At 33.8% G+C, this 72,089-nt stretch overlaps 1 protein-coding gene across 1 annotated transcript; it reads right to left on the reverse strand.

Moving 5' to 3' along the window:
* Positions 1-23,485: 23,485 nt before the first annotated feature.
* LOC126885177 (uncharacterized) lies at positions 23,486-59,284 on the reverse strand. The gene is made up of 3 exons (XM_050651602.1): positions 59,047-59,284; positions 55,642-55,870; positions 23,486-23,862 (listed from the first exon to the last, which is right to left on the reverse strand). Exons 1-3 carry the CDS (start codon positions 59,180-59,182, stop codon positions 23,559-23,561), a joined length of 669 nt encoding a protein of 222 aa, XP_050507559.1. The 5' UTR covers positions 59,183-59,284; the 3' UTR covers positions 23,486-23,558.
* Positions 59,285-72,089: the final 12,805 nt, after the last annotated feature.

Consider the following 72,089-nt stretch of genomic DNA (forward strand, 5'->3'; position numbering starts at 1 on the left):
TTCCAATCAGACATAACCAAACAAACTTTTATAGAGAAAAATATGGATATTTTTTCAGGTTCAGGTGTTTTCCCTGGTACATGCCATATAACCACTAACAAAAATTTTGAACCGGTTAGTCATCCCCCAACTAAAATACCTTTAGCCATACGTGATGCTTTTAAAAGCGAGTTAAACAGATTAGTTAAAAGAAATGCCATAGAAAAAATTGAACAAATTGACTATAGAGCGAGTATAAATAGAATAGTCTTAGTTGAGAAATCTAATGGAAAAATTAGGTTATGTTTAGACCCATTAGACTTAAATAAAAGTATAATTAGAAAACCCCGTACAAATTTAAGTATTGAAGAAATAAGTTTAAAATTAAGTGGTAAAAGTATATTTACAGTCTTTGACTTATCGGAAGGTTATCATCATTTACAGCTTGATGAAGAATCATCCTGGAAATGTTGCTTCGCTACCCCCTTTGGAGTATATAGGTACAAGGCGTTACCTTATGGACTTTCAGACTCACAAGACTTGTTTGAAGAAGAAGTTGAAAAACATTTTGGTGATCTTGAAAATGTTACAATTTGTCATGATGATATGATCGTTTCTGTAGCCACTCAATTGGAGCATGACAAGGCAGTCAAACAAGTACTAGCGAGGGCCAGACAAGTAAACGCAAAATTTAACAAAGAGAAATTTCAATTTTGTCAATTAAAGGTTAAATTTATGGGTCAAATATTTTCAAAAAATGGTATGCAAATAAATCCAGATCGTATTGAGTCCCTAAATAAATTAGAATCGCCTAAAAATAAAACAGAACTTCAAAGAATCATTGGTTCTTTTAATTATGTGAGCCGATATGTCCCAAATATGTCTGAATACATGAGTCCTTTATGTGAATTATTAAAGTCTAATATTGAATGGCAGTGGTTGCCAAAACACCAACAAGTTTTTGAAAATTTAAAAAAAATTATTAATGAGGCACCAGCTCTAGTTTCTTTTGACGTAAATAAAAAAATTGTTATTCAGTGTGATGCCTCTAAAAATGGTTTGGGGTGTTGTATGTTTCAGGAGCACGAAAATACTCTTAAATTAGTAGCATGCGCTTCTCGTACAATGAACGACCATGAAATTAACTATAGTCAAACTGAAAAGGAGCTGCTTTCAATATATTTTAGCACACAAAAATTTCATGATTTTATTTATCGTGCAACAGTAGATATACAGACAGACCACAAGCCTATAATTTCGATAATGAAAAAACCGATTTGTAAGATAGGGTCTGTACGTTTACAACGTTTAAGATTAAAATTATTAAAGTATAATTTAAATGTATATTATGTCCCTGGGAAATATGTCCATTTTGCAGACATGTTATCCAGAGCTAGTCTTAAAGTCAAGACACTTGATCTTGAGATGTTAGAAATGGTACACACTGTATCAATACATTTGCCTATGTCTGATGAGAGAAAATTAAATTTTAGAAGGGAAACTGCCAATGATAAAATATTAAAGAAAATTTCAGATTTTTACTATAATGGTTGGCCAAGAATAAATAGTATTTCACCATTGTGCAAGCCTTACTATGTCCTGAAAAATGATTTATATGTTGAAGCAGGTCTGATTTTTATGGGTAACAAGATAGTGGTACCAAATAGTTTAAAGTCTTTTATTTTAAATTTAATACATAAAGGGCATTTAGGCATTAATAAAACTATACATAAAGCTAGGCAGTTATTTTTTTGGCCAAATATGTCATCTGACATTACATTATTTATCAAACAATGTCGAACTTGTGAAAAGTACATGCCAAGTAATCGTAGGGAACCCCTATTACCCCACTCAGTCCCAAAACTACGTTTTAATAAAATAGGAGCAGACATACTGGAATTTGGAGCAAAGGCATATCTAATCTTAATAGATCATTTCTCTCATTGGATTGAAATATGTCCTTTACAAAATAAAACTTCAGAATCTGTTATAGATGCGATGCAGAATGCGTTTACAAAATTTGGTTACCCTCAGCACTTAATCGCAGATAATTTACCCTTTGTATCATTAAAATGCAGGGAATATTACAAGAACAAGGATATCACAGTCTCTACTTGTACACCATACCATCATCAGAGCAATGGTTTGTCTGAAAAGGCTGTTAGCTTAGGAAAACAAATTTTACGGAAAAGTTTAGCAGAAAAAAGTGATTTTAGAGACTTGCTCTTGGAATATAATAATACCCCTATCATTAGTTTAAAAGCCTCCCCAGCTCAAATTTTACAAAGTAGAACACTTCGAACACAAATTCCAGTGACCCAAAATAAATTAGAACCAGAAATTCAAATGCATATTGTCAATTATCTAAATGAACAAAAACAAAAGATGAAAATACATTATGATAAAACGAGTCCTAAATCCTTAATAGAATATAAAAAGGGAGATAAAGTAGTAGTTAAAAGTAATAGAGATAAAATATGGTATAAGGCAGTTGTTCTAGAGAAAGCTCGAGAACCAAGAGCATACTGGATACGTAAGGAAAGTAATAATAAAGTTATTAGGCGCAACAGCAGTCAATTAAAACCATCTTTAACAAAATCAAATTATGATGCTATGTTGGAACCCGAATTGTTTCCCGACCAGTATATACCTGAACAAAAAACATATTTGAATAATCAGATTCCTATAAGTAATAATGATATTGTAGATGATATCAATCTATTATTTAGGACAATAGATGTTAATAAAAATGAACAAGTAATCTCTGACCCAGGTACTTCAGGTTATCAAAGATCTCGTTTTGGACGATCTATTAAACCCCCAGTGAAACTTGATCTTTAAGGGGAAGGTGTTTAGTGTATAGTGTGAACACACCTTTAGGTGTCAGGGTATTTGTCACATTGTCAACGTCAATCAGATCAGAGCACTTGTCACGGTCTAAAATAAAACATGTACAAAAGTTTGTAATCACATATGTTTAATAAATATTTACCGTAATCTGTAATCCTTTATTCGATTAGTTATCGGAATATTAAATATTAAACATAATATAAACAACTGTTCATATGTTAAATGCGCGTATTAAATTTTTAAAAATATCAGTCGTCATGATCGATGTAGATAAGAATAATCATGTCATCTAATTAAATGTTAAATTATGCGGGCGACGTAAATTAAAAGAAAGAGGGGGCGACGATGATTCATGACGTCACGTTTATATGCGATACGCAGTAGGGGTTGGGACATATTGGTGCTGGTCAAAAAAAGTTCCCAGCACCAGGTGGCCCTACCTCTATTCTACTCTACTTTACTCTTGTATGTTTGACGATGTTTTCAGTATCACTCTCCTGTCAATTCATCTCGTTGAGGACCAAATATCATTCCGAGGACTTTGCTTTCAAATACCAGCAGCTTATTTATTTCCCAGTAGCTTATTTATTTAATTTGTGACAACATAGCCGATCTTCAACAATTTGTTACTATAATCGGAGAATACCGTAAGAGAATGGGATTAGAGATTAATATCAAAAAGACCAAATTCATGATCGTCTCCAGAAATATGGATGCACTTTAAAACTCCACCATAACACTGAATACCAAGTCAATTGAAAAAGTGAGCAAATTTAAGTACCTGGGAACGTGGCTTTTTGAAGACTGGGCATCGGACAGGGAAGTAAAAGGTCGCATCAAGAAGGTACTGAACTGTTCAGAGTTCGATCTTCAACTGAGACTAAGGTTTACTAAGTGCTACGTATGGTTGGTGCTGCTATATGGCGTAGAGCGCTGGACATTCAAAACTAGGGATATAAACAGATTAGAAGCTTTCGAAATGTGGCTTTTTCGCCATATCCTAAAGATACCATGGACAGCAAAAGTCACAAATGTGGATGTCCTTAAAAGAATCAACCAAGAACGCCAACTTTTCGAAACCATCAAGAAATGGAAAACTGTGTATCAAGGTCGCACCATGCGAAATGAAAAATACCAGTTAATCCAACTTATAATCGAGGGTAAAATTTAAGGCAAGAGCGGAATGGGACGCAAGAAAAAGTCCTGGCTCCGAAACATAAGGCAATGGACAGGGATTAACGACAATCAATCTCTGATACATTTTGTAAAAAACAGAGGGTTAATGAAGAATGCGATCGCTAACATCCATTTGTTGATTTGCATCTGAAGAAGATTTATTTCCCACTGATGTAAAGTCCAAGTTTTACTTCCATATTTAACAATTGGGCGAATAATTAGCTGTATAGTCTTAATTTACATTGTTTTGTTAGCAGCTTAGATCTTAGTAATGATAGGGAGTTTAATGATCTATTCCACGCAGCTATCCTTGCTAAGACCTCTTTTTATAATGTGATTGTCATCTGTGATTACCGTTCCTAGATATTTAAACTCTTTTACTACTTCAAAGTTGTGGTAATCAATAGTTATGTTCTGCCTACCTCTTTATCTTAGATTTTTGGTTACTAGCATGTATTTCGTGTTCTCTTCATTTATTCGAAGGCCCAGACTACCTGTTTCTTCCTCGAGTTGTGAAAACACCTTTCTCACGTCTCTTGTAGAATGATCGATTGCACCTATATCATCAACAAAGGTATTCTATTAAAATTAAATTCAAATAAATATAAAGGCACTTATTAGGTATTCTAAGGCCAAACTGAATATCAACAGTGATAAGGGGTCTCCTTGGCCAACGCCTTCTGTTACGCTTAGTCTTTTATATTTGTTGCCACATTTTGAAACAAAAATTAAAAGTAATTCAGGGACATTTATTGAGAACCAAAAATAATTCTTCAAAGAGCCACATGTGGCTCGCGAGCCACCTGATATATATCGTTAACAGCACTCGAAAAGCTAGGAGGGACCACGCCCCCCCCCCCTGCCCACGGGGTATGGGCGCTCATGCCGACATTGTAAGTATCTGGTCTTACATTCAGTTACTCTCAAAACACCAAACTCTGATTTTATATATATATATATATATCATAAAGGAGTACGACCGTCAATTCCAATATAACAAAGGAGCACTCGTAAGTGTAGGGTTTTATCGGTCAAGTGGGTGAAAAAAGAGACAAAGAATTCAGCTACTTCATCTATTTATTGAAGACGTTTCGTCTACTGCTCAGTAGACATCATCAGTTCATCTACAAAAAGAGTGTTATAAGAAACAACATCCAAAAGAGAGGTAAAAAAGCACTAGCGTTACCTTAAAAAGACATGTAGCAAAAGATAAGATGTACATAGTAAAAAAAACCTTATCCATGAACCAATGTAATGTATAAGTATGTAACATTTAAGTGTATAGTTAATATTTAAAAACTTTAGTACAGCCAAAGACAAGACCATGTGGTAACAGTCACATATAAAAAACAAGTGGAAAAAAGCTGGCTTGCTTTTTTTCAAAGTCAAGAATGAACCAAGAAAAAACCAGATTCACACTTCCAAAAATTTAGTAGTGTTTAAGCATACTTCATTTTAACCTTAGGCAACATCATTAAATGAATATAGTGCTAATATGCAACTTCGAAAATTTAAAGTTGAATAGTTACCAGCAGGTCATCCTAGCCCAACGGACACACAAAAGAAAATGGAGTTTGAATTATCAGGTGTAAACTGACATCTCGCCAAGAGGCAGGCAACCTTTAAAAAATTTTATAACAAAGAGTGACTGACAACTGCAGCGCAGCGCGGTAAAATTTAAATTGATGTATTTAAAACAGTTATAAAAGTGTTTAAAAAGTGAAAGTAATATCAAGAAGTAATCAAGGGATGTACCTTATACCTCGTAGACAAGAATCACAGTTTATTTTAAACAAGTGAGGGCACTTCACACAATTATATGGAAAAGTGCCTACGTTAGTACTGGTCATCCAGTTACTAACGAATATATAAGATAGTACAATAGTATAACTCCCATATATCGCAGCTCAAAATGCAAGAAAAAATATGCAATAATTTAAGAAAATTTATAAATCAGTTTAGCAAATTGTAATTTATAATTAATATCAATAATGCAAAATTTTATCCTATGGAAAATTTTAAATTGTTCAATCTATTAAGTAACTGTTATTATCAAAAAAAAAAAAAAGTGGGAAAAGCTTGAAAAAACCACCAAAAACTTTTTTACAATAAAATAATTTAAGTGTAATAACATCTACTGATTCCGCAAGATCAATATTAAAAGAAGTGGGAAAAGCCTGAAAACCACAAAAACTTTTTTACAATATAATAATTTGAGTGTAATAATACCAACTAATTCTGCAAAATCAATGCATGGTATATTTGACTCAAGTTACTGATGTCAGTTCTCTTGTTAAGTACATTAGAGGTTTTTAATATGAAACACATCTCTAAGAACTGTCTTTTCGACAGGTTGCGTTCATTGCAAAGGATCTTGGCTTCATCAAAGTCCACCTTATGTTTTGTATCTATTGCATGTTGGGCTAAGGCACAAGTTGGTTTTTTCAAATTGATATCACTACGGTGTGAAATTAAACGTGATTTTAAAGCTCGCTTTGTCTGCCCTACATAACATGCGTCACATTCAGCACAAGGTATGTGGTAGACCACATTAACCTGTTCCAAAGGGGACAAGGGTGTTTTAGTCTTAGAGAACAAATTTCTGACTGATCTTGCGTTCTTAATTGCAATCTTAACAGGAATATTATTATTTTTATATAGTTTAATAAGTTTATCAGTAACCTGAGGAAAATAAGGAAGTGAAGAAAACTGGGAAACAGGAGTCCCAAGATTAGTAGTAGGCAGAATTGTGATGTTAACAGTATTATTCGATATTGATCTAAGTTGGTCACCATTGGGTATGTCGTTCAGAGAAGAACCGTAACTTTGGGAAAAAAGAAATTTATTGATAAGGGATGAAGGGTAGGAATTATCTACCAATATACTTCTGAGTAACAGAAGGGATTCCCTTCGATTAACCGGATGTGTCAACCTATGTAGCCTGCAGCTTAAAGCTTTAATAAGATTTATTTTATATTTAAAAGGATGACAAGAATGGTAGTTGAGAAACCTATTAGAGGCCATTGGTTTCCTATACCAGCTTGTACAGAGTGTGTTATCTCCACTTCTAGTGACACGCATGTCCAAGAAGGGGATACTCTGGTTGTTGGGGTCCTCGAGTTCACATGTGAACTGCAAGTGAGGATCAAACCCATTGAAGATGGACAAGGTGGCCTGAGTCTTGTCTGGTGGTAAGGCTAGTAATAGGTCGTCCACATAACGTTTAACAAAAGGAACTTGAAAATCTAAATAACCCAGCCGGTCAGAAACTAAATCATCCAAAACATAATTCACTAGGATGGGTGAAATCGAGGAACCCATTGGTGTCCCAAAAATTTGTAAATAAACACTAATTTTTTGATCTTCAACGACAAATTTTATTTACAAATTTTTGGGACACCAATGGGTTCCTCGATTTCACCCATCCTAGTGAATTATGTTTTGGATGATTTAGTTTCTGACCGGCTGGGTTATTTAGATTTTCAAGTTCCTTTTGTTAAACGTTATGTGGACGACCTATTACTAGCCTTACCACCAGACAAGACTCAGGCCACCTTGTCCATCTTCAATGGGTTTGATCCTCACTTGCAGTTCACATGTGAACTCGAGGACCCCAACAACCAGAGTATCCCCTTCTTGGACATGCGTGTCACTAGAAGTGGAGATAACACACTCTGTACAAGCTGGTATAGGAAACCAATGGCCTCTAATAGGTTTCTCAACTACCATTCTTGTCATCCTTTTAAATATAAAATAAATCTTATTAAAGCTTTAAGCTGCAGGCTACATAGGTTGACACATCCGGTTAATCGAAGGGAATCCCTTCTGTTACTCAGAAGTATATTGGTAGATAATTCCTACCCTTCATCCCTTATCAATAAATTTCTTTTTTCCCAAAGTTACGGTTCTTCTCTGAACGACATACCCAATGGTGACCAACTTAGATCAATATCGAATAATACTGTTAACATCACAATTCTGCCTACTACTAATCTTGGGACTCCTGTTTCCCAGTTTTCTTCACTTCCTTATTTTCCTCAGGTTACTGATAAACTTATTAAACTATATAAAAATAATAATATTCCTGTTAAGATTGCAATTAAGAACGCAAGATCAGTCAGAAATTTGTTCTCTAAGACTAAAACACCCTTGTCCCCTTTGGAACAGGTTAATGTGGTCTACCACATACCTTGTGCTGAATGTGACGCATGTTATGTAGGGCAGACAAAGCGAGCTTTAAAATCACGTTTAATTTCACACCGTAGTGATATCAATTTGAAAAAACCAACTTGTGCCTTAGCCCAACATGCAATAGATACAAAACATAAGGTGGACTTTGATGAAGCCAAGATCCTTTGCAATGAACGCAACCTGTCGAAAAGACAGTTCTTAGAGATGTGTTTCATATTAAAAACCTCTAATGTACTTAACAAGAGAACTGACATCAGTAACTTGAGTCAAATATACCATGCATTGATTTTGCAGAATTAGTTGGTATTATTACACTCAAATTATTATATTGTAAAAAAGTTTTTGTGGTTTTCAGGCTTTTCCCACTTCTTTTAATATTGATCTTGCGGAATCAGTAGATGTTATTACACTTAAATTATTTTATTGTAAAAAAGTTTTTGGTGGTTTTTTCAAGCTTTTCCCACTTTTTTTTTTTTTTGATAATAACAGTTACTTAATAGATTGAACAATTTAAAATTTTCCATAGGATAAAATTTTGCATTATTGATATTAATTATAAATTACAATTTGCTAAACTGATTTATAAATTTTCTTAAATTATTGCATATTTTTTCTTGCATTTTGAGCTGCGATATATGGGAGTTATACTATTGTACTATCTTATATATTCGTTAGTAACTGGATGACCAGTACTAACGTAGGCACTTTTCCATATAATTGTGTGAAGTGCCCTCACTTGTTTAAAATAAACTGTGATTCTTGTCTACGAGGTATAAGGTACATCCCTTGATTACTTCTTGATATTACTTTCACGTTTTAAACACTTTTATAACTGTTTTAAATACATCAATTTAAATTTTACCGCGCTGCGCTGCAGTTGTCAGTCACTCTTTGTTATAAAATTTTTTAAAGGTTGCCTGCCTCTTGGCGAGATGTCAGTTTACACCTGATAATTCAAACTCCATTTTCTTTTGTGTGTCCGTTGGGCTAGGATGACCTGCTGGTAACTATTCAACTTTAAATTTTCGAAGTTGCATATTAGCACTATATTCATTTAATGATGTTGCCTAAGGTTAAAATGAAGTATGCTTAAACACTACTAAATTTTTGGAAGTGTGAATCTGGTTTTTTCTTGGTTCATTCTTGACTTTGAAAAAAAGCAAGCCAGCTTTTTTCCACTTGTTTTTTATATGTGACTGTTACCACATGGTCTTGTCTTTGGCTGTACTAAAGTTTTTAAATATTAACTATACACTTAAATGTTACATACTTATACATTACATTGGTTCATGGATAAGGTTTTTTTTACTATGTACATCTTATCTTTTGCTACATGTCTTTTTAAGGTAACGCTAGTGCTTTTTTACCTCTCTTTTGGATGTTGTTTCTTATAACACTCTTTTTGTAGATGAACTGATGATGTCTACTGAGCAGTAGACGAAACGTCTTCAATAAATAGATGAAGTAGCTGAATTCTTTGTCTCTTTTTTCACCCACTTGACCGATAAAACCCTACACTTACGAGTGCTCCTTTGTTATATATATATATATATATATATATATATATATATATATATATATATATATATATATATATATATATATATATATATATATATATATATATATATATATATAACAAGGTTGAAATATTGGGGTAGCAGCAATCTCAAAGAAAACTCTTTATAATAGTTCCAAGCTTTCGAAAATAGTTTCCCTGATGATGAAAATAAACATTTTCGAAAGCTTGGAACTATTATAAAGAGTTTTCTTTGAGATTGCTGCTACCCCAATATTTCAACCTTGTTTCCTAACTGTTCAGCAAATATTATATACCTGTTATATATATATATATATATATATATATATATATATATATATATATATATATATATATATATATATATATAAATAAATAAGCAAAATCATTGGCTAATACTCGTAAAGTGAATGTGAATTTAGTTGGAAATATATAAAATGATGAAGGGTCATCATTCCATACATTTCTGTGCAACTATATACACCGGTGTTTCGGCCTATTTGGGCTTCGTCAGTATAGTGTAGCAAGTTAAAAAAGTTGTTTGTTAACTTGTAAAAGGATTACTCGATTTGTACTCGATTATCCAACATCATTTTATATATATATATATATATATATATATATATATATATATATGTTATTTTAAATTATAAACAATATTATTAATACATAGATATATAAATAATACTAAAATATAAATGATCTAGTAATCTACATATGTTATTGACTTACTAATCGTGGTATTTTAATGACCTAAAACGCGTGTTAGCATGTGAATGTTCTCAAGTAAATTTTTGTAGTTCTAATCGCTGGTTAAGCGCCTGTCATGTGAACGGGCTATTCGTCGTGTGCAAGTACAGTGGAACCTCGATAAGTCGGATTAATCGGGACCGCGGCCAATCCGGGTTATCGAAAATGCGGGTTAGCCGGAGAATATGGTAAACATTAAAAAAATACGGTAAACTTACAGATAAACTCGATTATGCACAGTACATCTAAATTACGTACATTCGTATACAGTATTATTTATTCCTTGGTAAAAACTCAGCCAAAGTGAAAAAATATTTGTTTTGTCTGATGAAAATCGGTCCGGGTTAGCCGGACTTCCGGGTTATCGGAGGCCGACTTATCGGGGTTCCACTGTACTTGGAGGGGATACGAGAAACGATCGTGCGAGAATAGCGTAGAAATCTTGCAAAGTTCTTAAATAATTCATTGTCAATTGAAATTGTCAAATTGACGTATATTTCATATATACTGTCAATGAAGAAGTGACAATAATTAATTTTATTTACTACATACAATTGTTTACCTTTTAATTACATAACTTTAATATTACTTTTTCTTCTTGTATTCTTTTTGGTCTATGGCCTTAACAATTGTTCAGTAACCAGGACCAATATTGGCCAATATAATTAAAAGTGCGAAAAATGTTGAAGAGCTATGAAACCAGGAGGGGGTCTAGGAAAGTTGGTCGAGAACACTTCGTCGACGGAAAATTGGTCGACAACATTTGGTCGACAAACAGTTGGTCGAATGCACAATAATTCATCGAATGGACAATTCGTCGACGAACATTTGATCGAATGGAATTTTCGTCGACAAACTGTTATTTATCTTTATGATAAAGGGATTAATGGTGACAAACGACCGACCAACGGGTTGTTGGTTTTTATTTTGTGAACTAGAATATTGTATTAGGGTGATTCCAATTCAAATCACTCAATTTTGGATAAAAAAAACTTTTGGATCTTTGTTTTTTCTGAAACTAGGTGTATAACTTCTGCGGGATTTAAAAATAAGAGATTTAAGGTCAAAAATCTTCTTCTTCTTTTTTTCTCAAAATGTTACTTTAAGCGATTTTACAGTGATTTGGTATTTCTTTAACAAATTTGCATTTTCTCTCGTAGAGTATCAATGGAAAAATTAATATTTTAATAAAAGGTACTCAAAAATGTCATTATATGACATCATAACAAGTTAATTTGACAAAACAAGCTTTTCATCAAATTTTATAGTGTAGAAAACGTTAAAATACCGCGTTTTACATTTTACTCCATTCCCAAAATACGTCATAATCGATTTGGCTGAAAATTTGCCCACAGATAGCCAAAACATAGGACATTGAGTGGTTAGAAGGATTTGAATTATATTACAATACCAAAAAAGTTACATGCAATATCATAGTCAAAAATATAGGCGTCTATTGTAAGTACGATTAACTCGGAAAATATCGACCTCACGACAAAAATTGTTAAAAAGAAAAATACGATTTATTTGGAACAATTTCAGTTCCTACCATTTTTGTCGCAAAGTTAAAAACGGTGGAGATATTGAGCAAAAACCGTTCTCCTTTTCCAAAAAAAAAATCAAGATGGCGGCTAACGTAACGGAGGAATTCATTCGCGATTTTAAATTTAGGCTACTATTGACCGCCCTAAAGATTAGAAAAATAAAATTTTGGGCAGCTCGGCATGCAAGGCCAAATGCTATCCCGACTGGTCTAATATACTTTTGAGTCTGATATTATTGCATGTAACTTTTTTAGTATTGTATTATAATTAAAATCCCTCTAACTACTTAAAGAACTATGTTTTGGTTATCTGTGGGCAAATTTTCAGCCAAATCGATTATGACGTATTTTGGGAATGGATGAAAATGTAAAAACGGTATTTTAACGTTTCCTACACTATAAAATTTGATCAAAAACTTGTTTTAAATCAAAATAACTTGTTATAATGCCATATAATGACATTTTTGAGTCCCTTCTATTAAAATACATAATATTTTTTCCATTGACATTTTACGATAGAAAATGCAAAGGATACCCCCGTTAAGATAGGCAAAATGCCCTCACTACCAGAATTCAGTTTTTTTCATTTTTTTACGTTCTATGCAATTAAAAAATGAGATAACGCATTTTTACTCCTCCCCCACAGCCAAAAACTTAGATTTTTAGATTTAATTTTTTTTAGTTGGGCTGAAATTGATTTAAAAATTTCAAAAATTCACACGTATAGCTGAGGCTTTCACAAAACATGTCCATTTTTTATGGACTCGTCGGTCGAGTGTACATAACCTCAATTTTTTTTAAATTTTTTATAACTTTTTTTTGAAGATGGCTGCAGGTCCAATTTTTTTGCATGTTGTGTATTTTATCAAAAACTATCTATCTGATTTTTTTCAGATTTTTCCGTCAACTGGGCCATCTTGAAAAATCCGGAAAACAGTTTTTTAGGGGGTTTTTGGGGACTTTCTCCATTTTATAGACTTGAAAACAGATCAGCTCAAGATTTTGTTGATAGATCATGTATAATTTGAAATGAGTGAGTATTTTATGATATTTAAAAATTGGGCGAATCACTTTTAAACCCCCAAAAACCATGTTTTTTGAAGTTTTGTAAGGGTTTTTGCAGGTCTAATCATATTTTTTGAGGTCGATACAGCCTGAATATTTTTTTTATTTTTTCAGCTTCTATGTGATTAAAAAAATTAAGACTCACCGCAATTTTAGCCCACCACCCCCTTCCCCTTTCGTCACATCCAAAAATGTTAATTTTTCGATTTTATTTTTTTTTTAAGTTGGTTCAATTAAATTATAAATTACAAAAAATCCACACGCACATCTGAGGCTTTTACAAAACATCTATTTTTATGGACCCGAAGGTGTAGTGTACATAACCTAAATTTTTTTTTTTTTTTTAGTAGGTACGTATAACTTTTTTGGCGATGGCTGCATGTCTATTTTTTTTGCGTTTTGTGAATTTTATCAAAAACTATATTTCTGACTTTTTTCAGATTTATTCGTAAGGTGCGCCATCTTAAAAAATCCGGAAAGCTGTTTTTTTTTTCGGTAGTTTTTTGGGATGTTCTCCATTTTATATACTTCAAAATAGACTAACTCAAGATTTTTTATAGGTTACGTACATATAATTTGAAATAACTGAGTTTTTAGGGATATTCAAAAATTGTATAAAACACCTCTAAACCACCCAAAAACTATGTTTTTTCAAATTCTTAAAAGTTTCTAATTCTCTCGTACCCCCATGAAGTTAAATTACAAAGCTATTAAAATATAACTAGAGGTGATTCATACCTACCATCTCAATTGAAACCATCTATAATATTGTCACCCCCAAAAATCTACCTGGGTCTAAAGGATCGTTTAAACACAGCGATAAATCAAACAACTTATCAAGGTCAATCGAGTTGTTGCAACTTATCATTGAGTGTAAACGGTGCATCGCACAACTTATCAAAGTTGGAGTTGGGTTGAAGGTGGTATCGCATTGAATCGCAGCGTCTAAACAGCGTTTCAACTTGTCATCACAACTAGTTGCTGTGACTTATCGTTGTGTTTAAACGACGCTTTAGGTAATTGTTGCGTTATAATTACCTAAAGAGTCTTATCTTTTAAAATTTTGTAGTAGAGCATTTCTATAGCTATAGTGAGTTTATTGCCCTACCTCTTTATGGGGCTTAGTGATTTGGATTGTAAACATTGATAAGAAAGGGTGTGATATACCAGAGAAATTAGCAAATAAATGGCCTCTTTCGTGACATCCGTTGATACAGGCACATGTATCTAAAAACTGCTTAGGATAAATTTGGTTACAACACTATCCAATATAAAAATTATGCAAAAGATCAAACGTACTTTTTAACTTATAAAAAATATATAAACCATTAAAGATCGCTATTTGATTTTAAATATTAAAGGTGGAGACCGGTATGCTGTATGGAAAGTTGATACAATTTTACTGAAGAAGCATAGAAAATTCTTTAAAATGAGTGTTTGAAAAGTTATTTTTGTTAATTTATTGCTTAGTTATTGGGAAAATAGCTTCAAAAGTCGATTTTTTGAAAATAATTAATAACTTTTCTAAAAATACACTAAAAACTTTATTTTCGTGTAAGTAAAGGAACAATATTAGAAGTATTCAGCCGTTAAAATTTCAAGAAGTATTACATAATAGTTATTGCAAAATTGAAATTGTTCATCACAAAAAGCTTCTATCTACAGCGTTATTAGGCATAAACTATTAGGTCAACATAAATTCTAAAGACATCAAATCAAAGAGAAAGGCTCAATTTATCAAATTAGATCAAGCCTTGATTAAAAAGTTTATAATAAATATTATAAAATAATTTTGAAAAAGTAGTGTTATTTTAAGCTTATAAACAAGTAAAATAACTCAACCGCATTAACATGTAGGAATTAACTAATTTTGATGGGAAATAAGCCACAATTTTACTAAAAAAAAAATGATTTTATTTTGACAACGACACCCGATTTGAGCGTCGAAACGTTAGTAAAATCATTTTTTTAGTAAAATTGTGGCTTATTTCCCATCAAAACTAGTTAATTGAAAAAATTCCACAAGAAAATAGCTTCAGAACAACAACATGTAGGAAGTTAATTTTTTTATTCGAAATGTTGGTATTCTTATACAAACTGAAACAAAAATTTAATGCCCTACAACCCTTAAAACCCGAGTTAGCCACTTTTTTCAAAAATTCACCGGAACTTTGTTTATAAATATTAGAAAATTTGAAAAGCAACATTTAAACGACTGAAAGAGCATGTTTATACAAGAAAAATGAAAATGATTCTTGTAAAAATGAGCCGTCCATGATGCGCCAAAAGTGAAGAGTTTAAAAGCAAAGCGATTCTTACCCTCTTGATTTTATTATCGAAAACTTAATTTACAACTACACATTTATAAAAGGCGCAATACCTCCGGTTCTTACCAATGAAAATTGATATTCTTTTTGAAGTGAATACTTCTAATCGCTTTGTATGGAAATTTGACGCCAAATACTAAATTCGTATTTGGCGTCAATCAAAAGTCGTGACGCGAGTGGTAAGCTTGCGGTATACCGTACATATATAACACTTATTTTAACTTTCATAGTAAACCTGATCCTGAATTTTCTACTGTTTGAATGGTTTCAGGGTGACTTGAACTATACATCGCGAATTTTAAATAATTAATTGGGATTAGGTCGTTTCAACTCTAGAGGGGTGATGTATTAAATTTTTCTTAAAAATAAAGTGCGACACATGCTTTTATGGTAAAACTAAATATAGATTCCAAATTTTTTATGATCGGCTGTCTTCGGGGTGGTTTCAACACTATAGGGGTGATTTGTAAAATTTTTTCAAAAATTATAGTAGATACGACACACATGTATTTATAATAAATCACCCTGAAACCAGTCAAACAGTAGAAAATTCAAGATCATACTATGAAAGTTCGAATAAGTGTATATTACAGTGTAATATAAATATGTACATTAAGGTATACCGCACGCTTACCACTCGCGTCACGATTTTTTTATAACGGCAAATATGAATTTAGTATTTGGCGACAAATTTCCATACCAAGCGATACTTCAAAAAGAACATCAATTTCCGTTGATTAGAATATAAGGCATTGCGACTTTTATAAATAATGTGCACATGTGAATTATATATATAATGTTCTTGAACTCCTAAGTGGAGCATAGAGCTTCAGTGAAAACGCGCCATCGGGTTCTATTTTGCGCTAGGGCCTTCACCTCATTCCACCACATGTGAATTAAGTTTTTGATAATAAAATCAAGATGGTAAGAATAGCTTTACTTTTAAACCCTCCACTTTTGGCGCATCATGAATGGCTCATTTTTACAAGAATCGTCTTGAATTTTTTTTGTATAAAAATTATAGTTTAGTCGTTTAAATGTTGCATTTTAAATTTGGTAATGTTCATAAAGAAAGCTTCGTTTAGAAATAAAGTTTATTGCAGTCGAAAACATTGTACGGAATTGCCTCGATTCCCTAAAAATTTATTGACCTCAGCATCTCGCATATTTCGTCTTGTCCGGAAGTGCCCCCAAATTTGACTTGTCCCGAAATGCTCCGTTTGCAAGTACTCCGACACCAAAAAGAAGAACGGTACAACATCACTAATTAAAATATCGGTTTATATTTGCTGTCTACTCTCCCACCGGAGCCAATATTTTCAATAAATTTAAAAATAATTAAGATTTAGAAAACAAATTAACAAAACCCAAAAAAATAAAATGTTTAATACAATATTCCAGTTAACAAAATAAAAACCAACAACCCGTCGGCGTCGTTTGTAAAAATAAGTAAGATTTAGAAACAAAATTAACGAAACCCCAAAGAAAATAAAATGTATCATACAATATTCCAGTTACCCGTCGTTTGTCACCACTAATCCCTTTATCCTAAAGATAAATAACAGTTTGTCGATGAAAATTCCATTCGATCAAATGTTCGTCGACGAATTGTCCATTCGATGAATTGTGCATTCGACCAACTGTTTGTCGACCAAATGTTGTCGACCAATTTTCCGTCGACGAAGTGTTCTCGACCAACTTTCCGACACCGGAAACCAGGTGTCGCTTTTCCGAACTTGCATGGTCCCAATAAGAGAGGGGACCCCTAACGCCATCTTTTCGCAAGTAGCCTAACAACAGAAATATATGCGGAATTGCAAACATGGCGGTATTGTATACACCTACCTTATTGCGCTCTTTTATTTTTAACTTCAAATATCTCGAAAACTAATGATTTTATCGCTATGAATGAAGAGTATATTATTTATAGAGAAAGTATTTGAGAATCTAAAAATCATGCTAAAATAGCAATTCCATCAGTGGCGTAGAATTTGGGAAGGGTAGACCATTCGCTTTTCCCTATACGCCTCTGGTAGAATCCAGAAACGTTTATTTAACATAAATTAGTAGTGTGTACAATACCTAAAATTTTTGCCAAGTATGATGAGGATATTTCAAATACTTTTAAAATACTGAGTAGGTACAAAAAATTTTTAAACTCACAATCAAAAAGGAAAATAATAATAAAGTCTAGGGCTAAAATTAAGTTCTAATTTCAGTATTTTATATGTGCTTGCATATTCCACAGGGTGTTCCGAACTTTAAGAAAAAATACAATATGATTGTTATACACGGTATAAAATGACATTTAGGTACCTGTCTGGCAAAATATTATTGCATGGATTTTTTTAAATAATAAGGCTATAACATACTAAAAGTTACTGACTCCTTCAACCTGTTTTCCACCGCTTTTAAACATCACTTTCGCCAACTAGTATGATTCATATTCGCTGTGTGCAAGTACTTGGAGGGGATATCAGACACGATCGTGCGCGAGTCACGGAGAAACCTTGTAACTTTGTAACGTATTTCTTAAATATGTCATATTGTCAAATTGATGTATATTTCTGTCATTGAACAAAATGGGATTTCGCAAATGCTGTGTTTTAAATTGTAAAAATTATATGTTGCTCCACAATATTGATATTAAATGCAATTATTAAAGTGAGTTTAACTAATTGTAAGGGAATTCCCTCGTGTCTTCTTCGCTTCAGCATCCATCTGGCTTACAATTTTTAGAAGCCATGGAGGTGTTACCAGCAAAATGGTCCAACAGGTTTTCAACTAAATATCTTTTAGGAATATTTTCAATATTTCTATTAGGTTGAAAACTTTAAAACTTTGACTTTCAGTTACCAGATGTCGTTAGACATCTACTCCATAAACGTCAGTTGCAATGCGGGGATAACCTCTCGGAGATTCGTCACTTAAGGGCAGAGAGCAGCAAACCTACGCCTCTATGATAATGACTCCAAATCAAGAGTCGAAAATCGTCCATTTAGAGTGCTGGTTTGCGCTCTCTGTTCTAAGTGAATAATAAGACAGTTTTGCCTTCGAATTGCATCTGAATAAAAATGGTATACATTTTTATTTAATTTTATATTAGTTTTACTCCTTTGAGTAACTAGGTTTATTTTCCGTTGGAATTTACCAGCTGAACAGACGGGGTCGTGAATTGTAAGTTTTTGATTTTCCTCTTGTCTTCATCGCTTCAACATCCATCTGTCTTGCAATTTTTAGAAGCTATGGAGGTGTTACCAGGAAAATGGCCCAATAAGTTTTCAATTAAATATCTTTTAAGAATATTTATAATATTTCTATTGGGTTGAAAACTTTGTCTTTCAGTTACCAGATGTCGTTAGACACCTACTCCATAAAAGTCAGTTGCAATGCGGGGATAAGCTATCGGAGTTTCGTCAGTTGGGGCAGAGAGCAGCAAACCTACGCCTCTATGATGATGACTCCAAATAGAGTCGAAAATCGTCCATTTAGAGTGCTGGTTTGCGCTCTCTGTTCTAAGTGAATAATAAGACAGTTTTTCCTTCGCATTGCAACTGCATAAAAATAGTATACATTTTTATTTCATTTTAATTAATTGTATTTTGCTTGTAGTACTGCATTTTAATAATTAATTTTATTTACTATATACCTACAATGTTTACGTTTTAATAACATAACCTCAATCTTACTTTTTCTTCTCATCCTTTTTTTGGACTATGGCCTTGACAATAATTATCCAGTTACCAGGACAAATATAATTGGCTAATATAATTAAAACTGTTAAAAATGTTGCTAAGCTAAGATCTTCTTTTGCTCGAGACAGGTGGTAGTCACTAGGTGCGAGATCCAGACTATAAGGCTGATGAGGAAACACCTCCCACTTAAATTAAAGAGACAAGTTCATCAGTTTCATCAGTTAGAAAGCTTTTCTTCATCGTTCGACCATTTTTAATGCACCATTAACGCACTCCACCTTCAGTGATCACATTGTGCCCATAAACATTACAAAATTAGCTGTAAATTTCAATTGGTTTGTTATTTTTGGCCAACAAGAACCGAGTTATCGCACCTCACAACTGGCGGAGTTTTCGATCGCGGCACACATTTCAAACAGCTGTTGTAAAATAACGAGAAGAGACAGTGACTTCGCGCTAGCACTGCTGGACAGCTACTGAACGGAGGAACGCCACTATGCTAAGATGGCCGCGCTAGCCCCTCCCCTAGCAGCGACAGATCAAAACGTAACGAAATTTCTGGATGGCTCTCGTATTTTTACCTTGGATATATCTAATTTGACGAAAATCTTTATTTTCTTCTTCAGTGCCTTATCCGGTCCGGATGTTGGCGATCATCAAGCCTATCATTGTTTTGTTGACTGCTCTGCGAAACAGCTCCGCGGAGGTTATCCCAAACCATTGTCGGAGGTTTTTCAACCACGAGATACGACGGCGCCGGCGCCCCGGTCCTCTCCTACCAAATACTTTGCCCTCCATGACGAGTTGAAGAACTCGATATTTTTCTTCGTTCCGCATCACGTGGCCAAGGTACTCAAGCTTACGTTGTTTTACTAAATTAAGCACTTCTTTTTCTTTTGTCATGCGCTGTAGGACCTCAATGTTGGTGACATAGTCCACATAAGATATTTTTAGTATCCTCCTGTAGATCCACATCTCGAAGGCTTCAATCCGCTTTTCAGTGGTTTGCGTCAGTGTCCAGGTTTCAACTCCATACAGTAGCACCGGAAGAACGTAGCACCTCACTATCCGCATCTTTGTTCCCAAACTGAGATCACTGCAGCATAGCAAGGATCTCAGCTTGATAAATGTAGACCGTGCCATTTCAATTCTGGATCTAATCTCTTGAGCGTGGTCCCATTGTGAGTTGAGGGTAGTTCCAAGGTAAGTGAATCTGTCGACTCTCTGGATCTCTTCGCTATCTGCCATTTGTGCCCCGGGATCTAAATTTACACGGCTGACAACCATGAATTTAGTATTCTTAATATTAAGGTTCAGTCCGTATGTTACGCTCACAGTTCTCACACGGTCTAGTAAGGCCTGTAGATAATTTAGGCTGGTTGCTAGTAATACAGTGTCATCGGCGTAGCGGATATTATTGATGTATTCACCGTTCACTCGGATTCCCATCTCTAGGTTTGTGAGGGCTTCAGTAAAAATTTCCTCAGAGTATATACTAAAAAGAGTCGGCGAGAGCACACAGCACTGCCTTACTCCTCGCATGATCTTCACTTGGTCGGTCAACTGGTCTTCGACCTTGACTTGAGCACGCTGGTTCCAGTATAAATTCATGATGATCCGAATGTCCTTTTCATCTAATCCTACTCTTTGTAGGGCGGTGACCATCTTCTGGTGCTGGCAACGGTCAAATGCCTTGGCGTAGCCAATAAAACAAGCATAGACATCACAACCAACATCGCGGCATCTCTGAAGTAGAACTTGTAAGGTGAAAAGTGCCTCACGTGTACCCATGGAATCGCGGAATCCAAATTGCATTTCACCGACATTTTCCTCGCATTTCTTGTAAATTCTGGCATGTATGATTTTAAGAAAAATCTTAAGTGCATGACTCATAAGGCTGATAGGCCGGAAATCTTCGCACGTTTTCGCAGATCGTTTTTTTGGTATTGTTACAAACATTGACAATAGCCATTCCTCTGGGATATTACCTGAATCGTATATGGCGTTGAACAGCTCAGTTAATTCCTTCGTGCTTACTTCACTCATCACCTTAATAAGTTCGACGGGTATTTCGTCCGGACCTGTGGCTTTACCATTCTTAGACTGTTTTAAAGCCACTTTCACCTCGCTTTCTAGTATTGACGACCCTGTCATGCAATTTATTTCTGGAAGGTTGCCTCAGTAGTCCCAGAAGAGTTCTTCGATGTACATTTTCCAGGTCACCAGCTTCTCCTTAACTGTCGTCGCCAGGTTCCCGTCTTTGTTTATGAGGAGGTGTGTGTTTCTCCTCTTGTATTGACCAGTCGCTTCTCGAATCTTTCGGTGAATATTTATATGATCGTGTTTCACTTGGAGCTCCTCGATTAATTTACAATTTTCTTGCATCCGTGTCTCCTTGGCTCTTCGTATTTCTTTTTTAATTGTTTGGTTGATTTCTTGGTATTTCTTCGCGTCCCTGTTCTTCATTAATCTCCTTTGATCCATCATCTGCAAAATGCTATCAGTCATCCATTCTTTATTTTTTACTCTTGTTTTCTTTCCCAGATGTTCTTTTCCCGCATTCAGCACGACGTCTTTGATATAACTCCATTTTTGTTCTACACTCTGTTCTTGTTGTTTAGCGGTTTCTAGTTTTTCTCTAATTACATCTCTTACGTTCTGACGAACTACGGGGTCTTTTAGAGTGTCATAATCCAGGTTCTGTTTAGGTTTACTTTTGATGATTTTCTTTAGTTTGAGTTTTACCTGGCCCACTAATGGGTTGTGGTCCGATGAGACGTCTGCTCCTGGGTAGGTCTTCACCGAAGTCAAGCTGTTCTTGAACCTTTTGTTAATGAGAATAAAGTCTATCTGGTTTCTGATGATATTGTTGGCTGTCTCTGCAGGTGATTTCCATGTGTAAAGTCGTCTCGGGGGAAGTCTAAACCACGTGTTAGCAATAGTAAAATCTTCTTCCCGGCAAAATTGGATAAGTCGGTCTCCCCTTTCGTTTTTCTCGCCTAAGCCGTGTTGTCCGACAATGTCTTCTATTCTGTTTTTGGCATTGAAATCACCCATGATGATGGTAAGCTCGTTCTTCTTGGTATATTTTAGTGCTTTTTGTACAAGTGCGTAGAACTCCTCGATGTCCTCCTCTGGCTTTTCTGATGTTGGAGCGTAAATTTGAATGATGTTGGTATCTTTATTTTGACGAATTATATTGTTAATTTTAAGTAAGGATACCTAAGGATAGGATACCATGAGGATAAAAATATTGAATATTAATAGGAAAAAAGTTAAATGAAAATTTCCACTATAATACCTATGCACGTTCGAACAATCTAAGCTAAAAATCTATAAAATTATAATTTCACATCATAGATAAGGCGAAAACGGCGGGTTCTTTGGAGAAAATATTCCCATGAGATATTTTTGCATAATCACATTCGTGAGTCATTCCAGAATAAGAATCAAGAAGTCGCCCACGCGAAAAGTGGTCCAAATTTTTTTTAACATTTTTTTTAATCAAATTGCAAAAATTAATATTTTCGGCCCGGACAATTTTTTTTTTGATTTTTTGGACCATTCTGGATAAAAAAGGTCTCTTATAATTCTTCTCGTTAATCGTTTTCGAGGTAAAAGCATTTTAAAATTGAAAAAAAATAACGATTTTCAAGGCTTAATAACTCGGTTAAAAGTTATTACTATGAAAGTCAGAACGTAACTGAATCAAAGTTTAAAGCCCCCCCTACAAGATCCTGAAGAAACTTTTGTCATTATTTTATTACTAAGCTCTGATTTTTAAGTAAAAATAATGAGCGCCATGCACGTATTAGGCGGCCGTCCATGATGAGTGCGAAAGAGATGTCATTCAGGCAGTCCAATGGCGAATCTCACTCGCACTCACATTTACAGCCGCGTCAATACGATCTTACCACTCATTATTAATAATTAAAAATAACGGATTAATAATAAATTAATGACACAAATTTCCTCAGGATCATGAAGAGGGGGCTTTAAATTTAATATAGTCAGTTTCTGACTTTCATAATAATCATTTTTAACCGAGTTAGTAAGACTTAAAAATGGCCATTTTCACACGATCAACTTTAGAGAAAAATTATAAGAGACCTTTTCTGTCTGGAATGGTCCGAAAAATCTAAAAAAAATTTCTCCCGGCAGAGGATATTGATTTTTGCAATTTGATTAAAAAAAGTTGTTAAAAAAATTGGACCACTTTTCGCGTGGGCGACTTCTTGAACCTTATTCTGGGGTGTCTCACGAATGTGATTATGCAAAAAAATCTCATGGGAATATTTTTTCCAACGAACCCGCCGTTTTCGCCTTGTCTATGGGAAATTTTAGTGACACAAATAAATAATAACAAAGGAAAGTTTGTACATTTTTAATGTGATTACAAATGAAAATAATAATAATTTGATCAGTGCATATTTTAATTTGAATTACCAGATGCAAGTTTTAGTTGGTTTTGGCAAATTATATTTTTTAAATTCTTGAAATAAAATTTCGAATTTGCGATTGTTCTTCAAACAATTTTTCCAATTTGTTGCAGTAAGTCTGTTGTTATCCGTAGGGTCCACAATAATACATTTATAATCACAGACCATTAGTAATTTGTAATACGGATCATAGTGGAAGATGTGGTTATTGAATGGATATCTATGGTCTCCATAATGTTCATAAACCAGCAACCCTGCATCCTTATCTGGACCAGAGGCACAGCCGGCCGCTCGATCCAGTGCAAGCCTACAAATTTTAAATTTATTTTGACATTATATACCTTTATATATTGTTGTAATTTGCTCAAATGTATGTTTATAATATTTATTTTAAACTTCTATCTTCTCGGACTTATATATTTTTTAACAAATAAATATATGATATCTCATGGCTCTTTTACTAATTAATTAATTTATTGAATCTATTTCCTTGTGGCATTTTTATAATTTACTATTTTCTATGGGAAATAAGCCACAATTTTACTAAAAAAATGAATTTATTAACGTTTCGAAGCCCAAATCGGGTTTCGTTGTCAAAATACAAAATACTACTAAAATAAACAAAAATGTTGTTGCTAAGTAAAAAAAATTCTTCTAATAATTTATTTAATCTGACTCATTTATATTGGCAATTCAGACGTATATTATACATTTTAAAGTAGAAGACTTTAAAATGATATCGCCAATGTTTATGAGTTGCTTTCCTGGGACGACTTTACTAAAAGATAGTTCATTCGATTACATGAAATCAATCCCAACTCAAGAATATCCGTCGCAAAAAAATCATAGCATGTGATCTGTCTTTAAAAAGACAACCAAATGCAACGATGATAGTAAAATTCTCGAGTTAGAGATTCCATAGTAAATCACGAGGGAAAACCAGGAAAAAACCTCGTGATACTATCCCGACATCGTAATTATTTGGTCTTACATTTAATTTACCTTCAAAAAACTAATACCAAATTCTGACTTTAATATGTTTAAATTATAAATAATATTAATAATACATAGATATACAATAAATAATACTAAAATATAAAATTTGTAGTAACTCGATATGTTATTGACTTACTAATCGTGGTATTTTCTTTCTATTGACTTCCTCTTTCAGTACGGGTAACCACATCCTACTGCATTCTACCGAGGAATTTGCGACACAATTGGTTTCATTTAGCATAATTAGAGCCGCTTCTTTGATTTTTCTCTTTTTACTATCTGATTCTTTCAGGACTATACTTGAATCTCTCCACTGAACTATATGTTCATTATCCCAAGCGTGTTGGCATATTTGAGATCTATCAAATTCTCTATTTTTACTATAAGACTGATGTTCACTTATTCTAAGGTTTAATGGTCTTGGTGTTTCACCTAAATAAAATTGTTCGCATTCACAAGGTATTTTATAAATGCAATTCTTTGTTCTTTCTTGTTGATTGTTAGGTTTAGTTTTAGATAGAATAAATCTCAATGTGTTTGGTGTTTTGAATGTTGTTAATGTTGAATTTTTATTTCCTATTGTTTTAAGTTTCTCGGATAGTCCTTTTATATACGGTATTGTTATTTTCCTCGTATTATTTCTTGTGAATGTTGTAGGATCCCGTTCTAAGTTGTTCTGTTCCATTCGATCCAATCTTGACAATTCCTTATTTACAAACGATAAAGGATAATGCTTTTTTAGTAAAACAGATGCTAACAATTGTTTTTCTTCTAAAAATGAATTTTCGTTAGAACAAGTAATTTTGGCTCTATCATATAAGGATTTAATGATTCCCATTTTAACGTTGATGTTGTGATTTGATTTGTAATTCAGATATCTGTTGGTGTATGTTGGTTTTCTATACACTTGCGTCTCATATCTAGTATCCTTCTTTGAGACTAAAACATCGAAAAACATGTTTTTGTATTCCTTTTCCATTGTAAATTTTATTGTCTCTTCTTGATCGTTTATAATATTCAGGAATGTATCCAACAATTCTGATCTGAGGCCATATTGAAAACACATCATCTACATATCTACACCATACTGTGGGTTTTAAATTTTGTTTAGAAATGATATTAGTTTCGAAATCCTCCATAAATATGTTAGCCAATAATGGAGATATAGAAAAGCCCATTGCTAGACCAAAATTTTGTTTATAGAATTCATTATTTAGTTGAAAATAGGTATTATTAGTTCATAGTGTCAATAACTCCATTATAGCTGATACATTTAGTTTTGTCCTAGTTGTCAATGTATTATCATTTTCTAATTTAGTTTTAATTATGTTAAAAGTTTTATCTAATGGCACATTTGTAAATAAACTGTTTATGTCAAAACTTACTAAAATATTATTTGGATTAAATTCAATATTTTTTAATTTGTTTAAAACATGTTGTGTATTTTTTATAAATGTGTCATTATTATTTGCAAATGGTTTTATAATATTTAATAAAAATTTTGATAGCTCACTACAAGGAGAATTGATGGTACTACAAATGGGTCTAAGTGGAATATTCGCTTTATGAATTTTCGATACTCCATAAAAATGTGGTGTCTTACTGTAATGAGGTGTCATTGATTTTCTTTGATAGTACGTTAGATCATTTTTAAATTTGAATAAAGTTCTATATATTTTGTTTTCCAGTGTCTTCGTTGGATCCTTCGTTACTTTGGTATAAGGTCCATTTGTAATTAGATCTGTAACCTTGTCCTCATATTGTATTTTATCCATTATTACAGTTGCACTTCCTTTATCTGCTGGTAGGATTGTTATGGAGTCATCATTTTTTAAAATTTTTAAACCTTCCCTTTCATAAAAATCTACTAAAATTGAACAGAACACCAGCAAAGAGGAAATGAAAGCTTTAAAAACTTAAAAAAATGATGACTCCATAACAATCCTACCAGCAGATAAAGGAAATGCAACTGTAATAATGGATAAAATACAATATGAGACAAAATTACAGATCTAATTGCAAATGGACCTTATACCAAATTAACGAAGGATCCAACGAAGATACTGGAAAACAAAATCTATAGAACTTTATTCAAATTTAAAAATGATCTTACGTAATATCAAAGAAAATTAATGACACCTCTTACAGTAAGACACCACATTTTTATGGAGTACCGAAAATTCATAAAGCGAATATTCCACTTAGACCCATTTGTAGTACCATCAATTCTCCTTGTAGTGAGCTATCAAAAATTTTTATTAAATATTATAAAACCATTTTGCAAATAATAATGACACATTTATAAAAAATACACAATATTTTTTAAAAAAATTAACAAATATTGAATTTAATCCAAATAATATTTTAGTAAGTTTTGACATAAACAGTTTATTTACAAATTTGCCATTAGATAAAACTTTAAACATAATTAAAATGAAATTAGAAAATGATAATACATTGACAACTAGGACAAAACTAAATGTATCAGCTATAATGGAGTTATTGATATTATGTACTAATAATACCTATTTTCAACTAAATAATGAATTCTATAAACAAAATTTTGGTCTAGCAATGGGCTCTTCTTTATCTCCATTATTGGCTAATATATTTATAGAGGATTTCGAAACTAATATCATTTCTAAACAAAATTTAAAACCCACAGTATGGTGGAGATATGTAAATGATGTGTTTTCAATATGGCCTCATAGATCAGAATTGTTGGATATATTCCTGAATATTATAAAAGATCAAGAAGAGACAATAAAATTTACAATGGAAAAGGAATACAATAACACTTTGCCTTTCCTCGATGTTTTAGTCTCAAAGAAGGATACTGGATATGAGACTCAAGTGTATAGAAGACCAACACACACCAACAGATATCTCAATTACAAATCAAATCACAACATCAACGTTAAAAAGGGAATCATTAAATCCTTATTAAATTATTATATGATAGAGCCAAAATTACTTGTTCCAACGAAAATTCATTTTTAGAAGAAAAACAATTGTTAACATATGTTTTATTAAAAAATGGTTTATTAAAACAGAACAACTTAGGACGGGATCCTACAACATTCACAAGAAATAATACGAGGAAAATAACAATAGCATATATAAAACGACTATCCGAGAAACAAAACAATAGGACATAAATTCAACATTTCAACAACATTCAACACAGCAAACATATTGAGATCTATTCTATCTAAAACTAAACCTAACAATGAACAAGAAAGAACAAAGAATTGCATTTATAAAATACCTTGTGAAGGCGAACAATTTTATTTAGGTGAAACATCAAGACCATTAAACGTTAGAATAAGTGAACATCAGTCTTATATTAAAAATAGAGAATTTGATAGATCTCAAATATGTCAACATGCTTGGGATAATGAACATAGAGTTCAGTGGAGAGATTCAAGTATAGTCCTAAAAGAATCAGATAGTAAAAAGAGAAAAATCAAAGAAGCGGCTCTAATTATGCTATATGAAACCAATTGTGTCGCAAATTCCTCGGTAGAATGCAGTAGGATGTGGTTACCCATACTGAAAGAGGAAGTCAATAGAAAGAAAATACCACGATTAGTAAGTCAATAACATATCGAGTTACTACAAATTTTATATTTTAGTATTACTTATTGTTTATCTATGTATTATTAATATTATTGATAATTTACACATATTAAAGTCAGAATTTGGTATTAGTTTTTTGAAGGTAAATTAAATGTAAGAACAAATACTTACGATGTCGGGATAGTATCACGAGGTTTTTTCCTGGTTTTCCCTCGTGATTTACTATGGAATCTCTAACGCGAGAATTTTACTGTCATCGTTGCATTTGGTTGTCTTTTTAAAAACAGATCACATGCTATGATTTTTTTGCGACGGATATTCTTGAGTTGGGATTGATTTCATGTAATCTAATGAACTATCTTTTAGTAAAGTCGTCTCAGGAACGCAACTGATAAATATTGGCGATATCATTTTAAAGTCTTCTACTTTAAAATGTATAATATACGTCTGAATTGCCATTATAAATGAGTCGGATTAAATAAATTATTAGCAGAATTTTTTTTACTTAGCAACAACATTTTTGTTTATTTTAATATTTTGTGTAGTATTTTGTATTTTGACAACAAAACCCGATTTGGGCTTCGAAACGTTAATAAATTCATTTTTTAGTAAAATTGTGGCTTATTTCCAATAGAAAATACTTAATTATAATTAATTTACAAAACGTGGCTTCAAAGTATTTTTTGCTAGTTACCTTTGACGAAAGGGATAGACAAATGATGAAATTACAAAGTAAATGTTATATTTTAAAATCAATCAATTTTAAAAGTAAAAAAATCAAATAAACATATACCATATACAATGATCAGAATAATAAAAAATTTCAAACATCCATCAAATCATACACCCAAAATTATCAATAAAGATTAATTAAACTTATATCCAAATCAAAGATTTCTTAATTTTATTGATTCAAGATAAATTACAATTTATTTTAATTCTCAATAAAAAAACCAACAAAACGAATAACTCTAATGTAACTAGGTGGTGGTGATTGATAGTCTCTGTTTACTAAAATGACAAAACTAACATTTTGTCCCCAAAATTTCTGACTTCACCTCACTGTCCTTTGATTGTGCCTTGTCCACCTTGCTCGTACTTTTTAGTTTCTCCAAATACTCCTGCTAACTCCTCTGGTCCCAATCTTAACTACAGGAACAAACTCCTTCTCTCCAGACACAAGGATATCTCAACTAATCGACATGGTCCAGTATAAAACTATACATCTGTTGATTACTTACAGCATGTCAGTTATTTTTTCAATTTCTTCAGTCTGCTACCATAGTTGGAAGTCTTTCCACAAACACAACTTTTCACAACATGCACTTTTTTTACAAAACTTGGGTAACACAGGCCGACATGATTTTTGGTGTTTTGAGTTTGACATTGTGTCCTTATGGTAGGGGAGCAAAGTATGCTAAATGTGCAGTCACTCGAGCGCTTTGGGGACCTATTGGGTTGTGAAGAGTAGGTCCTAAAACCAAAAAAAGTTAAGTAAAGTTTTCCATTTTAGTGGGCGCTTGCCATTTTTTAAATTAATTTTCCATTTCCAACAATCGTTTTTTCCGATTATAACGCCATCTATCCATAATTCGAAAAAATGTTTCGAATAAAAGTTACTTATTTTTACGTAAGGAATCCAAATCTGCAATAAAAAATGAGGGCTTCTATTTAATATTTTAAAGTAACCCCCCACCCCACAACCATGGGGGGTCGTGTTTAGTACCATTCGATACATTTTTCAAAAATATTGAATAAGTCTATTTTACAGTTTTTCGATCTGATGTTCATTTCGCGAAATATCGCGGGATTCGTATTTAAAATATTAAATTTAACCCCACCCCTCTCCGTGGGAAGTCGCGTTTGGTATCATTCGATAGATTTTTAAAAAATATTGGGCACATATTTTTTCATTTTTCGATCTGTTATTCATTTCACGAAATATTCGCTTTTTTCTTCTGAAACTTTGGGACTCACCCATTTCCTTAGGCCCGGCTCAAATCGTCAGATTTTTGAAATATACACTCCTTTGCATGTACTTAACTTACCTTATCTTAATCTGACAATTTCGAGTTTTTTTAAGGATAAATTTTTTTTTTCGGGCCCCCCTTAACGAACTCCCCTGTGTTAAGAGCCAATATATGGTAGAGGTACATCTGCAGGGTACCAGGTTTCTCCCATATGCTAATCTGACGCGCTCGAGTAACTGCAAAAATCCCCGCTTGGGCTCCCCTACCAACGGGTATGCTGATTCTGGATATGAATTCGGTTAAGCCCAGCACGTCAAAAATTTTTCACAAAATTAAAAAACCTTGGTAGATATTATGTACTAGCGCAAACAAGTACCTTATTGATATTTCGTAAATTGTATTAAAATTATTTCTTTAAAAGATTTGATAGATCGATAGAAAATATTTTAAATACTTTGTTTTCATTTGAATATCAACCCTGCCTATCATGTCAAAATTTTTCAGAAAATTAAAAAAACCTTATTTATGAGATATTATGCACTAAATAGCGCAAACAAGTACCTTATTGATTTTTCGTCAATATAATTCCTCATTCCCTCATTCCTCCACCTGTTATTCACACCGTCCAACAGCAATGATCAGATGAAACTTAAAACGAAAAAGAACTAAATGACTTATCGAGAGATTTGGGCCTATCAAAGGATGCTGCACAAATCTAACAATCATGAGTGAAAGATAAAAATATATTGGTTCCAGCTATTATCACATTTTCGTGGTATGGGCATCGCGAAAAGCTTGTACCGGGGCAAAAAAATGTGCAGCGTGATAATGTAGTTGACCCAAAATTATTAGTTCTTTTGCCTCCTCTTCACATAAAGTTAGAATTGATGAAGTAATTACTTACTTACTTACTTAGTCCTGAGCCTTTCTACCTTTAGGTGTAAGGCTGGTGGAGTTGAGTTTGGCATTGTAGTCTCCATGCTTTCCGATCTTGCGTTAGGTTTCTTGCACTTTCCAATGTCAATCCCTTCTTCTCGATTTCTTTCCTGATTTCATCTACCCACATAACTCTTGGTCTTCCTCTTTTGTTTTTCCCCTGCACTCTCGTTTCGAACACTCGTTTTGTAAGCCTCTCGTTCGACATTCTACACACGTGCCCGAACCATCTAAGTTGTCCCTCCACTATTTTTTTATTAATTGGTTCCAGTTTTAGGTTTTGTCTAATTGTTTCGTTTCGTATTTTGTCTGTCCTCTTTCTGTGTGCTATTTTCCTCAGGAACCTCATTTCCACAGCATTGACTCTGCATTTTTGTCTCCCCGTCAATGTCCATGTCTCGATGCTATACATGATTGTTGGTCTAACTACTGATTTAACGACTGCCGTTTTTACTTTCTCCGGTATCTCTTTTTTTCCCAAAAATGTTGTTTTCATAGCGTTAAATAAGCTTCCTGTTCGTCCCATTCTCTCGTTTATTTCCATGACTTGTTTACCATTTGCTTCGATTATTACTCCTAGGTATTTAAAATATTCCACTTGCTCCAGTTGTTTCCCGTCTAATTCTGTTGCGTGTGTCTTCCTCGTATTTGAAATTATCACTGTTTTTTTTTTCTCTGTATTAATTTTCATATTTATGTTTGATAGTTCTTTTTCTAGGATTTCAAGATTGTTCTGTAGGTCTTCTCTGTTTTCTGCTATCAATACCATGTCATCTGCGAATACTAGCTTCGATAGTTGAGTCCGTTTCGTTTGCCAGTATCCGAATGTTAGTTTTCTCATTCTTCTCTTGGCTTTCTTTATCGCTTCATCCAGTACCACTGAGAATAGCAGTGGACTCAGAACGCATCCCTGTTTGACGCCTTGACTTGTAGTAAATTCTCTGTATTTCTCTTTATTGGTTCTTATTGTATTTGCATTGTTTTTGTACATATCCTTTATTACTTCTATTATGTGTCTGTCGACTCCCCTTTCTTTTAGTGTCTTCCATACGTTCTTTCTTCGGATTCTGTCAAATGCCTTTTCCAGGTCAATGAAGCACATATGTATCTCTCTATTCTTCTTGATTACCTTCTCACTTACTTGTCTTAATGTGAATATTAGTTAAGCATGTTCTTCCTGAATCCACACTGTGTGTCTTCCATAGTTGTTTCTATTTGGGTTTTTACTCTTGTCTCTATTATTCTTGCGAATACTTTCCCAGAGATACTTAATATGGTGATACCTCGGTAATTATGACAGTTTCTCTTGTGTCCTTTTTTGTTTATTGGTAGTATAATGACTTTCTTCCAGTCCTTTGGTAATTCTGCTCTATTTATGATATCATTCATTAGTTCTTTCATGCTATCCATTCCCTCTGTCCCCATGAATTTTATCATTTCCGGGGTGATATGATCATTGCCTGGTGCTTAGCCCAATTTTACTCTTTCTATTGCTTTCTCCAATTCCTCTCTTGTTATGGATTCTACTTGTTCTTCATTCCTTTCTTGTATCTCCCCTATGTTGTCCGTGTCTGCATGAGTTAGCTCTTTGAAATGTTCTCTCCATCTTTCCATTATTTGTTTTTCTTCTGTTAGTATATTTCCATTCTTGTCTTTTATATTCGGCATCGTGTGCTCTTTCTTTTGTCTGAGTTGTTTTAAAGCGCCATTGAGGAGATTTCGGTTTTCCCTATATTTTTTTGTCATTTTTTGTCCAAATCTCTCCCATGACCTTTCCTTTCCTGCTTTAACCGCTATTTTAACCTCTTTCCTCTTTTCTTTATATGCTTTTCTTTATAATCTTCCGGGTGTTTTGTACTTAGGTATCTCTTCCATTTTTCTTTTTTGTTCTTTATTTTCTCTTGTATTTCTTCCGTCCACCATTCCGTTCTCCTCATGTTACTATTTGCCATTTTTGCTTTCCCACAAGTTTCCTCAGCTGCTTTGATTATGCTGGTTTTTAGATATTCCCATTTTTCTTCTATATTCGTATTTTTGCCCTACCTTTCAGAGTATTATCTAATTTTTCTTGGAATTTCTTCTTATATCTTTCCTCTTTTAATTTGTAACTTTTTGAAGAGAAGTATCCATTCTCAAATGTGGTCTCGAGGTAAGGAAGTACAAAACTCAAAGAGGTACCACAAAAAATTTTTTGTGGTACCTCTTTGAGTTTTGTACTTCCTTGTAACTTTTTATTTTTTTGTTTACTACCTTTCTTCTCTTTTCTTCTTTTTCTTGTGTTGTTCTAATTCTCATTATTACTAGATGGTGGTCACTGCCAATCTCTGAGCCTCTTTTCACTTTCGTATCCTGTACTCTTTTCCATTTGTTGCTGCTTACCAATGAAGTAATTAATTTGTCAAATGTTTAGATAAACAAGGTGACTGCTTTAAATACCTGAGCGACAAATTTCGTGCACTTTCTTAGGCTAAACTTAAAGAAGGCATTTTTGTAGGCTCTGAAATTCGAACCTTAAAATCGGACAGATTGTTCCAGAACACAATGACCCTGGATGAATCTGAAGCATGGAAACATGAAAGTATGTTGTTTCTTTGGAAACAACAAGTCTCCAAACTTCAAACAAATTGTAGCCAACATGGTGGAAAATGATTAAAAACTGGGATGCAATATGAGCATCAAGCTTCATTTTCTGGATTCCCACGTTGACTATTTTCCCGAAAATCTTGGAGCTGTCAGCGAGGAGCAGGTACAGATGTTTCTACAAGATACAAAAGAAATGGAGAGATATTACCAAGGAAGATGGGATATAAGAACGATGGCTGATTATTTCTGGACTTTGAAGAGTAACTCGATCACAAAAATTCATAAAAAGAAAATTACAAAACGCAGTTTTCACGAAAAAAAAAAAAGATATTATTCAAAAAATTATCTAACGTAGGTTAGACTGCATCATTTTTTTTGAACAACACAATTTTGCAGTTTAACTTTGTATTAACTAAAATTTCAAAAAATATTTTCTCAGTATTTTTTACAGTTTCTATAAGAAATTTCTGATAAACTTTTCTTGAAAACCTGACGTGCTAGAAAAAAAACTATTTACTATAGAACACCTATCAAACCTAAAACACTTTTTCATGAAAAAATAAATGTAGGCTTGTGTAATTAGCAACGCCGTCTCAGCAAAACTGTAGTGTTCTCGCCCAGTATTCAAATCACAATAATCTTTCCTCCTCTGACAAAGATAATCTTTCCTCCTCTATCCAATCCTTAAACCTCCCTCTTCTTTCTCTTACACCAGAGACCTTCTTTTTGTAAAATGAGAACGTATCTCCATTCAAACAAATTTTACTGTCTTCTCAAAAAACCCAACTTTCTACTATCCAAAATCCGTAAGTGGTTCTTAGCAAAGACAAAATTAAACATTTTCAATTTCTACGAAAAAAAAAAAAAGGATAATTACCTACCACCAATAATCATTCATTAAACTTTCGCTTTTGTATAATTCTTTTCATTTTTTCGTGGTATTCCGTACAATAGAATGTACCACGTTAAATGTTTACAAAATGTGTTCATCTAACTAACCGGTAGAAAAACCAATATATTGTTTCTTCTTGCCTGGGAATGTCTGTATCCTAATGCGATTCACTAATTCCGGAAAATACTTTCTACATCTAAGGCTTAATAGTACAATATACAGGGTATTGCGATTTCTGTTGGTCGGTGATTTGATTTTTGTCTTAATATTTTCTGTTTATTTATGAGAAATATGGAACCTTATTAATATACAGGGTATCCCGAAAAGAATGGTCATAAATTATACCACAGATTCTGTGGTCAAAAATAGGTTGATTGAACCTCACTTACCTTAGTACAAAAAATGTGTTCATAAAAAAAGTTACAGCCCTTTGAAGTTACAAAATAAAAATCGATTTTTTCCAATATATCGAAAACTATTAGAGATTTTTTATTGAAAATGGACACGTACCATTCTTATGATAGGAACATCTTAAAACAAAATTATAGTGAAATTTGTCCACCTCATAAAAATTTTATGGGGGTTTTGTTCCCTTAAACCCCCCCAAACTTTTGTGTACGTTCTAATTGAATTATTATTGTGGCACCACTAGTTAAATACACTGTTTTTAAAACTTTTTTGCTTCTTTGTACTTTTTCGATAAGCCAGTGTTTATCGAGATATTTTGAATATTTGTCGAATCCACCACATATTTGTATATGGTTAAGTACGATTATAGAGACCTGTTAATAATCTGAAAATTTATTTGTAATTTACATTTTCAGGTATATTTTAAAAAAGAAGCCACATCTCGATAAAAGGTGACTTATCAAAAAAATACTAGGAGGTAAAAAAGTTTTAAAAACACTGTGTTTAACTAATGGTACCACAATAATAGTTTAATTGGAACGTACACAAACATTTGGGGGGTTTAAAGGAACAAAACCCCCATACAATTTTTATGTAAATATATTAAAAAATTAGCCGCATCTCGATAAAAACTGGCTTATCGAAAAAATATTGAAAGGCAAAAAAGTTTTAAAAACGTTGTGTTTAACTGAAGGTACTACAATAATAAATTACTTGGAACGTACACAAAAGTTTGGGGGGTTTAAGGGAACAAAACCCCCATAAAATTGTTATGGGGTGGACAAATTTAACTATAATTTTGTTTTAAGATGCTCCTATCATAAGAATAATACGTGTCCATTTTCAATAAAAAACCTCTAATAGTTTTCGATATATTGGAAAAAATCGATTTTTATTTTGTAAGTTCAAAGGGCTGTAACTCTTTTTATGACCACATTTGTACTAAGGTAAGTTGGGTTCAATCGAACTATTTTTGACCCCAGAATGTGTGGTATAATTTATGACCAATCTTTTCGGGACACCCTGTATAATATACCCTCACCGGCACAAAATTCCGCCACCCACAATTAACTTTACTTCATCATCAATCAGTAGACCCATTTGTACTTTTCAATGTTGGGCCATTTATAATACAATTCATTAAATTACAATATTTTACAATCTTCTGAGGTATCCTAGCTCTTAACGAACTCTCTCCATTCCTTCCTATTGGATGCCATCTGTGTTGCTTCCTGACAAGTCTTACCCTTACTCTGCAGTATGTGCGAGATGTCACTGTTCCATTCTTTAATGGGTCTTCCTCTTCTGTTCTTCCCTATTGGTTTGGAGTCACACACTCTTTTTACTTGTCTATTATTGTCCATCCGGGTTAGATATCCCAACCATGCCAATTCTTTCTCCTTGATTGAGTCGAGTATCGATTTGATTTCGAGTCTTTCTCTTATTTCTTCATTTCTGATTCTATCAGTTCCTTTTACTCCGATCGTTCTTCTGAGGTATTTCATCTCTGCTGCCTGAATTCTGCTGTGTTGTCTTTTGTTTAATATCCAATTTTCTGCTCCATATGTCACCGTAGGTCTATATATTGGTCTTTGTTGATATTTATTTGTTATTAAGGAATCCTCTATTTAGTGCTTGGAATAGTTTTCCTGTGTTTTCCATTCTGTTGTTAAGATCGTCCTCGATGTATCCTTTGCTGTTGATTACTGTTCCTAAGTACTGGTATGAATTTGTCTGTATTATTTCTTGTTGGTCTATCCTTACTTCTATTTGATCTTCCTTGTTTCCTTGATATTTTCATTATCTGAGTCTTCTCTATGTTTAAGTTTAAGTTGTATTTGCTTGCTTCTAGGTTAAATTTCTCTAAGTTGTATTTCAGTTTTTCTGCCGTTTCCGCAATTAATACTATGTCGTCTGCAACTATACACATCTCAGCGTTTATCATTTGCATTCTGTTCCAACCGATGCAGTATTTTTTGAAAGTTTACTTACATTCTTTCACTATCTCATCTATTATATTTATGAATAGCACTGGGCTGAGACTTCCCCCTTGTACAACTCCTTGAGTTGTTTCATGTGGCTCTGACTGTATATTTAACATTCTTACTGTATTTGTTGTTTTCGTGTATATACTTTTTGTTGCTTCTATCAGTTCTTCACTTACTTGTTTCTTCTATAGGCTTTCACATATGTCTTTTCTTTTGACTGAGTCGAATGCTTTTTCTATGTCTGTAAAGCTCAGAAATATTTCTCTATTTTTCTTTAAGGCTTTTTCTATTACTTGTTGCATGGTGAATGTAATATGGTCTTGTGTGTTGGGTCCTTTCCTGAATCCACTGTGTATGTACGTCCTCTAATTTGTGTTATATTTCTTTTCTGATTTTCCTTTCTATTATGAAATAAAATGAATAAAAATAAATTTCGACCACGAGTCAGGATTCTGTTAACCGAGATACCATAGTACCAAGCGGCGCCGCTAGGAGGAGCACTCCAACAATGCGTCTCAGAATACTTTAACGAAACGTGGTCATTTTGTACTCTAAACCGAGTAAGGTATGAAAAAGAAAAGAAAATAATCGTTTTCGTTTTGATTCAATTCGAGTCTCTTGCCATCCTCTGACACCGTGTTGGGGTCTCTACCCCTTATCAAAGAGGCTATGCAAGTAGTAGACTAGTCTACTTGCATAGCCTCTTTGATAAGGGGTAGAGACCCCGAAACACGGTGTCAGAGGATGGCAAGTGACTCGAATTGAATCAAAACGAAAACGATTATTTTCTTCTCTTTCTATTATGGTTTCGTCTACTTTTGCTGCTACACATAGTAGTGATATACCTATATAGTTCTTCCAGTATCATGTGTTTCCTTTCTTGAATATTGGTAAAATTACTGCATTTGTCCATTATCTTGGTATTACTTTTCTCTTCCATATTAGGTTATATATTTATAACAATTTTTTCTTTTGCTTTTACTCCTATATATTTCATCATTTCTGGTGCTACTTCATCACTTCCTGATTATTTTCCTATCTTTATCTTTCTTATTGCTTCTTCCAGTTCTTATTTTTCTGTAGTTTCTGGATTTTCCGTGTTTCTCATGGATACTCTCTTGATGTGGCTTCCTTCTCCATTGTATTCGCTTGATTTCCATTCAGTATCAGCTCTAAATGTTTTCTCCATCTTTCCATTATTGTCTTATCGTGTCGATTATTATTATTTTTTCCTTGTTAATTATTTGTTTCAGTTTCGTTTCTTTGTTGCTTCTTAGGTTTTTCAGTGTTCTATAAAATAATTTTACGTTTTCTGTGCTGTTTTCTTCCAATTTTTCTCCGAATTTTTCCCAACTTTTCTTTTTCTCTTTCTTAACTATTTCTTTAACTTTTGTTCTTTGTCTCTCTTAATTTTCATATTTTTGTTGTGTTTTGTCTTGCATGTATTCTTTCCATAATTTCTTCTTTTCTTTTATTTCTCTTTTCACTTCATCGTTTCACCAACATGTTCGTTTCCCTCTGTTGTTATTTTCTGTAGTTCCACATATTGATTTAGCTGTTTTTATCATCGCATTTTTAAATTTTCCCCATTCTTCTCTTTGTCTTTACCTGTCTAGTGTCATATCTTGTTCACTTTTGATTTTCACTTCATGAGGACAAGACCTGTCTTATGAAACTGTCTAAGGATTTTAAATCGGAAGTCATCCAGAGAATTAATAAAGAAATATTCAACTTTCTGAGGTTTTATTGTATCTTGCTTGTCAAGGATTTATAATTCTCGGATATTTAGGTCTTCAAGACCTTTCTTTTTAACCACACGCTATCTTTAAGGCCAACAATTTTTCGTTCTCCCCTACTTATTGTTTATTGTGGGTTTTTTTGAGACACCTTTACTAGGGCCGACAAATACTTGGAAAACTATTAAGTGCCCGTGGAAACATAAAGTGGAAATAAAGTAAACGAGAGAGTTGTGTGTTTTTTTCCCGTACGACAAATGAATCATCGACAAAAATACAAGGTAGGATCAGACCAATTTTTATCCTAAAAGGACAGTCTAAAGCCGCCATCGCCACAAACAGTAGTCAGATAACTTATTTTTGTTTTTTTTTGTAGATAGTAACATTATATAGTTTTAAATAATTACAATATTAGTGTACGCTAAAAAGAATATTCTTCAAGGCAAGCATAAACATTATTTTTGGGCTTTTTATCTCTTTCTTTTGTTTTTATATTTTTAACTAAGATTAAATAATTATATTTATAATATATTGGTTTTAAAGTTTTATAAATAAGAATAAATAGTTTGTTTTCTCCGATTTGATTTCTTATTACTTGTTTGATTAAGTTAGGAAATAAAAAGTGTTTATTTACCTTCGCCTAAAAATAAATAAAGAATATAAAAACTATTAACATCGGCGAAGAGTAACAAATTCTGTATAGTTTTACGGAAACCTGAATAACAGACCTATTGTTTTTGTTGATAATTATTGTTTGTCGTTCTTAATCATAATCACCCGTCCAGCGCAAAAAGTTTTGCTCGTCTCAACAACTCAGAAGCATTAATTGTTATCCGTAGAGCAATTAAAACTAACTATTAATTTATTAATATAGATCAAAAACAGATAACTGATTATTTACTTACATAAAGGTCCTTTTTAATTATACTTTGCACTATTTTGTATGCAGATTACACTCGAAACCACCCAAAATTGGAATTTAATTTCGGAGCGACACTGCACACGTCCAACTAGTACGATTGCCAGAATTGGTCTCCGCCACCCAAAATTAAACGGCATTTAATCATACTTTGATTTCTACCCGCGGGGTGAATTTGAGTCACCAAACTGTACTGCACTAAGGAAGTGATAAATAGATGAACTAACTCTTTAGCATCAATGTGCAACTATGTGTGCACCTAGTAAACACATCAGTCCAAGGTTACATAGAGTGTAAAAAGTGGCGCATACAGAATTTGTATTTTATCGCTGTTTTAGTAGAAATGGTGTATTTTATACACCAGGCAGCGCAGGTAGTTAAAGGTTAAGTTTGACAATCTATAACTTTATTATTTGTATTCCGATTTTTAAGATTCTTGCATCAGTTTATAGGTACATGTATTGGGGTCGTTTTTTATTATTCCTTTAAAAAAAATTTTTGTTTAGATGGCATTATACGGGGGTGAATGAAAGCGTTATTTTTTCTCCTAAATTTAAAAAATTCTGTGGAAAAATTGGAGGGCTGACATTTTTTCATAGTCCTGACATATTATCCTGGAGGTATCACTAAGAATTTTGTTTTTGAATTATCCGAATATCTCTTTTCTTGTAAGAACTGTAAATAAAAACACTGTTTTGAAGGTTTATTAATAAATACCAAAGGCACTCAAATTAACAAAACAACAAAATTAACAAGAAAACGAAACAATTCAATAGCGGGTACGTCCACCTCTTGCAGCAACGATTGCTCGCAATCTGTTTAGCATCGAATAAAGATGTGTTATCCTTGCCTGGGGAATAGCCCGATATTCCTGTACCAAGGCCATAACGGTACCAAATTTTCTGGAGGCCTAGGATGACGGCGAATAGCTTTTTTTAATTCATCCCATAAATGCTCAATAGGATTGAGATCTGGGCTGCATGCGGGCCATTCTAATCTTATCAATCCAACCTCTATTTTATGAGTCAATAAGTGTTTTTATTTACAAAAAATGGTATAGCTCTTACAAGAAACGAGATATTCGGATAATTCAAGCAAACAAAAAATTTTAGTGATGCCTCCGGGATAATATGACAGGATTATGAAACAAAATCAGGTATTGCATTTTTCCACAGAATTTTTTAAAGTTAGGAGAAAATACAACGCTTCAAGTCAGCCCAGTATAATGCCATGCAAGCAATTTTTTTTTGTTACCGGAATAATACCAAACGATATCAATGTGCAAGAATCTTGAAAATCGGAGCACAAATAATAAAGTTATAAATTGTCAAACTTATCAAAAATTTTGAGTGGCGGAATTTTGTGCCGGTATACAGGGTGTCCAGAAACTCTACCGACAAACGAAGACAGGAGATTCCTTAGATAATTTTAAGACAATTTAATCCAATTCACCTAGTCCGAAAATGGGGAGCTAGAGCTCTTTGAAGATGGCGTCATGTAATTAGTTTCTCTTAAATACCTCCAGAAAGCTTCCATTTAGAAGAACGAAAATTGGTGTGCGTATTTACTTTCCAGAAATAAATCGATTCCATCTATTGCGAATTTCTAGTACCGGTCATAGGCGTCCTTTTTGGGTAGGGCAACGGTTATTTTATCGCCTAACTTTTTTGTCTTTAATTTTTAAGCATTTTTGACTCTAAATTATTAAATTTTTAGGTATTATAGTACTAAAAGGTGCTCTTACTTTAAGTCGATAGGATTCACCGTTTTCTAGAAAAATCGATTTGAAAATTTTTCGTTCTTTGAATGTCAAAAAAAAAAGATTAAAAAAAACTATTTAGAAAGATGAAAACTGGTACATTTATTTATTTTCCAGAGATTAACCGATTTCATTAGTGGCGAATTTCTACTACCGGTCATAGGTGTCCGTTTTGGGTAGGTCAACAGTTATTTTATAGCATAATTTTATTGTCTTTAATTTTTAAGTATTTTTGACACTAGATTATTCAATTATGAGATATTCGAGTACTAAAAGTTACTCTTGCTTTAAGTTGGTAAAATACATCGTTTTTTTTTAATTTTTTTCAATTTTTTTTCAAATTCCCAAAACTAAAAACTTTCAAATCGATTTTTCTAGAAAACGGTGTGTCCTACCGACCTAAAGTAAGAGTACCTTTTAGCACTAAAATACCTCGCAATTTAATAATCCAGTACCAAAAATGCTTAAAAGTTGAAGACAAAAAAGTTATGCAATAAAATAACCGTTGCCCTACCCAAAACGGACGCCTATGTCCGGTACTAGAAATTCGCAATGGATGGAATCAATTCATTACTGAAAAGTACATATGTATACAAATTTTTGTTTTTCTAAATACGAGCGTTCTGGAGGTATTTAAGAAAAACTAATTACATGGCGCCATCTTCAAAGAGCTCTAGCTCCCTTAGGAAGCATTTTCGGACTAGGTGAATTGGGTTAAATTGTCTTAAAATTATCTGAGGAATCTCCTGTCTTCGTTTGTCGGTAGAGTTTCTGGACACCCTCTATACAGGGTGTAACAAAAATACAGTCATAAATTTATTCACATATTCTGGGACCAAAAATAGTTCGATTGAACCTAACTTACCTTAGTATAAATGTGCACATAAAAAAAGTTACAGCCCTTTGAAGTTACAGAATGAAAATCGATTTTTCCCAATATATCGAAAACTATTAAAGGTTTTTCATTGAAAATGGACATGTGGCATTATTGTGGCAGTAGTATTTTAAGAAAAAATTATAGTGGAATTTGGAAACCCCTCACAAATGTTATGGGGGTTTTATTCCTTTAAACCCCCCCAAACTTTTGTATGCGTTCCAATTTAATTATTATTATAGTACCATTAGTTAAACATAATGTTTTAAAAACTGTTTTGCCTCTTAGTACTTTTTCGAAAAATCAGTTTTTATCGAGATATTTTGAATATTTGTCAAATCCACCACATATTTGTATATGGTTAAGCATGATTATGGACACTTGGTAATAATATGAAAATTTATTTATGATTTACATTTTTAGGTATATTTTGAACCGTATTAAAAAAGAAGCCACATCTCGATAAAAGGTGCCTTATCGAAAAAATACAAAGAGGCAAAAAAGTTTTAAAAATACTGTGTTTAACTAATGGTACCGCAGTAATAATTTAATTGGAACGTACACAAACATTTTGGGGGGTTTTAAGGCACAAAACCCCCATAAATTTTGTATGTAAACGTATTAAAAAAGAAGCCGCATCTCGATAAAAACTGCCTTATCGAAAAAATACTAAGAGGCAAAAAAGTTTTGAAAATATTGAATTTAACTAATGGTACCACAATAATAAATTAATTGGCACGTACACACAATAAGTTTGGGGGTTTAAGGGAACAAAACCCCATAAAATTTTTAGGAGGTGCACAAATTTCACTATAATTTTTCTTTACGATGATCCTGCCATAAGAATGCCACATGCCTATTTTCAATAAAAAGTCTCTAATAGTTTTCGGATATATTCGAGAAAATCGATTATCATTTTGTAACTTCAAAGGGCTGTAACTTTTTTTATGTGCATATTTGTACTAAGGTAAGTTAGGTTCATTCGAACTATTTTTGGTCCCAGAATATGTACTTTAATTTATGACCTGTATTTTTGTTACACCCTGTATATTTGGTATTTTTCTTCAGTACCGTTTTCCATGTTGTAGGAAGTCGTTGAACATCATCTCTTTGGTTTAGAATGTTGGGATTTTTTACTATTTCGATCGATTCTCTAATTTCACGTTTTCTATGTTGGCTAGCATCGCCGTCTGGTTCAGGTTTATTGTATAAATATCCTGTATATGCAAATGTTGTGCAAGGGGTGACGTGGTTTCTCCCTTTTCGGTGGCATTATGGTGTTCTTCTCGTCTTACATGGATTCTTCTGTTGGTCTGTCCAATATACGACTTTCCAAAATCCCCGCACGGAATCTCATATACGCCTTGACTTTCTAACGATATTTTGGTTTTTACTGTTGGTAAAATAGTTAAGGTCTTTCTGTTCGTGTGAAATATCGTTTCTATTTTGTGTTTTCTGAGCACTCTCCCTATTTTCTCTGTTGTACCCTTCACATATGGCACGGGAATGCTCGACAATATACATAATGGAATTACATTATGTTGTACCTTTCACATATTATAGATCGGATGAGAGCTATGTAGACTCTTAATAAAGTAGTTTCATCTACACCCCAATGAAGATGACTAAGGGTTTTTAGAACGTTCAATCTTTTAAAACAATTGGTTTTAAGTTCATAGATGTGATTTTTCCAATTTAACCTGGATTCAAATATCATACCTAGAATTTTACACTCATTAACCACTGATAGTGGGGAATCGTTGAATAAAATTTGGGGCACGGGAGTGGAGGTCCTTCTGGAAAATTTTATTAAGAGTATTTTATTAATTAGTGATAATCCTGGTTTATTAGATCTGTCTTGAAGAAGATTTACTGCAACTTGTAAAAGTTTACGTGTGATGGGAGCAGATTTAGTATATATGTAGCAATAAATAATGATAAGGTGGCAGTAAAATATAAGGTCATCAGCGTATTGAACATAGTTTATGGGAGCAGAAAATGACTTGAATAGCTCATTGATTGCAAGTAAAGTAGAACTTAACCCGGGAGCAGTCGCGCTCACTTCTGTAACATAAGTAGTTGCGCATAGAGAAAGAATCTCACAATATAGATTTAAATTCGAATTTAAAAGTTCTATTTTGTAATATTTTTATTTACTTGATATGTTAAAAACATCTATTTCCAACAATTTTAAAGCTAATTGGTTCTCACCAAAGCCATAAATTCCACAAAATAAATAAAAAAAATTTAAAAAAATTAAAAAAAAAACAAAAAAAAATCCACGCTTTACTACGATCTTCCTCGAGGCACTTACGAGTGGAAAGCAAAGTTGAAAAATTTTTCATCAAGTTATCACGAAAAACGATAAAATGTGAGATTTTTTCTCAGGGCGCGGCTGCTTCAGGGTTATTACAGATCCTTGAGGGGCACCCTAATTTTGAGGAATATACTGAGAAAGCTTATTGTTGGAAAGCTTATTGTTCCAGTTAGAAAGTTTTTTACAAATGAAAGAATGTTACCATCTAAATTATAGTTGGTCAATTATAGGGTTTGTCAATTATTGCATTTCTAGAGATTGAATCAAATGCTGCTTCAATGTCAAATATAGTTATGAGAAATAGTAATGAGAAAGTTAAATTTAATTAATATCTTTTTTAATAATTAAAATAAAATTACAGTTGAGTCCAGGGTTCTTTATCCGTGCGTCATTAATACCTAGCAAAAAAAACACTTACTTTTTATCTTGCATCACTGTCTTGCACGCATGAAACTAAAGGCAAACCAGCTACCGCCTGTTATTAAGTAAAACAAATGTTATTTTTATGAACGCTCTAGACTCAGTACATCGAAAAGGGATAGGTACAAAAAAAAACGCTTCGGGACGTTTTCAGATTTTTAGTACATTTTGTGACATTTCTTGTTTGTTTACCTATTTATCAAGGTCCGTTTGTGGATGTTTGCTGGTTTTTGTCGTGTTTTTACATTTAAAAGTTATTTACATTACACAAACAGTTGTTTTCACAACTAATTTAATATCGCAGTTTAGAATTTTATGGTAAGTGTATTTTATTTTTCCATTAATTTACATACAAAATTAATCTCGTTCACAGTTAAGGAATGGTTTCCGCAAAAGTTAAATAAATAACTCAAACAAAATATTTTATTGTCAAGTATTTATAATGTAACACCTATTTAATATAATAATAACGTCAAATTATACAGGGTGTTTCATTGGGAAATGGAAATACTTTAATGGTTAATGGAGGTCACCGAGGCGGTTCTAGATATACTACATTTTTTGCCCTACTGACTTTTATAACCGAGTTACAGGGTGTTTTATCGATTTTGCTTATTTCTTTTCTAAGCCATAACTTTAGAACCACCCTGTATATTTTTTTGACGTTTGGTACGCATATGTCTCATTCAAAACCCAACCGACTACTAATCACCGGAAAAATCCAGGTACGGATTAACAAAACATTATAAAGTAATTGTGACCTTAAAACAACACCCTGTATAAAATTTTGAAAACCTGTTTGCGTATTTGAAAAGAGCACAAAACATTAAGTATTGGTTTACTTAAATTTTTTGGCCAGACAATTGTTTGACTTTAATCTTAAAATTATATTGAATCTTTTAAGAACTCTGACATTAAAAAGCAGGTATTATTAACTTATAATTATAAGTTGGTAATGTTATTAGTTAATGAATAAATCCTCATTTTAAAAATAATCAATAATTACTTACCACATTGGTACGACCCAATTACTAATGACAAGAAAAATCCAGGTCCGGATTAACAAAAAAATATAAAGTAATTGTGGCCTTGAACCAACACCCTGTATATTGAAATTATTTAAATTTGTCTGCGCATTTTAAAAGAGCATAAAAACTGTGATTAAGGGTTCATTTTAATTTTTTGCACAGATGATTTAATTTCATCAATTTTGAAATTATATTGGAATTTTAAATAACTCTGAGATTAAAAACTAGGTACAGTCCGTCTAATATACTTACCGTTGCACGTCATTATCTTTGTTAGAGATCTAAATTGACATAGTTGCCAAAGTACAAAAAATCCTGAATCCATTTTAAATCAAATAGATCACATAATTATTGCAAACGTGGATGATACAAAAAAAAACAAATTAATATTGAATGTAAATAAATAAAACCATTAGAAATAGACAACAAGAATAATTAAGTTATAATCTAACTTTAAAGTAAATAATAAAAACAATAAATATAATAAAACAAATACTTACAGTAAAGAATAAAAACAAATCTGAAGTGTCAATACCGCAACTGTCAAATATATGTTACCAATTTATGTCAAAATGTCACCTTCGTTCGATTTTCGAAAATTTGCTTCATAAACACGCTTTATAATCCATTTATACAAATTAAATGAAACATATTATTGTGTATTTCTTTAAGTTAATATCAATAGAAATCTTCAAATATTATTTCTACGCGTAGATAATAAAATATGTCTAGTGGCTGTAATTGGAGTGTACTGGGCAAAATGATTCTAAAAAAGAGCACACCTACCGCCTAAATATTTCGTGTTGGTATCATGTGACGTCACGGGCTATGATGCGGATGACGCGCAAAGGTAAGTATATTAGACGGATTATATGTATTATTACCTTTTAATAATTTAGTGTGAATAAATCCATACTTATTTAAACAATACTTAATACTTATTTACTACGCTGACTTCATGGATTCTCTGGATTTGTAGCTGTATGCACATCATTAAAAATTAGAATTGCGAAAATTAGGGCATTTTAATGATTTAGTAAAAATAAAAAAAAACAGCTATATCTAATAAAAAAATTCGTTTAAACAATTCAACAATTTAACATAAAATAAAAATATTTGAACTTTAACAGTTGCTCAAAATGTCCGCCATTTTGTTCGATGCATTTCCTTGCTCGTTTTAAAAAATTTCGAAATGATTTTCTAATTACATTGGGATTGTTCTCTGGGAGCTTCTTGTCACCTTGACAAAATTAGTCAATATGATTTCAAAATTTCCGTAATTGAATTATCTGCCGACCAATCATGAGTTGCCGAAATACCCATAGATGCTAAGAGTTGCCGAAATGAAAATCCTAAGAACAATAGTGGGGAAAACAAGAAGAGCCAGAGTGAGAAATATAGACATTAGAGAGCAATGCAAAATTCAAGATATTGTAAAATGGGGAAGGCAGCGCAAGAGGATCTGGTACAACCATGTAAGACGAATGGATGAGAATAGACTTCCAAAAATTGCCCTAGAAAACAACCCGCCCGGTTCAAGACCCCCGGAAGACCACCTAAAAGATGAAGGGATAGTTGGCAATCTACCTCACAGAAAATTAACTAGAGGCAGCTTCAGAATTAAACAGATCGAAAGATATCCAAGAAGTTAAAGAAGAAGAACAAGAAGAAGAAATTATCTGCGGAAAAATGTGACATGCGTCTTTTAACGCAGTTTTTATGCTCCTTTAAAATACGCAAACACATTTTCAAAATTTCATACAGGGTGTTGTTTCAAGGTCACAATTACTTTATATTTTTTTTGTTAATCCTGACCTGGATTTTTCTTGTGATTAGTAATTAGGTCGTTCCAATGTGGTAAATAAGTATTGATTATTTTTAAAATGAGTATTTATTCATTAACTTTAATAATTTATAACTAAAAGTTAATAATACCTGCGTGTTAATGTCAAGAGTTCTCAAAAAATTGAATTTAATTTCAAAATTAAAGTCATAAAATTGTCTGTCAGAAAAATTAAAGCGAACCATTAAACTTAGTTTTTTGTGTTCTTTTCAAATATGCAAACATTTTTCAAAATTTGAATATTGTTGTTTTAAGGTCACAATTACTTTATAATTTGTTGTTAATCCGGCCCTGGATTTTTTTATGGTTAGTATGTCGGTCGTTTGGGTTTTGAATGAGACATATATGTTCCAAATATTAAAAAAATATACAGTGTGGTTCTAAAGTGGCTTAAAAAAGAAATGGGCAAAATCGATAAAACATCCTGTAACTCGGTTATAAAAGTCGGTAGGGCAAAAAATGTAGTATATCTAGAACCGGCTCCGCGACCTCTATTCACTATTAAAGTATTTCCGTTTCCCAGGGGATAGCACTGTTGACTGTATCATGCTCTCTCACTGACCAACTGTTTGCTGACGATTTCTGACTAGTTTGACAGTTGGTTGGAACCAGTGATGTGGGAGGGAGGGGATGTGACATAAGGTGAAGTAGATGGGATCGCTTTCACGGGCTAAATGGGGAAGGCAATATGGCGGAACAACTCTTTGGCAGTATATTCTGTTCTATATAAAGTATATAATTATAAAATTGTATTATATTATATATATATATATATATATATATATATATATATATATATATAAAAGAGACCAGAAGGGAAGTCTTTGCTGACAATGTTAGATAGTAAGGTTGTATTATTGGGGAATTCAGCAAATTTTATGGATCAAGTAAAAAGTGTTTTCTTTTCACATAAAACTTGCTGAATTCCCCAATAATACAACCTTATTATATATATATATATATATATATATATATATATATATATATATATATATATAAATATATAATAATTTTAATAATTAATTAACAACATATATATATATATATATATATATATATATATATATATATATATATATATAATAATTTTAATAATTAATTAACAACATATCGCACACCTAGATGTAAACTACTGTAACTCAAAATACCTTATTTTTCAGAAATTGACAAAAACTGATTTTAGCTAATGTAAGGCAGATATAAAAAAAAATTGACAGTATTATAAAGATAATGGTTTTTAGTCCGTACTTAAGGTACTCATTTTTTAATTAATGTGTTCAAATTTAAATAATATGGAGATTTTTAGTTACTCCAGTTTTATACTAGAAGTACGCACTATTTTTGCACAGTATCTCAAGTTAGTTTACTTTACTTGAACAAAAAAGAGTGACATTACTTTTTACTCTAACAAAATCTTCAAATTTCTTAGTATTTTGAGTATTTTGAGTTGGTCGTTCTTGTAATTATACTTACCGAATAATCTGAAGTACACTGATACTTATTTATGCCCTAGTGATGGAATGAAAACATAGGTGGTTAGTTTAAATCAAAAGTTATAATTTTGTCTTATTACAAAAGTTAACACAAATACATTAGCCTATTAATAATCTTAACTACTACATACTGTAAAATTATTTTATAGTTATTATTTATTTTACTTTTATAATGGATTTTTTTTTGTTTTACAAGATATTTTTATAATAACACTCGTAGTAAGATCTGGGTATAAGATTTTTTTCCACAAGTTCTTTGATATCCTTCTTTTTTGCATCTGACAAAGTATTTTTTACAGTATATGCCTTTATCAGTCCACTGGAAAAGTCAACATTAGTTTCCGCCATTTGTCTAGTGGATTTTTTTTGTGTACAAAACATTTTTTAAAGTTTGTTTCCGCAAATGATGTTTTATAATAGAAAGTGTTAGGACTTTCCTGTTCCATTTTAAGAACTTTAATGTCATGCCAACTAACTTGATTCTTTTCTTCATCCAAATTGAAATTATTTCCCCAACTTTCCTGCAGCGCTTTCAAATCATAAAACTGGTCATGTGTCAATTCATGCACTTTGTATGCAGGGCCAGTTTTTTTGACAGCCCTAATCAAAGTCGTATACTGCTGTGGGATGTAAATAGGACCTGACTTAAGATGCCTTTTTACTTGCTTTTCGATCACACTGTGAACGTTGTCCCCTTCATTTTGCGAATGACCCCGTATTAAAAATTTGTGCGTTATAGATTTTACTCTCATATTGGACACAGCGTAGGCATAAGCAGTCAATAAATACTTGTTCTTTTGCTGCCCACAGCAGTATCTGAGTAAAATATCAGATCTATATCTTCATCGGAATGCTGATCTAACTGTGATTGAATAAAAGCCAATACACAACTACCGATTTCAACCGCTCCACGTTTCCCTTCCGTTTCATCCCAAAAATAACAGTCCACATTCTTTGCCTGTAAATCACTTATAGTGAAATTGAAACAATTAATTCTAGACTTGTAAAAGAATAGGGATACTTGCCCTTTAGGAATTTGCATTACTGCTTGGAGATCATAAACCATCACAATAGCATCAGTCCGCTTTTTGTCATTCTCTTTTTCAATTCGAGCCAGTTCCTTTTCTGTTAAATGATTTTCATAGGCTTCCGAAATTTTGAGTTTACTTTCTTCATCTGCATTTTTGTAGTTTTCGCATAAGTCGCACAAATCTTTTTTCGGTCGATAGAAGCCAATGTTGAATTGAAAATTAAATATGCGCTGAAATGTCGAGCTTGTAGCGAATGGCATGTTACTTGCTTGGCGAAGTTCTTTATAATCGCGGTAAATATCTGATTAAGATCTGTCGCACTGAATGTATTCCCGTGAAGTTTGAGCACGGAGATAATGCGATTCAATCCTTGGAATAGTGTTGATAAATTGAACAACACTTTCAGTAATTACAGGGTCTATGGTGGGTTGATTTCCGTGCTTTCCTCTTTGTTCTCCTTCTATAAACCCACATTCTGTCTTTTTGGTAAGTGCTGTTTTAATTGCTTGATCACTTAAGTCAAGTGTGGCCTTAAAAAAGGTTTTACAGACACGAATTCGCGAGTTGTTCACTACAAAATAAAAGGCTGAGTTTAGAGCCCGGTACTTAATCGTACTTACGTACCTATACTTGGGCTTTATTTCTTGTGAATGTCTCACTATAAACTCTCTCTGTCGCTGAAGGTCCCCAAGTCTCCAAAATGCATCAAACAATTTTTGGCGATCTGTGATTTCGAGTTTGGTACTGCAATTCCATCTGCATTTTTCTCCACAAGGCGGGCGAATTTGTCGTGCAGGAACTTGTTTCTTAGATTTAGATCTAGATTGGTAAGCTTTTCCCGAATTTCTAAGGCTCTTTGTGTAATTGATTTTCCACCCTTCTGGTTTTCTTAACCTCTTCTTTCCTTTCTTCTCTTCCTGGTCATGTGCCAAATCTTGAATTGCTCTTAACGTCGGACCATCGCAGATATTAGTTGCATCTTGTAGTATGTGACTAGTAGTATTATCATCACTATCAGAAGAAGAGCTACTACTAAAGCTGGAAGAAGTAGTCAAACTCGATGAAGAGGAACAGCTACGAGATCGCGTTGTTTGTAATTGAGATAAATCAGCTTCACGATAATTGTAGTTCGGATCAGCGTCTGAGTCGTCTACATCACTTTCGTTACTATGGATCGGTGAGACATAGTAATGCTTTGGAATTTTTTTACAGCGTTTGTCACATGTATATTGCTAGTTGGATTGTGAATAGGCAGTACCATTGTATCCAAAACAGGAACAGGGGAAGACTCGCTAATAATCGGAGACACATCGTTAGCTTTTTTGAAGAGTTTGTCACATCCTGTACGTCAGTTGAAATACATTGAGTAGGTAAATCAATTCTATACATACCAGGAACAGAAAATACAGATTCAGTTATGACCGGAGGGTCAGCATCAGTTAACATTGGATTTATATTCTCTTCATTGTTGACTTGGCTGCTTACTGGTATATGCAGAACAGCTGCACGCTGTTGTTCTGCTTCTTTTTTCAAAATTTCTAATATTTTGCTTCCACGGCCTGTCATTTTCCTAAAAAAACAGAAAAGTTGATTGATATTACCAAAATATTCATGTAAAGTAGTGCAACTCAAAAAATATTATTTTGTCACAAAGTTATTTATGCATCTTACGTAGGGTCAAAGCTATAGTTCAAAATGTCACAATTAATTTCTTTGGATTGCGAAAATTGACAAACTTCAAAAGACTAACTGAATAAATGAAGGAAAAATTTAGTCATCTAAACTACTGTAACTCTGAAAGCAATAATTTTTTCACGATAAGTAAAGTAATTTGAAATATCTCAAAAAAATTTATCATATATTTCCACCAAAATCAGTAGAACTTAGAATAATATCAAATCACTATTTAAATCGCCAAAGAAATGTTCATGTAAACTACATTAACTTGAAATAGAAAATGTTACTTACCACATATTTTTCACGTAAAATGGTGTAACTCAAATTCAGCGAGTTTACTATCGACATCCACTTACGGTGACTGGAGGATAACTGAAAATGGCGTAGTAATACTCGAACCGCCCGGTTTAAAATCTTTCAACTAAAGTGACGTTTAGCGTCATCTCTCGGAAAATATTCAAGGTATTGTTACGTGGGTTTTATTTACGTATAGATCTTCAGGTCAAGAATTTGAAAATTTTGTAAGTCGAAATGGTCAAATTTTGAGTTAACGCAGTTTACATCTAGGAGTGCGATATATTCCACGTATAACATAAAAAACCTGCCCGCCGCCATATTGTCTTCCCCAAAAGTGTCAAATCAAGTGGTCCCATTTAGTAAACACGAGAGGATCTCTTATGTCATATCCCCTCTCTCCCACATCACTGGTTGGAACAGACCATATAATCCGTGATCGGAGCAGTAGCCACTTTCTGTCACTTGCTGTTACGTGAAATAGATTTCCTACTCACGGTTCATAGACATTACTACGGTTGCCCAGATCGACTAACCAATGAACATTAAGGGTGCGATTACGTCACGAGTCATTTGAATCGTAATATGATTTTTTTCGGATCCTGAGAAAACTAATAAGTATTTTAAAAAAATTTGAATGCAGAATGAAAGATCACTTTATTACCGAGGGCCGAAAGTCCTTTAGAGTAAATAAAAAGTTTCTTTTGAATTAAATGTTTGCAATTAAAAATCACACTTCTCTTTTATTTTCAGCCCTGTAACTTATTAAAATAAACATTATAGAAGTTCTCAGGGACTCTTGGCCCTCGGTAATATTATAGTCTTTCATTCTGCGTTTAAATTTTTCAAAAATATTTATTAGTTTTCTCAGGATTCGAAAAAAAAAATGAATTTAAAACACATTGAAAATTTTGACGTGCGTCAAAATTTTGCATTTTGTTCCTTACCCTTAATCGGTAATATGTCTTTGATGTATGTAAAATAGTCAAGATAGTTAAGAAATAAAGATGTTTAGTGGACTATACCTAATTACGGAAAACTGTTGACATTTTATCCATGCAATATTTACGGAAATCTAGGACTTCAAACTCCATTCTACACTGAAAATTTGTCGATGAATTTCCATTAATACTGGATTAACTATTGAATAAATACTATCCTTAGAGGTCAGCTAGGTTTATGTGAATTAGAATTACTGGTATAATTTATTGTAAGAATTTAAATAATAGGTAGGACCTAATAAATTTGGTCACACTACAGCCTTTACCTGGCATTCTAAAATATCATCAACATCATTATTACGTTAAGACATAATGGGATTTTAACGTTTTGTACCTTATAAATATATATTCTTATTTAAACTCCTACAATAGGTACGATGTACAACTTTCATGAATAATTCAAAATAAGTTTTTACGGGAAACAACACCCAAATTACAAATACAAAAATATAAAGTAAACTAGGATATACCGGGTGGTGAATTGGAAAATGGGCCGTAGGAAATTCAATGTAAAATTCTAAACTGTTGAATTCCTGCTTCCCTAATTATTTTACATCAAAAGACGTTAGAAACTATTTGTAGAGGATTGAAATCTGTATTTAAAACAACTGTTAAAATTGTGCTACGAATTAACATATTCCAAAATTTTGTAAAAATGCGTAAAAATACGTTTTTCAGCCCAAAATTAGGCCGCACACAGTGCAATAATGTGTCACAATGAAGTTATTATTTTCACATTTTTGAACTGTCAATATTTTTATTTTATCATTAAAAGCAATACAGTTGATTAGATACCCTCAGCTGCGGAGAAAGTATTAATAATAAAGATTTTTTATTCAGTCAATGGTGTGACTACTGTCAGTTAAATAGTAACGTGTGGCCTAACTTTTACACAGATACCTACTGGCTGTGAGTTTCGATGGTAGCTTTCTCTCGCGGTTTAAAACTTGTACTTTTCTGATAAAATTGGTGTATGTGAAATATACAAAACGAGAAAAATAGATATTTATCTAGAAAAACACAAATTATGAACTGAAATATTATTGTAACCTCATTACTGAACGAATACACAGAATTAGTAGTAAAAGTAATTATGTTTTTTATTTTATTCATTATAATTTTAATTTTTAATATACAAATTCGTGCTACTGGATGACTGCTTACGCAAGAGGCCATTGAGAAAATGAAGAAGTTTATGTGAAATTTAGAGATTGCCCATGTTTTTCTTGGCTGTGAGTTTCGTCGGTAGCGCTCTCTCGCACTTTTAAACTTGTACTTTTCTGATAAAATTGTTCAAATTCAATGCACAAAACTGCCACTAACAGCGCTGGCGAAAACTATCAAATCCCCTCTACTCATCGGCTCACAGCGATTTCAAAATTTTGGAATGCGTTTAAATCATAGAACAATTTTAACTTTTGATTTTAATACAGATTTCAATTCCCTACAAATATTCTCTCATGACTTTTGATATAAAATAATTAGGAAAGCAGGAATTCAACAGTTTAGAATATTACAATGAGTTACCTATGCCCCATTTTACGATTCACCACCCGATATAAGATAAAATGTGTATTATTTGTCTTATTATTTAATAATAACACAAATCCCAATAATATAATAAGGAAGACCCAAAACTAGATGGGAGAACCAGATAGTAGATGACCTTAAGAAGATTGGGTAACCAGAGAGGTCAGAGAATGGGTAACCAGAAGCAAAAACAGGAACTAATGGAGGAAAATTGTAGAAGATGCCAAGTCACACAACCAATTGTAAAACCAAAATGTTAATGCCGATTGATTCACCGCGACAAACGAATCGGAGGAGCCCAAAGAGGACGGCAATACTCCGCTAGGAGTGTAGATGCCATGGTGATTAACACAAATACTACACATACAGTAGGAAAAATGAAAGAATACCCATGAACGAACATATAAAACACACCGTATTTTCCTGCCACCGTGTCAGACAAAAAATTGGCCAGCGCAAGTACATGTAATAATTATTGTTACATGCACTTGCACTGGACAATTTTCTTTGTGGCACGGTGACAGGAAAATACAGCGTGTTTTATATGTTCGTTCATGGGTATTCTTTCATTTTTCCGACTGTATATACACAATAACACGCATTCAATGATCGAAAATCATTTAAAATATGGGATTCTGTATTCTTGTGACGTAAAGTCAAAAATTGAAGTCTCCCCACCACCGTCGATCTGGGCAACCGTAGTATGTCTAAGAACCGTGTTTCTGACTTATTTCGTATGCTTTAAATGATGACGCACGGGTAAAGAATCATGGACTCAACTGTAGGTTAGGCTAGGTTAAAAAGGTACTTACCTTGGAACATCTGCAAGAAATATACGATAACTACGTGAAGAATTTGTCCCATCACAATCAGGGACAAGTATCCATTTATCATGTTGTAATCCTTTTTTTGCGTATACTCTGTTATATCTACTATTTACGCTTAGTGAATTATATGATGTATCTACTCCAACTGGAAGTTGTGTTTCTACATTTATAATTTTTACTACCGTTCTCATAATATACTCATGTTCCTTTTGTGCTAAAATGCGATTAAAAATGTTAATTATTGAGAACGACAAAATATTTTAAAATTATATAAACATTTGAGAACATTTTTTCATACTGTTATTGTGTTTTTTACTTCTAGTTTTCCAGTTTAATAGATTTCATTGTGATCCCTGCAGGAATGGATATTATCAAAAATATAAAAACGAAAACATTTGCGAAACTAAGCACGCAACACAAGCTAGTTGTAGCCGAAATGACTACAAAGTAAAAGGAATAAAACATACACTAATATATAGGGAGCGGATTTTATGCGAAATGCATATTGCATGCATATTTCGCATATTTGAGAACTTTACTAAATTTTGCATATTTTTAATGAAATATGCATATTTTGTGCCTATTTAAAAACATTTAAGTCCAAAAAAAAATTTAAATTTTTTAATTCGACACAAAATATTTCTCCGCACAGGCTGTCCTATCTATTAATTCGAGAACTACCTGAATCTGCTCATTCACTGCCTTTTCATTTTTTCTTAGAAAATACCCGATCTTTTCACAAAGTACTTAAGTGCTTATAGTACGCCGTTACAAAATGACTGTAGGATGTTAAAATGATGAAGGATGGTTTACCAAGAAATCTGAATTTTATTTACAACTTATATACTTTATTTACATATTATACTTTTATTATATTTAGTACAATTTGTATCCCATTTAGTAGGTGCTAAAAAATGAAATATTCATGCTTTGGAACAAATCCCGTCTTTAAAACTTTGAAATTTTGAAATTGATTTTGGTGCAGAATTTTCGGCTTTAACAAGTTATTTTAAGTACGCCCCAATTACTTATGTTGATGTTGAAAGGAGTTTTTCAAGTTATAAAAATATTTTATCTGATCAAAGAAAATGTTTCCTCGTAAAAAATTTGGAAAAACACATTGTAGTGAATTATAATCGAAGATATACATATATAGTGATATTGTCGTTTTATTTTATATAGGTAACTATTGGTATCACTTTTTGTAAAAAATGTGAATAAATTGCATATATAAAAAATAATGATTTTATTTGAAAGATAATAAATAAGATTGCCCCTCCCCCCTATAAAAGAATCTCCTAGAATAGAATAGAGCAGAAAATTTGTGGTTTCTCGAAATGCGCATTTTTTGATTTTTTGTGCATATCTTTCGCATATTTCGTAATTTTTTACTGCATATATATGCGCATATTTCATCAAAATTGATCGCATGTAAATCCGCTCCCTACTAATATAAATAGAAAATAGACGGGGAATTGCAAAGAATAGAGCTGGTAAGAGACCAATTGGATATGGAAGAAAGATGGAAAGTATTAAAAGATACTCTATACAAAATAGCACAGAAAATTTTTGGAAAAATGTCCATAAATAAATATCACAAGAGAACAGAATGGTGGAGCCAAGAAATAAAGAAAATAATAAAGGAGAAGCAAGCCCGGAAAAAATATCAACAGTGTAGAGATTAAAATAACAAAATATAATATATGTATTGAGAAACCTACTAGAGCAAAGATAGCATTAAGTGAAGCTAAAAAGTGGAGCTGGGAAGAATTCGGAAGAGAATTGGAATCTTAAAATACACAATAGAAAATTCTGGAATCGCATACAGAATTTATGACAAAAAAAGGTAGGGTGCAGTATGGAATCAGAGATAAAAATAACGAATTGAAAATAGAGACTATATAAATAGTAGAAGTATAGAAACAATACTACGAAGATAAATTCAAACAGGAAGAACTAGAAAGAAATGAAGCAGGAGGAAATAGACCGGAAGTGGAAGAGGAAGAAGAACCAGAGAATATAAGAAAGGAAGAATTGGAGAAGGCCGTAAAGAATATTAAAATTGGAAGAGCAACAGGAGAGGACCAAATAGATCCAGAAATGATAAAATGGATGGGAGAAAAAAGGAGAGGACTGGCTACTACATATGCGCAAGGAAGCTTGGAGTACAAAGAAAATACCAGAAGTCTGGAAGAAAAACATAGTTCTATCAATATACAAAAATAGGACAACATAATGCATGTGAGAATTATAGGGCAATGTGCTTGTCATCGGTCGGTATCAAGGTATCTGCGAGAATTATAGAAAAGCGCCTAAGATCAGCGATAAAGAAAGAAATTGAAGACGCACAGGCTGCATTCAGATCAAACCGTCAAACAAACGATAACGTATATATTATAAGGAATATGTTAGAAATACAATGGCGTAAAGGGGATGAACTATTTTTTATGTTCGTTTATACTGGAAAATTATAAAATACCAAAAAATATGTATACTCAAGAGTAAAGAGTAGCGATCAACAGGTAGTAACAAACGCGTTCCAAGATTGCGGCTCTAGTTTTGAATATTTTGTCGAGATATTTGGCACACATATTCATAATATAATAAAGAATGGCGGTACAGAGCCCAATTTCAGAAATATGTTAGTATGTGGAAATTACTCTATAACTAAAAAAAATATTGAAAAAAGGAGCCTGTACCGCCATTAAGAAAGACAAAATATACACTTTCTTCAAATAAACTCTTTTATCCCGTGCTTAGATTTTGTGTCACATTGGAACTACTAAAAATCGATTTTTTTATAGCAAGAAATCAAACGTCACTGACTTGGCAACATTTCGCGCCTAGGTGTATAAAAATTATTGTTTTGATAGTATAAACGTCACTGTCAGTGACGAGTTACGACGCACTGTTGCCTCACTTTTGAAAGTTCGTAGAACTTTCGCAATCTTGGATCGCGTTTGTTGCTACCTGTTGATCGCTACTGTGAGCTCTAATGACCATTTTCGCATTTTTTAAATATTAAATCGCATGTAACTCGACAAATATCAATTTTAGAGAAAAATCACAAGAGACCTTTTTTGCTTGTAAAGGCCCAAAGAAGCTTAAAAAATGTTCGGAGTGAAAAAACTGATTTTTGGATTTCTTTAAACAATTTTCCGACCGCGGCACTTCCCGTCACCCTGTTGATTTGTTATAAGGACCTCTTTTTGAGTAATATTATGCAAAAAAATCGAATCGAAATAATTTACCTAACGGGGGCGACGATACAGCCTGCTCTAACTGTATATTATATCCTCTCGCTAATAACTTTCAGTAGTTGATGCGGTTAATAAAGAAAGAAAAAAAGATATTGAAGAATTTCATATAAAATTCAGAATAAAAAATTACCTCTAGGAACATGGGTTCTACCATCCGAAACTTCAGCTGTTTTAAGCAATGATGGTTGGAGGGTTACTTCTTGGTCGTTGTCGTACACGAATGCCATCAAAGGGACAAAATAAAATAGAAAATAGATGAATGTCATTTTTGATTTTTGAAACCAGTAGAAATAACTGTCCTCTGAAGTAGTAAATATACCTAAACTACAGGTTAATGCTTTACTAAAATAATAAATATTTACATGGTATAAATGCTATATATCATATTTTATATTATGCTATGACTATAAAGGTTCCCATGTGGGTATCCGTTGATTGGATTCTAAACATGTTATTAGGTTTTAACAATATTAACAATGCAATGCGGGAGGATGTACCATAAAAGACACCTTACAATAGGTACACTATATACAACTTAATTAAAAAACAACAATAAAAATTTGAAACATGAAATAACAATTTAACTTTTGTTAAAAATGTAAGTGTTGTTAAAACTGTAAATATAAATTGTGGCAATAAAATTAACCCTGCATTCAAGTAATTTTGTTAAAATAAAACAGGCATGTTAGTTAAAACAAAACAAACCTGCTTGTTTTGTTGTTATTGTTTTTAATCCTGTAGATTTAGGTAATTATTAAATATTGTAATTGAAAATAAAGAAAAGAACAAGAAAAAAAGCAAAAAAAAAGAAAAAAAAAAGCAAAAGAAAAAGAGAAAAAAAAGTAAGAAGATGTAAACGTCCGAGATGTTGAATCGAGTTTATGACTTAGCGTAGTAAGAAACAATAATAAAATAAATAAATAAAAAAAATAATAAAAAAATAAATTACAAATATAATCAAATAAAAAAATACAACAAAAATATTTACAACCAAAACAGTATATTATTATTTAGATAATAATTTTAGTATGTTAGTTAGTTATGTATTTAGAGTTAGAAATACAGAAAAAATTCTCCCGATTGAAAAAAAAATTGTCTGTTTTTAAAATCACAAAATGTCACAAAATGGCTCGGCCAAGGCCATCAAATTCACACAAAAAAAATTCAAAAGCTAGATGACATTAACTTGGAATATCAGATCGCTCAACACTAGAGATCAAGAAATCAGCCAAGTATTAAAAAGAAAAACAAATAGATATTATGCGCTCTACAGAAAACAAAACAGAAAGGAAAGGACAATCAAGATTGGCTGAATATACAGATACACTACAGTGAAGTAGCAAAAGAAAACATGGACAAAGAAGGTGTAGCCTAACTAATACACCAAAAATAACAAAATCACATCAAAGAGCGTCAATATCTATCAGTAAGAATTGTAACAGCAAAAACTAGAATGGAGTAAAAAGACCTGGACACCATCGGAGTATTCGGCGCAGAAAATAACCAGCCTCCAACAACAAGGGTAATCTTTTAGGACGACTTACAAGTAGTAGATTAAGTTAGAGGAAAGATGATAATACGGGGGGATAATACTGGGGGACTTTAACGCTCGAATAGGTAACCAAGTATTACCTGGAATTAAGCAAAAACATAATGAAAATGTTAAAAACGAAAATGGAGAACTGATGATAAACTTCTGCACCAATAACGAACTTACAATAAACAATATACTTTTTGACCACAAAGATCAACACAAACACACATTCAATAACACCCGTGGACAAAGATCTATGATAGATATTATGTTGTAACCAACAGATATATAAATTCATCAAAAATGTTCGACGTAAGCGTAAGATGCCTCAACTCAGCAGATGTAGGTGGCGACCATTGCCTAGTAGCCGTATCAAGGAACACAAAACTTTACGAAAATCTCCAAAAAAAATAAAGGAAGGATAAAAATTTGGGAATAGTTAGGTGCAATTTTCTATTATTATATAAGAAAAAATTTACAATTCTACATCCCCTTCATTTTGCAAAAATGGAGGGGAATACCCCCTTCTCGGGGGTGAAAATATACATTCAAAATAAATCCGGAATTGGATAAAATAACTAATTATAAGCAACTTTTGTTCTATAGGGTTTTTGCACTAAGTCAATACTTTTCGAGTTAATTGCGAGTGAATATGTTCATTTTGAACAAAAAATAACATGCTTTTGGACGGTTTTTCGCAAATAACTCAAAAATTAAGCATTTTATCGAAAAAGTATTTTAGCGAAAATATAACTTATAAAAAAGTAATGGTGTATGCATGAAGTCTGTTGACCCAGTAGAAGCAGAGTTGTAGCTAATAGAAGTAGGCTCTTCCTCGTCAAATTTAAAATTGAATGTTTCAACGTGAAATAACCAAAAAACAGAGCCCTTTCAGGGGAAAACTCATTGCAACTTTTTAAAGTGTTTAAAAAAAGGTTTATTTTTGTTTTGTAAAAAAAACTTTTAACATTAAAAGAAAGTGAGTTACGCTCAAAATATTGTCAGTCGCTTTTATTTTTCCGTAAAAAATTGCAAAAATCACCACCTAATTAGCATCCACATAAAATTAATCGTTACCGCTTTACAAGTTACTTGGCTTATGTATTTTTTATATGATCTGTAAGTTTCATCTATTCAAAGTGCTTGTTTTTGAAAAGGCTGTAATTAAAATGGCTTGAACGAGTCACTAATCACGGGTGTATGCAAATTTTGAAAAGTCATAGCATAACCAATTTTTTTCCACCGGGAAAACAAAAAAATCTAAAATGTTCAGAAAAGCAAAACGTACATTTTACTACTCTTCGAGATTTTTGGTTTTAATAATAATTTTTAAGTTATTAAAAAAATGGAATTCTTTTAAAATAAAAAAAAAATTTAAACCAATTTTTTTTGAAAAATGAAGAGTTTGAACCAATTAAACGTATAGATCATTATAAAAATACAGTCGGAAAAATGAAAGAATACCCATGAACGAACATATAAAACACGCTGTATTTTCCTGTCACCATGTCACAAAGAAAATTTCCCAGCGCAAGTACATGTAATAATAATGATTACATGTACTTGCGCTGGCCAATTTTTTGTGTGACACGGTGACAGGAAAATTCAGCGTGTTTTATATGTTCGTTCATGGGTATTCACAACTTGTGAAGCGGTAACGATTAATTTTATTTGGGATGCTAATTAGGGCGTGACTTTCGCGATTTTTTTACCAAAAAATAAAAGCGATCAACAATATTTTAAGCGTAACTCACTTTCTTTTAATGTCAGTTCAAAGTTTTTTAAGAAACAAAAATAAACCTTTTTTAAACATTTTAAAAAAGTTGTAATGAGTTTTCCCCGAAAAATGCTTTGTTTTTTGGTTATTTCACGTTGAAATATTCGATTTTAAATTTGACGAAGAAGAGCCTACTTCTCATTAGCTACAACTCTGCTTCTGCTGGGTCAACATACTTCATGCATATGTTAGAGTCAAAACCCGAATTTCAGGCACTCCTAGGTTTGACTAGGCAATCCTCAGGTCTGACTGACGGTCTTAGTCAAAGCCCGAAATAAATTACAGTTTCGGCCTTTGACTAGTCAAACCTAGGAGAGACTAAGTTGGTCAGGCAAAGGTCGAAATTTAATTTTGTGAAATCGGGGTTTGACTAGTCAAACCCTGATTAGTTATTTAAGGGCCGGTTGTTCGAACGCTAATCAACAATGATCATTATCAAATAATTAATTACTGTCAATGTCAACTTTGTTTGGGTTATTAAAAAGTCTGTGGAGTCTATAATCAATTAATATAACAATAATTATTACCATAATTAATAATAAATCTCCTAATTGTAATTAATTATGCTTTCAGCAACCCAAACAAAGTTGACATTGACAGTTTTGGTGACAGTAATTAAATATTTGATAATGATCATTGTTGATTAGCGTTCGAACAACCGGCCCTAAATGTCGTAATTTGTTAGATTAGGTTTAATTAAACGTCATTTTTTAATTTGTGTTTATTATTTTGATATTGTTGCAATTAAAATTAAAAAATTAGTGTTTATTCTCACATGTTGAGGCATTATGGCATTTAGAGTTGCTTAATACGTTAGACCTTTTACACTTACATAATTTTGAAGAGAATTTCTTATTGCAGTAGCGTTTTATAAAACCTTGACCTCCAAATTTAGGATCTTTTGTACTAATTTCTCTTAGAGACAGCTTAACGTCTGGAACATCCTCGAAATTAAGAACATTTTGTTTGAAAAAAAAAGTGTGTGTATTGTTCCGTATTTCGTACCAACTCTATATAAACCGTCAATTGTTTTATCTTGTGTGATACCCAAAATATTTCGAGCCTCTCCTTTCGTTCTATATAAATAAATAAAGGAAAGGCGATTGAAGGTCTTCATACCCAGGTTAATGCTATGAAACAAAGTGAAAAAAATGTCCTACAATTTCGATCGGAAAAACTGTAACAATACCTAGTTATCCCCAGCTTTGATAGAGCCAAAGGAGATGCTCGAAATATTTTGGGTATCATACAAGATAAAATAATTGACGGTTTATACAGGGTGTCCCGGAAAATAGTTCGTTGCTTTAAGGTATGGAGAGAATACACAATTTGGAACAAAAAAGTCCTATACCATTTTTTTCTAAAGTTAACCGTTTCCAAAAAAAAGTGAACATTGGTTTCCATATACCTGTATTTTAATGTTTGGAAATTTTAATAAACTGGCAACATCCTACGCACTACGGAATAACAGATAATAAGAACTCGTTTGTGATTGTGATTTACAGGATTTAAAATAATCCAACCTAATAGTAGGTAATACTTATGTATTTACTATTTGTTTACTTTTTTTTTTTTTTTTTTTTTTTTTTTTTTTGGGAGGTGAGAATCTTCAAAAGACCGTCTGGGAAGGTGTCCCAGGTGTGTCGGATTCGATCCGTCACGCTTCACCGTGCCGAACCGCCTACCGACTAAACTCACCTCCTCTTCCTCCAGCCGACAGGTCTGGAACCGCTCTTGGCGAGCATGTCTGACCCGTCGACCTTACTCATAACTCCCCCCGGGCACCCTCTGCGTGCACTCCGTAGATTAAGCGGCCACCCAGCCGCCCCGTCCCGCACACACCCCGCACAAAGACCGGTCGGTGAAGACGACCGTCCCGTGCAGCCCATGTGCGGGTGGGGCGACCGGGGTGCCCCCAATCAAACATGAACTAGCAAAAGGATACCAGTCGACAGTTACGAGCAACTCCAAACATTCGTGCTTTCATCAATTCGCACTCACACTCATACCCATTCATTCTACAGTTAACAGGAAGCAGTCAGTGAGGTTGGGTGTAAAAATCCTCTCCCACTACCTGATACAAAACAAACAACAGACTAAAACAAGACAAAACAGAAAGTAAACAAAACAATACAAAGGCGGTCAGCATGGGTTAGATGTAAAAGGTCCTCCCCCTGCTGACTACCGCTTACAACACGCAACACATTTGAGTAATAAAATTAATTTAAAATGATAAATATTGTATAAATAAGATTGAAGAAGTAAATAAGAAGATAAGACAAGATAAAATAAATAAATAAGTAAAACTAGTTAAAATAAGACAGACAGCGCAGGTTGGATGTAAAGGATCCTCCCCCCACTGGCTGCCATCTGCGACACAAAAATAAAAACGTTAAAAAAATAAATAAATAGACGGTCATCACGCTTGCAGTCGCCTCTCTTTCTCCTCTTTGTGCTTCATTGTCTTCGTGACAAAAGCAATGATCAGGTCGAAGTCTCTCTTGCTATTGATAGCTTTATCAACTAGCTCGTGAGGCTCGCCTAGAGGGGATCCCAGTCCCAGCTGCAGCTCGGTACGTCCCGCCTGGTATGCAGGGCACACGAAGACGACATGCTGCGCGTCATCCACTACTCCACACTCAGGGCATAGATCGTCCATGGTTTTCACTATACGATGAGTAAACTTCCTGAACGATCCATGTCCCGTCAAAAATTGTGTGAAATAGTAGCCGACGCGCCGATGCCGGCACTCGTACCACCTCACCACATCTGGAATCAGGGATCTCGTCCAGGCCGCCTTCTCGACTTCGGCTGCCCATTCCCTCTGCCACATCTCTAGACTTCTTTTCCTTTCTTGTGGACCTGAACCTATTGCCCCGTTGCCCCTCTGGTACATTCGGACTCATGTGCACCGGTACAGACCCAGCCACCACCTGTAAGGCAATGGTTGATACGGTTCTATACGCGCTGCACACCCTGATCAGAGGTTTCCTTTGTGTCCTAAGAAGCACGTCTTTATACTTTTTCATTCGAAGGACCTCGTGCCACACTGGGGCTCCGTATAAAACTATGGATAAGATGGATTGTGCCATCACTATTCTCTTCTGGGATCCAGGACCCCCTATATTTGGCATAAATTTATTTAGTATAGAGGTCCTTTCTTCTGCCTTCCGACATGCTTCTTGTACGTGTTGTCCGAATTTAAGCTTGTCGTCGAAAATAATTCCGAGGTACTTAACCGTCTTTTGGGGTCTTATTACAGAGCCTTTATATCCAAATATTATGTCATCTCTCTTTCTTGGTCCCCTCAAGATAATGGATTCTGTCTTCTCTACTGCTAACTTTAGATCATTTCTCTCTATCCAATCTGCGGTCTTCTGTATTGCTTCGTTTACTTTTTGTATTATTCCCCTATTCATGTCGTCTTCGACCAGTAATGCTAGGTCGTCCGCGTATGCAATCGCTCTCACTCCTCTCTGCCTGTTTACTTCTAGTACCCCGTTGTATAGTATATTCCAAAGTAAGGGTCCCAGGACTGACCCCTGGGGTACACTCGCGGTCATTTCTTTCTTCTTTTTCTTCGATATGCATACGGTTCTTTCAGATAGGTAGTCCTTTATTATGTTGGACACATACTCTGGAGCCCCAAATTCGACTATTCGGTCTACTATGTGACCCCAGTTTGCTGAATTAAAAGCATTTTTTATGTCCAACAGAACAAGGACCACCCATCTTTTTTTACTTGCTTTAGCCGCGTCCCTTATCCAGGTCGCGGCATCGACTGTCGATTTACCTTTTCGAAATCCATATTGTTGATTTGATAGCACTCTTTGATCTTCCAACACGCCCTCCAGCCTCTTCTTGATAAGCCCTTCGTATAACTTACCAAGGCAGTTCAGAAGGCATATTGGCCGATAAGAGGCTGCTGAATCGGGGGGTTTCCCAGGCTTTAGGAGTAGAACTAAGTTCGCTTCCTTTAAGTCCCTGGGAAACTCTTGCTTCTGCAGTAGGTCGTTGTATATTCTTCTGATCAAACCTGGTTTTTCCGTTGCTATTATTTTTATTGCCTCTGGTGGCAGCCCGTCAGGGCCGGGAGCTTTCCCTGTCTTCATCTCCTGACCAGCTATTCTAACTTCCTCTTCTGTGAACTCCTCTACCATCGTTGGAAATATCTTAATGAAATTTTGATGATCCTTGGTAGGAAAGAGGAGCTCAGCTGATTCCATCCGCTGGTCTTCGTCGAGTCTATATGGGGCGATTATTTTCAGCGTCTTCATAGTGATCTTGTACGCATCGCCCCATATATCTTCGTCCAATGCTTTTATCAGGGTCTGCCACTTTTCTTTTTTCTCTTGTTTTATTTTTTTATTTAAAGTTTTCTTTAGATCTTTATATATTTCCTTGAGCTCGAGGCTGCCCTGGCTTCTCGTATAATTCCTTCGAGCTCTGAGGCATCTCTCCCGTAGACCTTCTATCTCATCCGTCCACCAGTAGGGGGATTTTTTATTATCTTTTCTCTTCACGGTGGCCAAATTTGCTGCACTTTGCAGTGCTCTTCTCAGTTGGCCAAGGTCAGAAATCTCTTGTTCATTAATTTTCCTGACCTCCGATAGGTACTTGGTTTTGTTAAAATAAATCTCCGTGTGTCCTATCGGCCGCCTTATTCCCCCTTTAACCTTTATTTCGTATTGTATATACCGGTGGTAGGTGAATAACTGATCGTCAAGGACATCCCAGTCGTGCACTCTCCTGGATAGCCCTTCACTCGCGAACGTAATATCAATGTGTGTTCGGCTGACCCCCCTTACGAATGTTGGTTTGTTATTGTTTAATACTTGGAGGCCAGCCTGGGCTATCCATTAATTCCATATTTCCCCCTTTCTGTCGTTTATGGGGGCACCCCACAACCTCGATTTCGCGTTAATGTCCCCGGCGATCATCACTTCTTTTTCGTTCGTGGCGGCGCTCATTATTTCATCTACAATTGCTTTGTATCTTATCATAGGGATATTTGGGGACACGTAGCATGCCAGCAGGCTGAAATCCCTCAGTTTGATGAGGATATGATTTCCTCCCCTGACAATACCACGCACCCCCAAACCCCTATTTCTAAAGAGCACCGCCACATTCTTCCCATTATCCTGGACCCAACCACCGGCTGATGTTATTTTTTTGTTCGGTTCCGGGACGATGAGCAAGTCTATTTCTAGCTTGCAGGCTTTTGCGTGGACAAGGTCGTGTGCTCGGCGTGCCCTGCCCACGTTCACCTGCAATATCCGTATACCAGGTTGATCCTTGAGGTCCACTTTGGTTCAGTTCCCAGAGGTCGTTTCTGCGTCGGACTCACGTCTTTCGAAAAAATTAAAAAGCATAAAAGCTAAAACAAATAAATAAATTAATATAAATAAAATAAATAGATACGGTATATAGATAAAATATGTAAAAGTAAAAGAATTCAATAAATAAAAGCGGTTTAGTAAAATTGAAATAATAGAGTAAAATAGAATAAATAAAATAAATAAAATAGATAAAATAAATTTTAAAGATATAAAATAACACCTAGGTATATGGGCCCACCTTCGTTTTCCAGGGAGTCTATTTTATGTTTGGTCAGTTCGTTTTAGGGGTTCCCCTCTCCTCCCCTACCGTATACAAGGGCTCGGTACGACGGACAGGCCATCCTGTCCATCCTATGCCCTTCTTCTTTGCATACCGAGCAGTACGGTTTATTACCGCAGCTTGCAACGGTATGTCCCGTTTGGAGACAATTATAGCAGCACGCCGCCCTGCTCTCTTCCTTGCAATCGTAAGTGTTGTGCCCGAACTTTACTCACTTAAAACACCTAACTGGGTTGTGTCTCTCCATTATTGGACACACAACCCACCCTATTTTTATTGAGCCGTACCTCCTCAGCTCTTCCGCTCTGGAGGGGCGTACGGCTATCGTAGCTACCTGCTCCCCATATCTGTTTGTTCGTAGAACCTTGACTTCTATCTCTCTCTCAGGAACGCCTGTATAGCTCTTTATCATTTTCTTTAGAGTTTCCTCACCAACCCCAGGGTCCAACCGCGTAATCGTGAAGAAAGTCTCTTTTCTTCTGATTGCCGTGTCCATCCCGTTCATTTTGCTGTCCAGTTCAGCCCTCAACTTCTCCGCAGCCCCTCTTCCCTTTAACTTTACAAGGAGATCTCCCCCATTCGTTCTTTTTAACTTCTCCACTTGTAGACCGATTTTTCCAATGTCGATTTTTTCTCTCATTTCGCTAAGAACTTCGTTATATTTTCCCCCCCATCTTTATAAGGAGGGCTTCTTCTTGTTCTGACTTCTTCTCTACCTCGAGTTCCTTCCCTCTTACTATCATCTCCCATGAGATACTTTCCCTCCGCCCCACATATTCGAGGGCTTTCCTTATGATCTCCTTGTTAAGGTCGTTACCGGCTACGACCCGTACAACCTTTGGTGTTTCATCCATCTCTTTCTTAATTTTAGTTATAGCCTTTTCTGCTAGGTCGTATATATCGCCACCACTTTCTTTTTCTATTCCAGCGACGAACGTGTACCAAATTGTTTTTTTATTTTCTTTCCTCCTAAAGTTCTCAAGGAATTTGATTTCTCCCTCGTTCACTTCCTCTAGTGTTTCTGCCAGATCCTCTCCCACGTCGTTTATTATATTTTCTACCCCCTTGTCCTTCGCGTCCTTTTTTGTTACTATCAGACATGTTTTCTTCTCGACCGTTTCTCGTAACCCCCCTTGTTCCCAATTTGTCTTTATATATGCTTTCTCCTCCCATTTGCTATTACATATACTCATGAAGGTTTTTTTCCTCCCCCCATGTTTAGAGCCCTTTTAATTTTTTCTTGCTCTTCTCTCTGTCTTTCTTGTTCCACTTTTAGCTTACAGTGATCGCATTTTACTTCTTGTTGTGTTTTTTCGGCTATACTGTCGTCTTCTTTTTTGTTGTTAGTGGATTTTATGACCCCTAACAGTTTTTTTAATTCCGTATCCATCTCCACCTTTTCCCCCTTTTTTTCGCTTAGGTTAGTAAATATCTCTATTAGTTTTATATTTAACTCTTCGAGTTTCCTGTTTATTTTTTGTTGTTTGGTTTCGTTAGGAAACTTAATACTCTCTTCCAGTCTCTCCCTCTTCAGATCATTTATTCTCTCTAGACTGTCCCCTTTCCTTTTCTTCTTATTCATGGTTTCATCATCAAGCAAGAAAGAGGCTAACACCCTCTCCTGAATATTTTGCCATCCTTTTTCTATTTTTTCCACTTCCTCTTGTGATCTTTCCTCCCCTATCTCATCGTCATCATTTTCACTGCTTTCCAGCATTTCATCCCCTACTAGTGTCGACTGTTTTGGGGCAGTCGACCTGTTCATCTTCTGTTTCTTTTTATGTGAGTTTATGAGCTCCCTCTCAAAACTGTTCATTCCTTCTTCCCATTTCAAGTCGTCAGGCGACTGTTTTTTCCTATTCTCATTTTCCATATCCGTTTCATTGTCCGTGTCTCGCCGATGGTCGTCTTCACTCACCCCCGTCTGTTCAGAATTGTGTTTATTGGTACTCATATAAATTCCCACGAGTTGGGACGTACTATACGTCTGGCGCGGCAGTGCGCCCTTACCACGCCAAGGCTTGGTTACTTCGGGAGGTCGCCAGGTATCCCGAAGGGATCGTTTGTGATGCTCTAACCCTCGCATCTCTCATATCTTTGGCACGATGCCTTCCACCGTGATAGTGGGGATTGTTTTATTGAGGTTTACTCCTCTAGGCTTTTTTTCACGGTTGCCTCCGGACGCAGTGGCAGTTTGTATTCACAGGCTACCTGGAGTTTCCGCGTAACTGCTGCCTCCCCTGTTACGCGGGATTTGGAATGGATGTGTGGTGGGGTAAGACATGACGGCTACTCGTAGTGGGTATGTCGAAGAAGTTTTCGAATAGAAATTTGTGATCAGAGCCCGATGGCGGAGCCCCCCGCACACTGCTTTGGGGCCCCCCATCGACCCCCGGTCACAATGCTGAGGTGGACGAGATTAACTTTTAGGGATTAGAGTAGCCGTAGGGAAGTTGGAGGGTGATATACATCTGCTGAAGTCGAAAGGCGTCGCAACTGCTCGCCTCAGTTGCGACGCCTTTTTAGCGTCCAGCGGCGGTGTCCGGCGCTCACCCGGTGCACAGTCGCTGGACGCTGGGACTGTCCTTGGTTTCACCGGTCGTGCTCCCCTCACAACTTTAGGGACCACGATCGGTTACTCGGCCCTCCCACCGTCGTCGAGGTAGAAATACAATCCCAGGAGGGACTATTTGTTTACTAAAATTATTTTCTTTTGAAATGTATTGAAATACCTATTGCATAATTTTAAACGAATTACACATCTTTTAACATAAAAACACATCTTTTAACTGAACTAGTATTATGTATTTAGTAAGGTTTAAATGGGTTGAATGCTGAGGGCTTTAACTGAATTACATAGTTTTAATAGTTTACAGTGGAACTTAAATACACCAGATAATGTCTCAGTAATTTGTTTACTTGTGAACTGAAATAACTAAGTTGTACTTACTTGAAAATAATTATTTTACCGAATAGATGTTTCCATTTCACAAACACCAAAACATTTTGAAAGAAATTAATTATAGTATGCCTCTCCATTTCGTGATCTGCCACAAATAATCAACGTAATAACATAATAGGTAATACACTCACGATTCGAAAACATTTTCGGCATTGACACTAAACAGGATTCTTTAAAAGTATCTGTTTACTATCTATCCTCTATCTATTTACATGGGACTGTCTATGCTTAAATTTGCGTACCGCACATAGTTGTCAGATTTAAATTTGCATACCAAAATGTATTTTAATTTTTTGGTCAAACGGTTGCATTTAGAAAAAAATGTTATAAGAGTTTTTTGTTCTACATAGTGCCTTACACCTATACCTTTAAGGAACGCACTATTTTCCGGGACACCCTGTATAGAGTTGATACGAAGTACGGAACAATACACTTTTTTCAAGAAATTAAATAAGAGAATGCAAAGAGAGTTTTCTTAATTCCGAAGATGCTCCAGACGTTGAGCTACCTCTAAGAGAAATTAGTAGGTCCAAAGGATTATAAATTTGGAGGACAAGGCTTTATAAAATGCTACTGCAATAAAGAATGCTCTTCAAAATTATGTAATAGGGGAGTGCATATAGATTTTCACTTCGGAAAAAATCAAACAAGATAAAACTTTTTGTAATTTCATTAAGAAATGTTTAATAAACAACATATCAAAAAGTTCTATTCGAGAAGTGGGTGCTTCATTTTTTATTAAACAAATGAACTACGAAGTTTGATGTTTTTTTTAAATAACTCCGAAAATATCAACTTTGGAACAAAACCGATTTGACCATTGAAAAATTCAGAAAATTTTACAAAAAAAACCTTATATAAAGAATTTTCTAAAATTAAATCTGTATCTTCTATAATTTTTTATTTATAACGCTAAAGTCACCCTTCTCACATACATTGGCGCACTGTAAACTAGCGTACGGCGAAGTGCATGGTTGAGTTATTTTAATGTAATTCTTTAACTACTGGATCAAATGAAATTTTACAAATTGAACCTAAAAGAAGAATAATTAAGCTATCTTATGGTTATAATAAAAAGATATAAAATGTATGGGCAGGGCCGTCTCAACCCGGGGGTGCAAGGGGTGCGAGGCACCCGGGCGCCAAGTCCAAGGGGCGCAACCCGAACACTTTCTAGGCTCAAACTTACGCTTCTTGTCCTTCAAAAACTACAAATAACAAAAATATACAAGTGCACTTTCGGTATTTTTTACAAAGGCTATTAATGCTTACTACCTACGA

This window comes from Diabrotica virgifera, chromosome 5 (genome assembly GCF_917563875.1).
Source record: "Diabrotica virgifera virgifera chromosome 5, PGI_DIABVI_V3a".
Classification (NCBI taxonomy): domain Eukaryota; kingdom Metazoa; phylum Arthropoda; class Insecta; order Coleoptera; family Chrysomelidae; genus Diabrotica; species Diabrotica virgifera.

Excerpts from the sequence above, each read along its gene's own strand:
- LOC126885177 (XM_050651602.1), bottom strand. The coding sequence starts at position 59,182 with ATGACATTCATCTATTTTCTATTTTATTTTGTCCCTTTGATGGCATTC. Across the intron at positions 55,871-59,046 it reads TAGAACCCATGTTCCTAGAG|CACAAAAGGAACATGAGTAT; the intron begins GTAATTTTTTAT and ends ATCGCATTTTAG. Across the intron at positions 23,863-55,641 it reads TTTCTTGCAGATGTTCCAAG|GCTTGCACTGGATCGAGCGG; the intron begins GTAAGTACCTTT and ends TAAAATTTGTAG.